The sequence below is a fragment of the Neolamprologus brichardi genome, chromosome 18 (genome assembly GCF_056152115.1).
Source record: "Neolamprologus brichardi isolate AB-2024 chromosome 18, ASM5615211v1, whole genome shotgun sequence".
NCBI lineage: Eukaryota > Metazoa > Chordata > Actinopteri > Cichliformes > Cichlidae > Neolamprologus > Neolamprologus brichardi.
Window position 1 is genome coordinate 11602318 of NC_142121.1, and position 70990 is coordinate 11673307.

A 70990-nucleotide genomic window follows, 5' to 3' on the forward strand; every position below is an offset into this window, starting at 1 on the left:
AAGGTTTGAAGTCCATCAGCTAGGGAACCTGCTTACCATGTGGAGACAGAACCCAGGTCAGGTCTTTAGATACACCGGGCCTGTATAATAAACACACTTGTCAATAGAAAATTGTACTTAGTAGTCAGTATAATCTTTTAATAATATAAGTTTGCATATGGTAGTGATAGGATGTGCGATCCTTAATAGTCTGCAAAGGCTTTGTGTGCATTCCAGAGTGCTCTGGCATTCACACCCACATCCTGGGAGCATGGGAGAGGTCTCTTGACAACACTAGTTGTATCCAGATAGTAGTTAAATACTTTCTGCAATATGATTTTTTTTTAAAGTCCTTTGCATCAAAAATGTTAAAACATTAAAATTACTTTCTTTGTATAAAAGACATCCAGTTTAAGGTCAGGTTTATATATACATATAGCAGATTTCCAACAGTCCATGCTGCACAAAGTGCTAACAATGTAAAATGCCACTAAAATGAATAAAATGCACAACAATGATGAAGGAAAATCTAAAATAGAAAAAAATACAGTGCCACTAAATATACTTTATTTAAGAAAGAAAATTCAGCAATTGTTGCAAGAAGACCTAGAATTTCGATTACCTTAAGTCTAAATCTGTCAGAGGCACATATAAGACTTCTCTAGAAACATGTTTGATTTGCAGAAACAGATAAAAGGAATCAGCTTTCCTGACCTTCTCTTCCTACAGTATAATGGTTAAAATCATGAAGGCCAAAATAAGTAAATATTCCGAATTGAAGACATTTGTCCTCATTGTTACTATCACACTTCCTTATCATTTTCTTGCTTTCCTTGTTTCCATCATCATCACATCTAACAACTTCTTACTCACTATCTGCATCACAAACAGACCATATATAAGAATGAAGAATATTGGAATATCGGAATAGCCCAAGTATGGGGGTTAACTAATCAAAATGAAAACATAACCCTCCACACAAACAAACATACAATAACATTAAAGCACATAACAAACATATACATATTTCCAACACCTTCTATAAACAAACCAATAACATAAGCTTCACCCATTACTATACAAATTAAAACCCTCTTTATCCATACTCCCTAACCTGGCACACTGGTCTGCTCCAAGAGCTCTTAAACAGGTGATTGAGCCGCTTTCACTCTTTTGCTCCACATCCTGCAAGAAGCAACCAGGACAGGTGAGTACCTTTATAAGTTCTCATTTCACATATATTTAGGTTATTGACAAATGATTAACTGCAAGCAGCTCTAACTTTGTCTCTTCTCTGACACAGGTAGGATTGCCAGTCCCCCTGTCTCTTCACCTTCACAAGCTGTAAATTTAATCGTATGTCAAATAAACCCAATAAAAGACTCCATAAGAACTAATGTGTTTTTCTTTATTACCCTATTTTAAATTCCTAATCCAACAATTAATCACTAACAATACCAGCCAGGTAATGGAACCCCTGGCTGTACTGGAGCATGAGAAATATATGCTTGTAAGTACAATTGTATTCTGTGTTCATGTTAAGCATGTGATGTAAAATGGGTTGTTGACGCTCATATTTGAAGCCGGCGGGTTAGCTGCACTGCCGATGCTAATTGTGTTAGCATGTCAATAGGATATTCCATTATGTGTTAGCATCAAGCTAGCGGGATTTGGAGTTAACATGTTTTCATTTATTTTTCTTGGTTATACCAGCTATAATTCAAGTTGTTAAGTCTTCAGTCTGTACTTTGTAATGTGAGAAATATATTATGTTCCAAATGTATGTTTTAATATGCTTTTCTTATGTTTGTAGTTTTACAGTGCCTTCATTAGGGAGACAAATAAACCCTGCAATGAGAACTGGAAGCCTTTGCTTCTCCTTTTGAAGAACTGTTTATCTATCTGCCAAACTGGGAATCAACGTACAGGGAGGGCAGAATAGTGATGACACCCAGCCCTAGTGAGCAGCCTAGGCCTGAGAGAAGTGGATGTAGCTGTGGGCAATAAGAAAAGATGAAAATAACTATTGATAACTTTTTTGTTAAGGCCTGATCTGTCTGAAATTCATAGCCAGTGCTCTGACACGGTGCCATCAATCTTTGAATGCTGAAAAAGCACAGTGTATCAGGGAAACACATTATATGCTGCAATAAATGCACTGTCCAAGTGTCCCTTCTCTCCACTGCCTTTCAGCAACAGACAGCAGCAAACAGGTCATCAGAGGAGGCCGAGATGATGACTAAGTTTAACATTTTCTACAATATTGACAAATCACTTTAAGCACTTTCCCCCCCCCCAAGAAAGTGCACATGTAAAACTGTGGTGTTAAGCGATGTGGTTTAAAAATTTGAGTGCCGGACCGGTGCGCCCATATCAAAAAGTTAGTCTAGAGCCCTGCTCTTCCACCTGCACTTTCAACTGGACCACGGCCAATCAGAGAGGTCCCGCCCCTGACTATCTCTGATTGGTTTAGTCCACGATAGGGGCATAATGTGTGTCTGTTGTTGACCACACGGAGAGTTGCAGAGATTTTTTTTTTTTTTCTACCCGAACAGTTGGTCAATATTAATTTTTAGTCGCACCACTGCAAAATTTGGTCGGGAGCCCTGTCCTATGTCATCAGAAAACAACTGTCATTAGAGCCTTATGATTGGAAGAACAAAATTGGAAGAACAAAAGAAACAATGCAATGAGGAAGACTGGCAATGTGTTGGCTTAACACATTGTGTATATGTATATATATGTGTATATGTATATATATATGTATATGTATATATGTATATGTGTATATGTATATATGTATATGTATGTATATATGTGTATATATGTATGTATATATGTGTATATATGTATATATATATGTGTATATATGTATATATATATGTGTATATATGTATATATATATGTGTATATATGTATATATATATGTGTATATATATGTATATATATATGTGTATATATGTATATATAGGTGAAACGCTGCCTGAGGGAAGCGAAGGACACCTACAGGAGGAAGGTGGAGCAGAAGTTGGAGAGGAACAATATGAGGGAGGTCTGGAATGGTGTGAAAACCATCACAGGCCACAACACCAAGAACAGCACAGTGGGGGGGACTGTGGAGAAGGCAAACGAACTCAACAATTTCTTCAACAGGTTTGACCAGCCCACAACCCCCCCACCCTCACCCTCACCTTTACTACAGAGCCCTCCCCCCACTCTCCTACCTCCCTTGCTTCCACCCCTTCCTGACACTATGATGACACCCCCCTCCTCCAATCCCTCTCTCAGCAGCAGGACATCTTCCCCCCCTCCTTCCAATCATCTCCCAGTCGCTTTTTGGAAAACAAAATTTCCCAGAGGAACCCACCCGAGGGATTAATAAAGTTTTATCTAATCTAATGTATATGTGTATATGTATATGTGTATATGTATATGTGTATATGTATATGTGTATATGTATATGTGTATATGTATATATGTGTATATATATGTATATATATATGTGTATATATACAGTGTTGGGAAGGTTACTTTTAAAATGTATTCCAATACAGAATACAGAATACATGCCCCAAAATGTATTCTGTAACGTATTCCGTTACGTTACTCGATGCGAGTAACGTATTCTGAATACTTTGGATTACTTAATATATTATCATGCTTTTTAAAACTACATGAATGTACTATTGCTGTGTGATTTATTACTGTTACTGAAGGTCCGCGGCTCCGAACCGTAGTAAAGGGACCTCTGACTAATACGGTGGGTTCGTGTCGGGCTCGTAGCCGAAAACTAGCTTTACTTTGTTGTCTGGGTCAACTTTGCTAGCGAGAGACAGAGAGAGGCGTTGAAAGGCTGCTCCAACAGAACTTGTTTCGGAGGAAAACACAAACACGGTGTACAGTCGAGTCTTAATAGCTTACTTACAACTGGGCTCGTCAGGCTCTCTTCTTGGCTGCAGTGGTTATTATTATATTTACATGCTTCCAGCTCCCGTTTTTGCTCAATGACAGCTAGTATTTTTCCTTTTTCTCCCTCCTCGCTCACAGACGTATAACGTATGACAGTCCATTCTCCCTGCAGCACGGACTACACTGCCTATGATGCTACATTCTTTAGAGCTATGTCTGTAGCATTCTGCCTATTAGCTTAGCACAACAACAACAACAACAAGGCCTCTCTCACCCAGGAAACACGCAGAGAGAGAGCGTCACCCTGTAACTATGGCAACAGTAACGCTGCCACCTGGAACAACAGAACGTAGCTGTCAAACAAAACCCAAACAGTCCTGACCCGCCACAATATGAAACAGGGAAGTACCACCGTGTAATCCATTTATTTCAACAAAGTAACTGTATTCTAAATACCACCTTTTTAAACGGTAACTGTAACGGAATACAGTTACTCATATTTTGTATTTTAAATACGTAACGGCGGTACATGTATTCCGTTACTCCCCAACACTGTATATATATGTATATATATATGTGTATATATGTGTGTATATATGTGTATATATGTGTGTATATATATGTATATATGTGTGTATATATATGTATATGTATATGTATGTATATATATGTATATATGTATATATGTTATATAATAACAACAACAGGAAGAACTTTGGCCAGATTTATTCAGCTTACATTGATCGGTCTTCCTATAAAATGTTTATTTACTGAGTTGGTTTGGAAACTAACCAATGACGGTTTCTACCAAACAGGCTAAATGGCAAAAAACACTCAGGTTTTTGTTTTTGTTTTTTCATTATTTTTGAAAAGAGCCTGCACTTGTAGGTGAAGTTGAGAGATACCAGTAAGTGATCTTCTTCACACCATTAGAAAGAGGGTGAGTGCAGCCAGGTCAACATGACAAAGGTTCCTGTGCCAGGGACATGCCAGTTGAGAGATACCAGTAAGTGATCTTCTTCAATTCATTAGAAAGAGGGTGAGTGCAGCCAGGTCAACATGACAAAGGTTGCTGTGCCAGGGACATCCTATCATTCCATGTCACACTGTCAAATTACAGTGTGACATGACTTTTGAGCCTACAAACCCCACATCCCACACCTCCCACCCTGATGTGGTTTGTGCCATTAAAGGTGGTATGAGGCTTTAAGCAGCTTAAGATCAGACCAATATTCTTCATTCTTATATATGGTATGTTTGTGATGCAGATAGTGAGCAAGAAGTTGTTAGATGTGATGATGATGGAAGCAAGGAAAGCAAGAAAATGATAAGGAAGTGTGATAGTAAGAATGAGGACAAATGTCTTCAATTCTGAATATTTACTTATTTTGGCCTTCATGATTTTAACCATTATACTGTAGGAAGAGAAGGTCAGGAAAGCTGATTCCTTTTATCTGTTTCTGCAAATCAAACATGTTTCTAGAGAAGTCTTATATGTGCCTCTGACAGATTTAGACTTAAGGTAATCGAAATTCTAGGTCTTCTTGCAACAATTGCTGAATTTTCTTTCTTAAATAAAGTATATTTAGTGGCACTGTCTTTTTTCTATTTTAGATTTTCCTTCATCATTGTTGTGCATTTTATTCATTTTAGTGGCATTTTACATTGTTAGCACTTTGTGCAGCATGGACTGTTGGAAATCTGCTATATGTATATATAAACCTGACCTTAAACTGGATGTCTTTTATACAAAGAAAGTAATTTTAATGTTTTAACATTTTTGATGCAAAGGACTTTAAAAAATCATATTGCAGAAAGTATTTAACTACTATCTGGATACAACTAGTGTTGTCAAGAGACCTCTCCCATGCTCCCAGGATGTGGGTGTGAATGCCAGAGCACTCTGGAATGCACACAAAGCCTTTGCAGACTATTAAGGATCGCACATCCTATCACTACCATATGCAAACTTATATTATTAAAAGATTATACTGACTACTAAGTACAATTTTCTATTGACAAGTGTGTTTATTATACAGGCCCGGTGTATCTAAAGACCTGACCTGGGTTCTGTCTCCACATGGTAAGCAGGTTCCCTAGCTGATGGACTTCGAACCTTCTGATGACTCGACCAAGGATACACCAATAATTTACTGATCTTTTTTTCTGTTTTCACCTCCTGGAAGTAAAAAAGTTGATCTAGATCTTACTTTTTTCAAGCCAGAGCCACTTGTAACATTAGAACAAATACAAAACCTGCAGACAGAATCACAACTAAAAATAACAGTTGTACAGGGAGGGCACCATTTTCTTTGAAATAAAATCTCACCTTATAGGAATTTTATCCCCTCCCGACCCCCTTTTTGATTCATTTAGAGCAATATTTGCATGTTTTACATCAAAGTCTACTGCTTATAGTCAGATGCAGAGTAAACAGAATTAATGCTGAGTTAAGTAACTCAGAGTTAATTGTTGGACTCGGAGCTTGTTGAACCTGCTTTCAAGAATAGTGCACAGGGAAAGCAGACGAATCTACAAATGATGCTCCAGAGAAGTCCAAACAAAAGTCTGTGAAGAATAAAACCGTTAACAACAACAACAGGAAGAGACGTGAGGATACTTAGTGAAGGAACAAACAAATTGACAGCTGAGGGAGGGACAAACTGAGGCAAACACAGAGAAACAGTGAAGCTTGAAAGATAAGTGGGAAGATACTCATACAAATCACGGCTCTTCTACGAATCACACATTTTTAACAAGTTGTCGTAAATTAATTTGATGTTATTTATTTTTCTGTTACTCAGTTTTTACAGTATTTCTTAAAACGGTTTCTGTTTTAAGAAATACATTGCTTCCTTAAAGTGGTCCAGATGAATCTTTTGCATATTTTCCAATTTGGTTTCGCCCACACATATATAGAGGACGACAAAGCCTTTGTTAGCCAGTAGACTGGCTCTTGTCTCAGATCTCAAAAAACAAGTTTTTTTCTTTTATAACTTGGTTTTAGTCTGTCCAGCATCACAACTCAGGTGAGTTCTGAAGAACTCCTGGATCTTCTTCCACAGGTGGACCTCAGCTGCTGCGTGAGCCTTGGGTTCACCTCCCCACGAGGATAAATACCTAAGAACTCCATGTGCAGAAGAAGGGCAGAAGGGTATATAAGGTGGCTCCAGCAAGTGTCCAGCTCCAGGGTAAGACACACTCTCAAAGTTCTCCTTTCCATGACGCTTCAGTCTCTCCACCATCTGGTCCATGTATGCCTTGCTGTCCCAGCAGAGGTCATCCTCTCCAGCCACAAAGAGTAAATGAGCCTTTGCTCGTTCAATGGGGATGAGGCTGCCCTTGTTCTTCTCTGCTAGCGGGTCTTCATAAATATACTTTCCAATACTGGCACCTGACTCAGTGGGAACCCACTTACTGCAGTCATACCCTAATGGTGAGAGAATCTTCTGTTTCTTGTAATAGAGAGGAAGCCCCACATTGGTACTGCAGCCATTGATGCATACTGCAGCCTCGACACCTGGCACAAAGGTAGCAAGTGAGAGTGCAAGGTCTGCTGCCTTTGATCTTGCTACTATGCCAACTCCTTTACTGCCCACCTGTGAAATAACACAAACTAAAGCTGATAAAAATTTATAGAAACACTTCAAACTAAGTACTGACTTCATTTGTTAAACCTTTTATGCACTTTGAGAGTGTGACCATTCATCATCCCTGCAAATGAAATGGATAAGGCATCATTGCTAGTGAAGACAAACCTTTGATGGCAAAATTAACCCTTTCATGCATAAATTACGACAACCTCAATCAGGATTTTTTTCTTGAGTGTTTCTATTCATCTTTAGGCATAAAAAAATGAATACAAATATTTGAGAATAAAATATCCTGATTGAGGTTGTCATAATTCATGCATGACAGGGTTAAATAACAATAATTACAATGAAACACGTCATATATCTATAGTAACATTAAACGACCAGTGGGTGGCAGGGTATGGAGTGACACATCAGTGTCCAATGTAGTGGCTTATGTGCAAGTATACCAACAACACTGACACAAATACAAGAAAACTGCCTTTGAATAGCTGTTCACTGTAGTGACCACTATGGATGAAAGGGTTCATTTAGAAATAAAAGAGTCAAACATTCACAATAATATATTTTGTATGTGATATTCTTTAAATTATCATATTTGATTAAATAAAACAATAAAGTTCATAGTTATTTTTGCTATGTACCTTGATTTTATCCTTTTAGATACCAATTAAGCTGATCTACTGTAGTAAACTTGATTTTTGTAGAAAAAAATGAAATTGTTCATATTTTAAGTTCAACTAACAAGATTTTAGAAAATAATTACTGAGATTTTGAGAAACAGGTAGGTTGATTTTATTGTTAGCTTAGCCAGACCAATTCCCCATATTTGGGTTCTGTGCTGGGCTGGCTGCAGCTTTATGTTTGGAGAAACTAATTCACTTATCCAAATCTCTAACCAAAAGAAAATAAGAAATGTTCTCAGAATGTGACCGTTTTAGTTGATTTTTTCCTTATTAAGAGCATTGGGGACCCTATTAGCTGGAGGAATCCAGCAGCTGAATTTCAGGGATCACAAAAAAGAAACAAATACATGTTTCTGGAAAAGGCAAAACTTCTTCAGTCCTTACGAGTGCTCATTAAAATAACTCACCTTAGGTTGCTGTTTTAAGAAATACATTGCTTCCTTAAAGTGGTCAAGATGAATCTTTTGCATATTTTCCAATTTGGTTTCGCCCACACATATATAGAGGACGACAAAGCCTTTGTTAGCCAGTAGACTGGCTCTTGTCTCAGATCTCAATGTAGACATATCCAAGACAGCGGGAAACAGACCTTCTCCTAGAACATAGTAGACACAAAATTTTCTTCTGTCAATGAAAAAAAAAACCTTTTTCATTTTTAATTTCTAGTTTTCCTTAAGATCTAATCTTTGTCACTTTATTGTGTGACTAAATAAAAGAAAAATAGAAAGACAGCGGTTACAGCCATAACTGAATAAAAGCTTGACACCCTTTGAACTTTAAACTAGTTGACAGATGGACTGAAATGAAAACTGATGACGTGACAACGAACAAAGGAAACTGAGGACCTAAATACACAGGATAACAAGAGGGAACACCTGGGAAACAACACTGGGCATAATCTAAATGATTAGACAGTGGAAGCAAAACTGAACACCAAGCACATGAGACAATGACTATCTAAATACAACTGAAAACACATTGAGATGCGACTACAGCTGTGTCTCAATTCAGGGGCTGCATCCTTTGGAGGACCCGGCCTTCATGGTCTACGCGGGCCGGGTCCTCTGAAGACTGAGAAGGCTGGAAGTGCGAGGCTGTGAAGTGGGATGGTCTAGCCTTCAGATTTGTGCCACTGCTGTCTCGGTGAAGCTTAATAAACTCAGCAGTCTGTTCCTTGCTATATAAAATATAACAATGATATTAGAGTAAATTCTCTACCATCTCAAACTTCTATTTAATCAGTTTTCTGTTTGTCGTTTATTCAGCTGTATGAAAACTGTAACGTTACTCTCAGCCGAACGGATTTACTTGGGAACAAATAAAATACTGAAAAAAGCCAAACAATAACATTAAGTTATCTAACTGACTTATATATCATGTTTAACCTGAGTAGCAGAAGACACAGGGTCTGAAACAATTGTGCTGGGAGTTCAGTGTTCTCGCCGGCTCTAGTGAGCCTTGACCACCTCGTCAGCTATCGAGCTGGTGGGTAACAGACGTCTCTGAAAACATTGGAGCACTTTTGCAAATATGTGATGTCTTGATAAACCGAGCAGATATTTGAAGTTCTCGCTTGAAAATATGTTAAAAGTTTATTTTGTGACCCAGAAAGAGTAATATTTCAAACTCTTTAGCCGTGCTCCTCTGCCATTGCTCCATTTGAAAATTATTTTTATATTATTATAAAAATGTTATAAATACTAATTTAATTAATACAGTATTCCAAAGAGTAATAGTAATAATATTACAGCTACACAGATGCCACCATTGTTGGAAATGGGAACTTGCTGTTATGCGCTATGAATTCTGGGATAGATTAGGCCACGAAGGATACACCCAACCCATCCTTCAAATTCGGGGAAATAAAGGATGCATTTGTCGGCCGCATTTGGAAAAAGCCTTTGAATTGGGACAGCCTTCATTGCGTCGCTGTGATGTAATCGGCTTGCAAATGCGGCCTCCAAAGGATGCATCCCCTGAACTGAGACATAGCCTAAGTCACACAACTTGATGACGGCAGACATGACAGAGCTAAAAGAGAGTGAGCTCGAGTGTTGGACAGAGGAAGATATATCACAGAGATGAGGAAACAAACATAGAGACAAAGACCAATACACATAAACTTGACAAAGACAGAAGGGATAAAGAGAGACTACTGAAACGATAGGTAAATAAGGGACAAGACAAGGAGGAAAAAGGAACCTAACAATAACAAACAAGAAATTATGAACCAGGATTAAAGATAAACTCAGGGTAAAAAGAACTAAACTCAGGACTACACTGTAAAAAGCTAAAATCATTTCTTACACCAAAGGAAACAATCATAAATCCACAAGAAACCCAAAACATTGGGTCAAAGACCCAGGACCATTACAATTGTATTTGTTCAGAAACACTCATCGGGCTGTCATTTAATTAAAATAAAGAGCGAAAGCTTGGAACAACTGCAGTACCTGGAGGAGTGAACAGGACTCCATTAATGTTCCCCTCTTTGACAGGAACCCGACTGACCCCATCTCCAATCAGAACCCTCTCATTTGTCTCTTCTGCCAGTATCCTGCCTTCCTCCTCGTGCACAGAAAAATTCACCAACTGAGGCTCCAGAGACTTTGTCTCTTGAAACCTTTTGTGCATGGTGTCTGGCCTCATGGACCACATGAGACCCATAGGTTCTACTCCAACGTAGGTCCCACCAAGTGAGGGATCTCTGTTCAGGTCGACCTCCCCACTGCCATCAGCCCTGTAGGTGGCCGAGGAGCTGAACACCACTCCCTTCTTGTCAGTTAATCTGGCTCTCATGGTGACCGGCTGTCTGGACCTCAACCCTTCCACCTTCACCTTAATGGGTTCGTCGAACAGACACCTGGCTCTTGGCAACAGCCTCAATCTTACTTGAGAGGACATCTTTTCTGAAAGAGTGAAACTGGAGCCAATAAGTATTGATAGGCAGGCAGACTAACAATCACAATGAACTGGACTACTGGGAACCGGTTTGCTACAAAAAACAGTTCTCAGTTCCCATCTCTAGTAATCAGTGTGCTGATTTTGTATGATAACCAATACAAAACTTTATCATGACGTAATGCTGAAGAACCGGCTTCATTCATGACAGAAACATTACTTTCACCACTAAATAAGCTACCTGGAGATCTTTGGCTCTCTGGAAGGACTGTGACAGTGATATCTATCTCTGTGCTGGGGGTCTGTCTGAGAGATTTCCTTCCTCCACTTCTTTCTTCTGCTGCTTGTTCCAGAAAAAGAAAAACAGCATTAGAGGAGTGGTGTTTTCACAGACTTGTCAACTTTCAGGTAAATGGGAGCAGTGGAACAAACTGAACTCAACTCTTTGGTTGACTGAAATAGAACATGAAGTGATCTTCATTCAGTATTCAGTTATAGAATTCAGTATGAAAAAATCTACAACAAAACTACAAAATCCTTGAGATAAATTCAGTGTGTATTGGGTAATCTTGCAGGATAAAGTGGTCTCACTCCACACCCATATAACATATTCATACAGTGGGACAAACTAAATAAAAAAATGCGTAAAAATACTGTCAAGACGCTGTAACTTTGCATATGTAATATATTGCATGGGGTAGTAAATGTGTTTAACAGGATTTGCTTGAATGACAGGGTAAGTCTTAATGTGCTACCTTTTGGTTAATTTTGAGCAACTGTCGATTAACCCATATCAGTATGAGAACTTTACATCAGAAACCCTCCCATGATTCTAAAACAATCTTCGTACAGTTAATAAAATAGATTTTCTATTTTAATATAATTTCAATTAATATAATTTTCTATATTCAGTACAAATATACAGTCAGCTGAGGAATTGCCTATTTTAGTCAGTTTAATTCCTCTATTCAGCTATACTAGTATCTGAACATTCATTTCAGTGTTCTCTTTCACATTTTCTGGTTCATACTTAAAACATTTTAATTATCCTCATTAAACCTAAACACATGCCAGTGGAATGGCAAAAGGAACAGCAGAGAAGAACCAATCCAAGGACATCAATTCACAGTCAAAATGATTTAAAAGTAATGTTAATAAAACTTACAAAAACAGAAGTGTTAACAGAAGCTGACTGTAAATAAGCAATAGAGGGCTGTGCAGTCCTGGAAAAGGAGACAAGTCCAGAAGATGATCCACAGAAATGCCAAAACTGAAAAAGTCAAAAATCAACAAAGGAAAGAGCTGTGTCATAAACTGGAGCTTTAAGTAAAGTGTTACCACTGTTATTCAAATAATATATAAAAAGACTACTGGAAATGCAGCTTCAAATTGCAGAAAAATTAAAAGTTAAGTTAAAGTTGTAAAAAAAAAAAAGATAGAAAAACAGCTGGAAAGCTTCCTCGGGGGTTAAGTCATGAAACAAACTTGATCACAGTTGAAGTCCAAGACACATAACTGCCCTCAGTAGTGCTCTTATTTATTGAGAGGGATTTTTAGCTTCACCGGATCACTCTTACAGTTGAAGTGCTGTTTATCAAATGGGGTTGAGAGGATAAGGGGTGGGGCGGGTTAGGTGGCAGAGGGAATAGTGTATCGATATTACTACTTGCCACGCTTTGAAATTGAATGTAATGTAAAGCATTTTGGATCATCTATTTATATTTTTCCATGTCTGTTTCCAAAATTTTGTATTTCAAGGACATAATAATAACCAAGTTAATAACAAGTTCTAACCATGGTTACAAAACAAAATCAGCATCACTCAACAACAGCACCTGTTACTGATTAACTCACTAGGTGTGATTTGTGGGCAAAGGATAGCAGAAAGAGTGAAAGGTGAAGTTTACACACAGTGAAAGTGAACTAATGAAAACTAAAATTGCACCAACTTCTACGTGCAAAGCAATGAAATAGGAATGGTCAAGAGTAAGATCAGTTAATAGATCATGGATGAAATCAAGCCAGCAATGTGACTGGAAGGACAAATAAAGAAGCTGTGACTCACGTATTTCTCATATGTCATCAGAAAACAACTGTCATTAGATCCTTATGATTGGAAGAACAAAATTGGAAGAACAAAAGGAACAATGCAATGAGGGAGACTGGCAATGTGTTGGCTTAACACATTATATATATATATTATATAATAACAACAACAGGAAGCTCTTTGGACAGATTTATTCAGCTTACATTGATCGTACAATGGTACAAAACACTCAGGTTTTTGTTTTTTTCATTATTTTTGAAAAGAGCCTGCACTTGTAGGTGAAGTTGAGAGGTACCAGTAAGTGATCTTCTTCACACCATTAGCCTCTTAAGCCCCAAGCCTACCTGATCTCCTGCTTTTTGCCCCCGTATCAGGGGGCGTTGGGGCTTAAGAGGTTAAAAAGAGGGTGAGTGCAGCCAGGTCAACATGACAAAAGTTGCTGTGCCAGCGACATCCTATCATTCCATGTCACACTGTCAAATTACAGTGTGACATGACTTTTGAGCCTACAAACCCCACATCCCACACCTCCCACCCCGATGTGGTTTGTGCCATTAAAGGTGGAAAGTGGTATGAGGCTTTAAGCAGCTTAAGATCAGACCAATATTCTTCATTCTTATCTATGGTCTGTTTGTGATGCAGATAGTGAGCAAGAAGTTGTTAGATGTGATGATGATGGAAGCAAGGAAAGCAAGAAAATGATAAGGAAGTGTGATAGTAAGAATGAGGACAAATGTCTTCAATTCTGAATATTTACTTATTTTGGCCTTCATGATTTTAACCATTATACTGTAGGAACAGAAGGTCAGGAAAGCTGATTCCCTTTATCTGTTTCTGAAAATCAAACATGTTTCTAGAGAACTCTTATATGTGCCTCTGACAGATTTAGACTTAAGGTAATTGAAATTCTAGGTCTTCTTGCAACAATTGCTGAATTTTCTTTCTTAAATAAAGTATTTTTAGTGGCACTGTATTTTTTCTATTTTAGATTTTCCTTCATCATTGTTGTGCATTTTATTCATTTTAGTGGCATTTTACATTGTTAGCACTTTGTGCAGCATGGACTGTTGGAAATCTGCTATATGTATATATAAACCTGACCTTAAACTGGATGTCTTTTAAACAAAGAAAGTAATTTTAATGTTTTAACATTTTTGATGCAAAGGACTTTAAAAAATCATATTGCAGAAAGTATTTAACTACTATCTGGATACAACTAGTGTTGTCAAGAGACCTCTCCCATGCTCCCAGGATGTGGGTGTGAATGCCAGAGCACTCTGGAATGCACACAAAGCCTTTGCAGACTATTAAGGATCGCACATCCTATCACTACCATATGCAAACTTATATTATTAAAAGATTATACTGACTACTAAGTACAATTTTCTATTGACAAGTGTGTTTATTATACAGGCCCGGTGTATCTAAAGACCTGACCTGGGTTCTGTCTGCACATGGTAAGCAGGTTCCCTAGCTGATGGACTTCAAACCTTCTGATGACTCAACCAAGGATACACCAATAATTTACTGATCTTTTTTCTGTTTCCACCTCCTGGAAGTAAAAAAGTTGATCTAGATCTTACTTTTTTCAAGCCAGAGCCACTTGTAACATTAGAACAAATACAAAACCTGCAGACAGAATCACAACTAAAAATAACAGTTGTACAGGGAGGGCACCATTTTCTTTGAAATAACATCTCACCTTATAGGAATTTTATCCCCTCCCGACCCCCTTTCTGATTCATTTAGAGCAATATTTGCATGTTTTACATCAAAGTCTACTGCTTATAGTCAGATGCAGAGTAAACAGAATTAATGCTGAGTTAAGTAACTCGGAGTTAATTGTTGGACTTGGAGCTTGTTGAACCTGCTTTCAAGAATAGTGCACAGGGAAAGCAGACGAATCTACAAATGATGCTCCAGAAAAGTCCAAACAAAAGTCTGTGAAGAATAAAACCGTTAACAACAACAACAGGAAGAGATGTGAGGATACTTAGTGAAGGAACAAACAAATTGACAGCTGAGGGAGGGACAAACTGAGGCAAACACAGAGAAACAGTGAAGCTTGAAAGATAAGTGGGAAGATACTCATACAAATCATGACTCTTCTACGAATCACACATTTTTAACAAGTTGTCGTAAATTAATTTGATGTTATTTATTTTTCTGTTACTCAGTTTTTATAATTATTTTTTTCTTTTATAACTTGTTTTTTGTCTGTCCAGCATCACAACTCAGGTGAGTTCTGAAGAACTCCTGGATCTTCTTCCACAGGTGGACCTCAGCTGCTGCGTGAGCCTTGGGTTCACCTCCCCACGACAATAAATACTTAAAATATCCATGTGCAGCAGAAGGGCAGAAGGGTTCATAAGGTGGCTCCAGCAAGTGTCCAGCTCCAGGGTAAGACACACTCTCAAAGTTCTCCTTTCCATGACGCTTCAGTCTCTCCACCATCTCCTCCATGTATGCCTTGCTGTCCCAGCAGAGGTCATCCTCTCCAGCCACAAAGAGGAAATGACACTTTGCTCATTCAATGGGGATGAGGCTGCCCTTGTTCTTCTCTGCTAGCGGGTTTTCAAAAACATACTTTCCAATACTGGCACCTGACTCAGTGGGAACCCACTTACTGCAGTCATACCCTAATGGTGAGAGAATCTTCTGTTTCTTGTAATAGAGAGGAATCCCCACATTGGCACTGCAGCCATTGATGCATACTGCAGCCTCGACACCTGGCACAAAGGTAGCAAGTGAGAGTGCAAGGTCTGCTGCCTTTGATCTTGCTACTATGCCAACTCCTTTACTGCCCACCTGTGAAATAACACAAACTAAAGCTGATAAAATTTATAGAAACACTTCAAACTAAGTACTGACTTCATTTGTTAAACCTTTTATGCACTTTGAGAGTGTGACCATTCATCATCCCTGCAAATGAAATGGATAAGGCATTATTGCTAGTGAAGACAAACCTTTGATGGCAAAATTAACCCTTTCATGCATAAATTATGACAACCTCAATCAGGATTTTTTTCTTGAGTGTTTCTATTCATCTTTAGGCATAAAAAAAATGAATACAATTATTTGAGAAAAAATCCTGATTGAGGTTGTCATAATTCATGCATGACAGGGTTAAATAACAATAATTACAATGAAACACGTCATATATCTATAGTAACATTAAAAGACCAGTGGGTGGCAGGGTATGGAGTGATACATCAGTGTCCAATGTAGTGGTTTATGTGCAAGTATACCAACAACACTGACACAAATACAAGAAAACTGCCTTTGAATAGCTGTTCACTGTAGTGACCACTATGGATGAAAGGGTTCATTTAGAAATAAAAGAGTCAAACATTCACAATAATATATTTTGTATGTGATATTCTTTAAATTATCATATTTAATTAAATAAAACAATAAAGTTCATAGTTATTTTTGCTATGTACCTTGATTTTATCCTTTTAGATACCAATTAAGCTGATTTACTGTAGTAAACTTGATTTTTGTAGAAAAAAATGAAATTGTTCATATTTTAAGTTCACCTAACAAGATTATAGTCAATAATTACTGAGATTTTGAGAAACAGGTAGGTTGATTTTATTGTTAGCTTAGCCAGACCAATTCCCCATATTTGGGTTCTGTGCTGGGCTGGCTGCAGCTTTATGTTTGGAGAAACTAATTCACTTATCCAAATCTCTAAACAAAAGAAAATAAGAAATGTTCTCAGAATGCGACCGTTTTATTTTATTTTTTCCTTATTAAGAGCATTGGGGACCCTATTAGCTGGAGGAATCCAGCAGCTGAATTTCAGGGTCCACAAAAAAGAAACAAATACATGTTTCTGGAAAAGGCAAAACTTCTTCAGTCCTTACGAGTGCTCATTAAAATAACTCACCTTACACTCTAAGAAATAAAATGTTGTATTTACTCCACCCAGTTATGTCAACCGGTTCCACACAACTGGGTTAGTGAAATATAAAATGTATGATACATTTAATTTGAACAAGAAATTTTAAGTACATCTGATAACATTTGGATAATTAAATGCAAATCAAAAGAATCATGTTGTATTAACTGAATATCATAATGTTGATCTAACTAACCTTGTTGATTTAAATTGAGAAGACTAAATAAAACCTACTCAACCAAAACAAGCTCTACTTACTTTAAGAAATAACATGTTGTATTTACTCCACCCAGTTATGTCAACCGGTTCCACACAACTGGGTTAGTGAAATATAAAATGTATGATATATTTAATTTGAACAACAAATTTTAAGTAAATCTGATAAATCTACTCACCCAAAACACGGACTACTGAAACTATAGGATTAAATCACTTTAACAGATTTGCAACTTACTCTATTTAAGTTTGTAAATTAAAAAAATCGAACACAAGTTTATTCAGTTAACCTAATTTTAATAACACTTTGTGTAAAACTTGTTGAAGCACACTTTGAGCAATTCAAATGCTTCTAGATTGTTTTTCCTAAACAATCTTTACATATATTCAAGTGCATTTTAAGTGCAGGAAGAAAAGATACAGAATGTCATGTTAAACTGAAATGATTAAAACTGGAAAGTGTTGTGATTCCAACATTTTTAACATTAACATGACTTAATGTAAACTTGACTGGGCTACAATAAAAAGCCCACAATACAGCCCTGCAAACAGCAGGTAGAAATTACTTTAGTGTCATTTTTGTCCATATTTAGAAAAATAACCTTTGCTTCAAAACTTAAACTGAAGTCCAAAGTTAGGAGCAGTCTTTTTCAGTGTAGTTGGATGTTGGTAAAGGTTCAAGAACAAAGAACGCAGAAAAGTGAAAGGCCTTGCAGAAGTTATTGTGGCAATTCAAAGTGAACAGTTTATGAAGTGCAAGGAGAAGGGTTCAAGAACCTAAAAGTTCAGTGTCCTCTATAGTTCAGTGCAGGCTGTTTCACTCAAGCAGTTTGTTTTTCAGAACCTGCACCTTCATGGAGAGGTTGTTCCCATCCAACTCCGTCAGCACCTTCTGAAGAAATTCAAATGTGTATTTCAGGTGCTTTGGGTAGCTCAGATTTAGACTGTAGATTAGTCCAAGCAGGAGGGCACAACCCTTTGCCACATCACTAAGAGCTTGCAGCATAGTGCATCCTTCTATGATGACACCAATGTCCTCAGGTGTATCTGCAGAGTTTGCTCCTTCATGTCTGACAACATAGACTCCCAAAGTCAGCTGCTCCGTTTCTCTACTTGCTCCAAGATCCACATCCTTTAAATAAAAATAAAAGAAAAAGATAAGTTAATTGCATACATATACATATGGACAAGTAAGTCCACCTTCCATTTCCAATCCCAAATTAAAAAAAGGAAAATAACTGATCGTTTTCCTTTTTTAACTTACCAAGAATTCCTTGAACAGGTCATCTGGCTTTTCATTTAAGTAGACACAGACAGCTTTCAGAATGCATTCCCGTCGAACATCAACGCTGGGAGTCTGGTGGAGATAAGAACTCAATATGAGAGAAGTTTCCTATTTTGGTTCCTTTCAACCTCTTTACAAAACAAAGTCAAAAATATTAACACATAATCCAGATAAGTGATTAGGCAATGTTTCATAACTCACATCAGTGACGTGCAGTGAGGTTCATGATTGGTAAGGCACTGACTCCTCTGAGTCAGATAAACAAATATATGAACCAAAAAATCGAAGCTTTTCAATTTTGACATTACGTGAAAGCTTTCATTTTTGCTTTAATCAATTCTAGATTGTTCAACAATATATTTAATAATTGTGCCCCTAAAAATATTAAAATTAAATAGAAGATTAGAACTGGGCAATATGGACTTAAAATCCTATCATGACATTTTGTGGTATTTTTTGCAATAACAATAAGTCTGTGAAGGTTCTCAGTCATCCAGGTCATCGTAGTCTAAGGCACTTGGAAAGAAAAGTGAAGCTTCTTCAGGGAAGAAGCTTCTCGGATGAGAGATGAAACGTCTTCAAGCAACTTAAAGAAGTCCAGATGCTTTTCTTTCCAAGCTTCTTAACAATAAGAGTTACAATAAAAGATCATAATAGTATTTTTGCCTATAAATCTATCAATGCAGCCTCACAAATACAAATACTGCAAATTAAATTTAGCAAATGTGCTATTTAGACAATCCAGCAGTTATTTATCTTGTTGAATTGATGATAAGTTTGACAGTAATGGAAGTAATAGTCTCAACTAAATTATCATATATTTTTTTTAGAGGTTTGAAAGCAGTCTATCATTTTAATCACATAGGACGTGTGTTATCACAATATTGATAAGCGATGCAATAAGTGCCCAGCCCTACAGAAGATGCATTAAAATTTATTTAGGTTTGGTGTGTCACATTTTTTGTGTGTAGTAAATAAATTGGTCAAATGACCTGGAAACAATTATAGAAAAATCATTCATTTTACATCAATTTATTAATTTATAAATAGGAGATGCATTGAAATAAAATTGGTGCATCTCATTGCTTAGGACTGATTTGGTGTCAATTTGTCCTTTGTGAAATTTACTGATGTTCCCTAAGAGCGCTGCTTTATCCACTGTGTCAATGGCGCTCTCAGTGTAATGTGATTACACTGTGAATCCATATACGTGTACCTCTTATACATGTTGCCTTTAGGGTTCAGCACTGCCCTCCATCAGCCTCACTCCATGCATTTTTGCAGCACATTTATGACCAATAACATTAAACATGTAACACACATTCGTCAAATAAATTAGGTAGTCTGCATCAAGTCATCATCTGTATTACATGTGTAATCAAACATGTACGTTGGCAATTTAGAGAAACAGCAGTGGGATTGCGCATGTGTGTGTCCGCGGTGAGACACAGCATCATCATTGCTTCCTCTCAGCGTTTTACCTTGTATTTGAACAGAAAATCTGTAATGACAGCAATTTTGACCATAAAAATATTGAAATCACACAGAAAGCAAATTTAAAATCTAGTGTACAAATTGAATTTCTCTTTTGTTAGTATTTTACTTCTCATTAAGGTGCCTCACTTGACTTCACATGTATCTACAAAATATTCAAATATACACATATTCAGTTGAAAAAAAATTCTGATTAAAGACAATTACCTCAGTCTCTGAAAACAGGGCAGGCCATCTGTTTTTGACCTCTGCAATGAATGGCATGTCTTTGATGATTTCCTGTCTTCGGTAGCGATGATAGCCAATGGAAACTGATACAAGGAGTTAAATGCATTATATATAACAGTATTACACATTATTCTGCACTTCAATGACAACAGAAGAACGCATTTCTTATACTTTACAAATCAAACTGTTAATCGCTTAAATCCCTGCGTTTGACTCTAAACCAGAAATCAACATGGAGTCGAATTCTTTCAAACAATGTAGCAACTTGATTGAGGCACATTTCAAAAATACACTATACATTCATTTCATTCTTCAAACTACAGGATCGCTGGTGCTCCCAGTGGTCATTACTGATGTCAGGGAGCAGGTGCTGTAGATGTTGGGAGTAATTTTAAAACTGTTGGTCTTAGTAGGCAAGTCTCACCCTAACAGGAATCGCAAAAGATTTTGGAAAATTACACCGAAGCAGGTTCAACAATATTTGTTAAATGTATTCATACTTCTAACACGTGAGAGGTATACAAGATAGAGTGTTAAAAAAATTTACCAGGCATCATTTGTTTAAAAAAATGCAAAAGTATTCCCGAAAGTGTCAGATGTTTATCAGTTAGTATACATTAATCAAATTTGTCATCCTTAAATTGTTGTACTTACCAAATAATCATCAGATGGCGATGGATTCTATCCAGGATACTAAGCATATGCAAGTCTCAGTTGAAAATGGCGGATGATCAAACTTCCACACTGCACATGTGCAAACTCAGAAGTATGGAGAGCCTATTAGGACAATCCTCTTTAAATTAAGGTGCTCTTCATTTTAAATGAACTTTTTACGTTGGATTTAATTTACTGCATTTTGTTGTATTGAAATCGTATGTTGTTAATTAAATTCAAAACAACATACTTGTGTTTAAAGTTAAAAATCAATTGGTGGCATTAGTTTTAACATAAAACATTTACTTAATGCTACCAACATCAGTGTGTCATTTCTTAGAGTGTAGGTTGCTGTTTTAAGAAATCCATTGCTTCCTTAAAGTGGTCCAGATGAATCTTTTGCATATTTTCCAATTTGGCTTCGACCACACATATAGAGAGGACGACAAAGCCTTTGTTAGCCAGTAGACTGGCTCTTGTCTCAGATCTCAATGTAGATATATCCAAGACAGCGGGAAACAGACCTTCTCCTGGAACATAGCAGACACAAAATTTTCTTCTGTCAATGAAAAAAAAACTTTTTCATTTTTAATTTCTAGTTTTCCTTAAGATCTAATCTCTGTCACTTTATTGTGTGACTAAATAAAAGAACAATAGAAAGACAGCAGTTACAGCCATAACTGAATAAAAGCTTGACACCCTTTGAACTTTAAACTAGTTGACAGATGGACTGAAATGAAAACTGATGACGTTACAACGAACAAAGGAAACTGAGGACCTAAATACACAGGATAACAAGCGGGAACACCTGGGAAACAACACTGGGCATAATCTAAATGATTAGACAGTGGATGCAAAACTGAACACCAAGCACATGAGACAATGACTATCTAAATACAACTGAAAACACATTGAGATGCGACTACAGCTGTGTCTCAATTCAGGGGCTGCATCCTTTGGAGGACCCGGCCTTCATGGTCTACGTGGGCCGGGTCCTCTGAAGACTGAGAAGGCCGGAAGTGCGAGGCTGTGAAGTGGGATGGTCTAGCCTTCAGATTTGTGCCACTGCTGTCTTGGTGAAGCTTAATAAACTCAGCAGTCTGCTCCTTGCTATATAAAATATAACAATGATATTAGAGTAAATTCTCTACCATCTCAAACTTCTATTTAATCAGTTTTCTGTTTGTCGTTTATTCAGCTGTATGAAAACTGTAACGTTAATCTCAGCCGAACGGATTTACTTGGGAACAAATAAAATACTGAAAAAAGCCAAACAATAACATTAAGTTATCTAACTGACTTATATATCATGTTTAACCTGAGTAGCAGAAGACACAGGGTCTGAAACGATTGTGCTGGGAGTTCAGTGTTCTCGCCGGCTCTAGTGAGCCTTGACCACCTCGTCAGCTATTGAGCTGGTGGGTAACAGACGTCTCTGAAAACATCGGAGCACTTTTGCAAATATATGATGTCTTGATAAACCGAGCAGATATTTGAAGTTCTCGCTTGAAAATATGTTAAAAGTTTATTTTGTGACCCAGAAAGAGTGATATTTCAAACTCTTTAGCCGTGCTCCTCTGCCATTGCTCCATTTGAAAATTATTTTTATATTATTATAAAAATGTTATAAATACTAATTTAATTAATACAGTATTGCAAAGAGTAATAGTAATAATATTACAGCTACACAGGTGCCACCATTGTTGGAAATGGGAACTTGCTGTTATGCGCTATGAATTCTGGGATAGGTTAGGCCACGAAGGATACACCCAACCCATCCTTCAAATTCGGGGAAATGAAGGATGCATTTGTCGGCCGCATTTGGAAAAAGCCTTTGAATTGGGACAGCCTTCATTGCGTCGCTGTGATGTAATCGGCCTGCAAATGCGGCCTCCAAAGGATGCATTCCCTGAACTGAGACATAGCCTAAGTCACACAACTTGATGACGGCAGACATGACAGAGCTAAAAGAGAGTGAGCTCGAGTGATGGACAGAGGAAGATATATCACAGAGATGAGGAAACAAACAGAGACAAAGACCAATACACATAAACTTGACAAAGACAAAGACAGAAGGGATAAAGAGAGACTACTGAAACGATAGGTAAATAAGGGACAAGACAAGGAGGAAAAAGGAACCTAACAATAACAAACAAGAAATTATGAACCAGGATTAAAGATAAACTCAGGGTAAAAAGAACTAAACTCAGGACTACACTGTAAAAAGCTGAAATCATTTCTTACAGCAAAGGAAACAATCATAAATCCACAAGAAACCCAAAACATTGGGTCAAAGACCCAGGACCATTACAATTGTATTTGTTCAGAAACACTCATCGGGCTGTCATTTAATTAAAATAAAGAGCGAAAGCTTGGAACAACTGCAGTACCTGGAGGAGTGAACAGGACTCCACTAATGTTCCCCTCTTTGACAGGAACCCGAATGACCCCATCTCCAATCAGAACCCTCTCATTTGTCTCTTCTGCCAGTATCCTGCCTTCCTCCTCGTGCACAGAAAAATTCACCAACTGAGGCTCCAGAGACTTTGTCTTTTGAAACCTTTTGTGCATGGTGTCTGGCCTCATGGACCACATGAGACCCATAGGTTCTACTCCAACGTAGGTCCCACCAAGTGAGGGATCTCTGTTCAGGTCAATCTCCCCACTGCCATCAGCCCTGTAGGTGGCCGAGGAGCTGAACACCACTCCCTTCTTGTCAGTTAATCTGGCTCTCATAGTGACCGCCTGTCTGGACCTCAACCCTTCCACCTTCACCTTAATGGGTTCGTCGAACAGACACCTGGCTCTTGGTAGCAGCCTCAATCTTACTTGAGAGGACATCTTTTCTGAAAGAGTGAAACTGGAGCCAATAAGTATTGATAGGCAAGCAGACTAACAATCACAATGAACTGGACTACTGGGAACCGGTTTGCTACAAAAAACAGTTCTCAGTTCCCATCTCTAGTAATCAGTGTGCTGATTTTGTATGATAACCAATACAAAACTTTATCATAACGTAATGCTGAAGAACCGGCTTCATTCATGACAGAAACATTACTTTCACCACTATATAAGCCACCTGGAGATCTTTGGCTCTCTGGAAGGACTGTGACAGTGATATCTATCTCTGTGCTGGGGGTCTGTCTGAGAGATTTCCTTCCTCCACTTCTTTCTTCTGCTGCTTGTTCCAGAAAAAGAAAAACAGCATTAGAGGAGTGGTGTTTTCACAGACTTGTCAACTTTCAGGTAAATGGGAGCAGTGGAACAAACTGAACTCAACTCTTTGGTTGACTGAAATAGAACATGACGTGATCTTCATTCAGTATTCAGTTATAGAATTCAGTATGAAAATATCTACAACAAAACTACAAAATCCTTGAGATAAATTCAGTGTGTATTGGGTAATCTTGCAGGATAAAGTGGTCTCACTCCACACCCATATAACATATTCATACAGTGGGACAAACTAAATAAAAAAATGCGTAAAAATACTGTCAAGACGCTGTAACTTTGCATATGTAATATATTGCATGGGGTAGTAAATGTGTTTAACAGGATTTGCTTGAATGACAGGGTAAGTCTTAATGTGCTACCTTTTGGTTAATTTTGAGCAACTGTCGATTAACCCATATCAGTATGAGAACTTTACATCAGAAACCCTCCCATGATTCTAAAACAATCTTCGTACAGTTAATAAAATAGATTTTCTATTTTAATATAATTTCAATTAATATAATTTTCTATATTCAGTACAAATATACAGTCAGCTGAGGAATTACCTATTTTAGTCAGTTTAATTCCTCTATTCAGCTATACTAGTATCTGAACATTCATTTCAGTGTTCTCTTTTACATTTTCTGGTTCACACTTAAAACATTTTAATTATCCTCATTAAACCAAAACACATGCCAGTGGAATGGCAAAAGGAACAGCAGAGAAGAACCAATCCAAGGACATCAATTCACAGTCAAAATAATTTAAAAGTAATGTTAATAAAACTTACAAAAACAGAAGTGTTAACAGAAGCTGACTGTAAATAAGCAATAGAGGGCTGTGCAGTCCTGGAAAAGGAGACAAGTCCAGAAGATGATCCACAGAAATGCCAAAACTGAAAAAGTCAAAAATCAACAAAGGAAAGAGCTGTGTCATAAACTGGAGCTTTAAGTAAAGTGTTACCACTGTTATTCAAATAATATATAAAAAGACTACTGGAAATGCAGCTTCAAATTGCAGAAAAATTAAAAGTTAAGTTAAAGTTGTAAAAAAAAAAAAGATAGAAAAACAGCCGGAAAGCTTCCTCGGGGGTTAAGTCATGAAACAAACTTGATCACAGTTGAAGTCCAAGACACATAACTGCCCTCAGTAGTGCTCTTATTTATTGAGAGGGATTTTTAGCTTCACTGGATCACTCTTACAATTGAAGTGCTGTTTATCAAATGGGGTTGAGAGGCTAAGGGGTGGGGTGGGTTTGGTGGCAGAGGGAATAGTGTATCGATATTACTACTTGCCACGCTTTGAAATTGAATGCCTCTAAGCCTGTAAAGCATTTTGGATCATCTATTTATATTTTTTCATGTCTGTTTCCAAAATTTTGTTTTTCGAGGACATAATAATAACCAAGTTAATAACAAGTTCTAACCATGGTTACAAAACAAAATCAGCATCACTCAACAACAGCACCTGTTATTGATTAACTCACTAATAGGTGTGATTTGTGGGCAAAGGATAGCAGCAAGAGTGAAAGGTGAAGTTTACACACAGTGAAAGTGAACTAATGAAAACTAAAATTGCACCAACTTCTACGTGCAAAGGAATGAAATAGGAATGGTCAAGAGTAAGATCAGTTAATAGATCATGGATGAAATCAAGCAATGTGAATGGAAGGACAAATAAAGAAGCTGTGACTCACGTATTTCTCATATGTCATCAGAAAACAACTGTCATTAGAGCCTTATGATTGGAAGAACAAAATTGGAAGAACAAAAGGAACAATGCAATGTGGAAGACTGGCAATGTGTTGGCTTAACACATTATATATATATATATATATATATATATATATATATATATATATTATATAATAACAAAAACAGGAAGATCTTTGGCCAGATTTATTCAGCTTACATTGATCGTACAATGGTACAAAACACTCAGGTTTTTGTTTTTTTCATTATTTTTCAAAAGAGCCTGCACTTGTAGGTGAAGTTGAGAGATACCAGTAAGTGATCTTCTTCACACCATTAGAAAGAGGGTGAGTGCAGCCAGGTCAACATGACAAAAGTTGCTGTGCCAGGGACATCCTATCATTCCATGTCACACTGTCAAATTACAGCTCTGTCACTGACTGAGATTGACCATCAGCTCATTTTTAGCCTACAAACCCCACATCCCACACCTCCCACCCTGATGTGGTTTGTGCCATTAAAGGTGGAAAGTGCTATGAGGCTTTAAGCAGCTTAATATCAGTCCAATATTCTTCATTCTTATATATGGTATGTTTGTGATGCAGATAGTGAGCAAGAAGTTGTTAGATGTGATGATGATGGAAGCAAGGAAAGCAAGAAAATGATGAGGAAGTGTGATAGTAAGAATGAGGACAAATGTCTTCAATTCTGAATATTTACTTATTTTGGCCTTCATGATTTTAACCATTATACTGTAGGAACAGAAGGTCAGGAAAGCTGATTCCTTTTATCTGTTTCTGCAAATCAAACATGTTTCTAGAGAAGTCTTATATGTGCCTCTGACAGATTTAGACTTAAGGTAATCGAAATTCTAGGTCTTCTTGCAACAATTGCTGAATTTTCTTTCTTAAATAAAGTATATTTAGTGGCACTGTATTTTTTCTATTTTAGATTTTCCTTCATCATTGTTGTGCATTTTATTCATTTTAGTGGCATTTTACATTGTTAGCACTTTGTGCAGCATGGACTGTTGGAAATCTGCTATATATATGTATATATAAACCTGACCTTAAACTGGATGTCTTTTATACAAAGAAAGTAATTTTAATGTTTTAACATTTTTGATGCAAAGGACTTTAAAAAAATCATATTGCAGAAAGTATTTAACTACTATCTGGATACAACTAGTGTTGTCAAGAGACCTCTCCCATGCTCCCAGGATGTGGGTGTGAATGCCAGAGCACTCTGGAATGCACACAAAGCCTTTGCAGACTATTAAGGATCGCACATCCTATCACTACCATATGCAAACTTATATTATTAAAAGATTATACTGACTACTAAGTACAATTTTCTATTGACAAGTGTGTTTATTATACAGGCCCGGCGTATCTAAAGACCTGACCTGGGTTCTGTCTGCACATGGTAAGCAGGTTCCCTAGCTGATGGACTTCGAACCTTCTGATGACTCAACCAACGATACACCAATAATTTACTGATCTTTTTTCTGTTTCCACCTCCTGGAAGTAAAAAAGTTGATCTAGATCTTACTTTTTTCAAGCCAGAGCCACTTGTAACATTAGAACAAATACAAAACCTGCAGACAGAATCACAACTAAAAATAACAGTTGTACAGGGAGGGCACCATTTTCTTTGAAATAACATCTCACCTTATAGGAATTTTATCCCCTCCCGACCCCCTTTTTGATTCATTTAGAGCAATATTTGCATGTTTTACATCAAAGTCTACTGCTTATAGTCAGATGCAGAGTAAACAGAATTAATGCTGAGTTAAGTAACTCGGAGTTAATTGTTGGACTCGGAGCTTGTTGAACCTGCTTTCAAGAATAGTGCACAGGGAAAGCAGACGAATCTACAAATGATGCTCCAGAAAAGTCCAAACAAAAGCCTGTGAAGAATAAAACCGTTAACAACAACAACAGGAAGAGACGTGAGGATACTTAATGAAGGAACAAACAAATTGACAGCTGAGGGAGGGACAAACTGAGGCAAACACAGAGAAACAGTGAGGCTTGAAAGATAAGTGGGAAGATACTCATACAAATCACGGCTCTTCTACGAATCACACATTTTTAACAAGTTGTCGTAAATTAATTTGATGTTATTTATTTTTCTGTTACTCAGTTTTTATAATTATATCTTTCTTTTATAACTTGGCTTTAGTCTGTCCAGCATCACAACTCAGGTGAGTTCTGAAGAACTCCTGGATCTTCTTCCACAGGTGGACCTCAGCTGCTGCGTGTGCCTTGGGTTCACCTCCCCACGACAATAAATACTTAAAATATCCATGTGCAGCAGAAGGGCAGAAGGGTTCATAAGGTGGCTCCAGCAAGTGTCCAGCTCCAGGGTAAGACACACTCTCAAAGTTCTCCTTTCCATGACGCTTCAGTCTCTCCACCATCTCGTCCATGTATGCCTTGCTGTCCCAGCAGAGGTCATCCTCTCCAGCCACAAAGAGGAAATGACCCTTTGCTCGTTCAATGGGGATGAGGCTGCCCTTGTTCTTCTCTGCTAGCGGGTTTTCATAAACATACTTTCCAATACTGGCACCTGACTCAGTGGGAACCAACTTACTGTAGTCATACCCTAATGGTGAGAGAATCTTCTGTTTCTTGTAATAGAGAGGAACCCCCACATTGGCACTGCAGCCATTGATGCATACTGCAGCCTCGACACCTGGCACAAAGGTAGCAAGTGAGAGTGCAAGGTCTGCTCCCATTGATCTTGCTACTATGCCAACTCCTTTACTGCCCACCTGTGAAATAACACAAACTAAAGCTGATAAAATTTATAGAAACACTTCGAGCTTAAGACTGACTTTATTTGTTAAACCTTTTATGCACTTTGAGAGTGTGACCATTCATCATCCCTGCAAATGAAATGGATAAGGCATTATTGCTAGTGAAGACAAACCTTTGATGGCAAAATTAACCCTTTCATGCATAAATTATGACAACCTCAATCAGGATTTTTTTCTTGAGTGTTTCTATTCATCTTTAGGCATAAAAAAAAGAATACAAATATTTGAGAAAAAATCCTGATTGAGGTTGTCATAATTCATGCATGACAGGGTTAAATAACAATAATTACAATGAAACACGTCATATATCTATAGTAACATTAAACGACCAGTGGGTGGCAGGGTATGGAGTGATACATCAGTGTCCAATGTAGTGGCTTATGTGCAAGTATACCAACAACACTGACACAAATGCAAGAAAACTGCCTTTGAATAACTGTTCACTGTAGTGACCACTATGGATGAAAGGGTTCATTTAGAAAAAAAAGAGTCAAACGTTCACAATAATATATTTTGTATGTGATATTCTTTAAATTATCATATTTAATTAAATAAAACAATAAAGTTCATAGTTATTTTTGCTATGTACATTGATTTTATCCTTTTAGATACCAATTAAGCTGATCTACTGTAGTAAACTTGATTTTTGTAGAAAAAAATGAAATTGTTCATATTTTAAGTTCAACTAACAATATTAGATTAGAAACAGGTAGGTTGATTTTATTGTTAGCTTCGCCAGACCAATTCCCCATATTTGGGTTCTGTGCTGGGCTGGCTGCAGCTTTATGTTTGGAGAAACTAATTCACTTATCCAAATCTCTAAACAAAAAAAAATGAGAAATGTTCTCAGAATGCGACCGTTTTATTTTATTTTTTCCTTATTAAGAGCATTGGGGACCCTATTAGCTGGAGGAATCCAGCAGCTGAATTTCAGGGTCCACAAAAAAGAAACAAATACATGTTTCTGGAAAAGGAAAAACTTCTTCAGTCCTTACGAGTGCTCATTAAAATAACTCACCTTAGGTTGCTGTTTTAAGAAATACATTGCTTCCTTAAAGTGGTCCAGATGAATCTTTTGCGTATTTTCCAATTTGGCTTCGACCACATATATAGATAGGACGACAAAGCCTTTGTTAGCCAGTAGACTGGCTCTTGTCTCAGATCTCAATGTAGATATATCCAAGACAGCGGGAAACAGACCTTCTCCTAGAACATAGTAAACACAAAATTTTCTTCTGTCAATGAAAAAAAACCTTTTTCATTTTTAATTTCTAGTTTTCCTTAACCTCTAATCTCTGTTACTTTATTGTGTGACTAAATAAAAGAACAATAGAAAGACAGCAGTTACAGCCATAACTGAATAAAAGCTTGACACCCTTTGAACTTTAAACTAGTTGACAGATGGACTGAAATGAAAACTGATGACGTGACAACGAATAAAGGAATCTGAGGACCTAAATACACAGGATAACAAGCGGGAACACCTGGGAAACAACACTGGGCATAATCTAAATGATTAGACAGTGGAAGCAAAACTGAACACCAAGCACATGAGACAATGACTATCTAAATACAACTGAAAACACATTGAGATGCGACTACAGCTGTGTCTCAATTCAGGGGCTGCATCCTTTGGAGGACCCGGCCTTCATGGTCTACGTGGGCCGGGTCCTCTGAAGACTGAGAAGGCCGGAAGTGCGAGGCTGTGAAGTGGGATGGTCTAGCCTTCAGATTTGTGCCACTGCTTTCTTGGTGAAGCTTAATAAACTCAGCAGTCTGCTCCTTGCTATATAAAATGTAACAATGATATTAGAGTAAATTCTCTACCATCTCAAACTTCTATTTAATCAGTTTTCTGTTTGACGTTTATTCAGCTATATGAAAACTGTAACGTTAATCTCAGCCGAACGGATTTACTTGGGAACAAATAAAATACTGAAAAAAGCCAAACAATAACATTAAGTTATCTAACTGACTTATATATCATGTTTAACCTGAGTAGCAGAAGACACAGGGTCTGAAACGATTGTGCTGGGAGTTCAGTGTTCTCGCCAGCTCTAGTGAGCCTTAACCACCTCGTCAGCTATCGAGCTGGTGGGTAACAGACGTCTCTGAAAACATCGGAGCACTTTTGCAAATATGTGATGTCTTGATAAACCGAGCAGATATTTGAAGTTCTCGCTTGAAAATATGTTAAAAGTTTATTTTGTGACCCAGAAAGAGTGATATTTCAAACTCTTTAGCCGTGCTCCTCTGCCATTGCCCCATTTGAAAATTACTTTTATATTATTATAAAAATGTTATAAATACTAATTTAATTAATACAGTATTGCAAAGAGTAATAGTAATAACATTACAGCTACACAGGTGCCACCATTGTTGGAAATGGGAACTTGCTGTTATGCGCTATGAATTCTGGGATAGGTTAGGCCACAGAGGATACACCCAACCCATCCTTCAAATTCGGGGAAATGAAGGATGCATTTGTCGGCCGCATTTGGAAAAAGCCTTCGAATTGGGACAGCCTTCATTGCATCGCTGTGATGTAATCGGCCTGCAAATGCGGCCTCCAAAGGATGCATCCCTGAACTGAGACATAGCCTAAGTCACACAACTTGATGACGGCAGACATGACAGAGCTAAAAGAGAGTGAGCTCGAGTGATGGACAGAGGAAGATATATCACAGAGATGAGGAAACAAACATAGAGACAAAGACCAATACACATAAACTTGATAAAGACAGAAGGGATAAAGAGAGACTACTGAAACGATAGGTAAATAAGGGACAAGACAAGGAGGAAAAAGGAACCTAACAATAACAAACAAGAAATTATGAACCAGGATTAAAGATAAACTCAGGGTAAAAAGAACTAAACTCGGGACTACACTGTAAAAAGCTAAAATCATTTCTTACAGCAAAGGAAACAATCATAAATCCACAAGAAACCCAAAACATTGGGTCAAAGACCCAGGACCATTACAATTGTATTGGTTCAGAAACACTCATCGGGCTGTCATTTAATTAAAATAAAGAGCGAAAGCTTGGAACAACTGCAGTACCTGGAGGAGTGAACAGGACTCCACTAATGTTCCCCTCTTTGACAGGAACCCGACTGACCCCATCTCCAATCAGAACCCTCTCATTTGTCTCTTCTGCCAGTATCCTGCCTTCCTCCTCGTGCACAGAAAAATTCACCAACTGAGGCTCCAGAGACTTTGTCTTTTTAAACTTTTTGTGCATGGTGTCTGGCCTCATGGACCACATGAGACCCATAGGTTCTACTCCAACGTAGGTCCCACCAAGTGAGGGATCTCTGTTCAGGTCGATCTCCCCACTGCCATCAGCCCTGTAGGTGGCCGAGGAGCTGAACACCACTCCCTTCTCGTCAGTTAATCTGGCTCTCATGGTGACCACCTGTCTGGACCTCAACCCTTCCACCTTCACCTTAATGGGTTCATCATACAGGCACCTGGCTCTTGGTTGCAGCCTCAGTCTGACTTGGGAAGACATCTTTTCTGAAAGAAAAAAATGTATATTATTGTGAAACGCCTCTCTGTCAGACTACCTGTTGTAAGGAGACAGTAGATGGAAGATCAAGTTAGAAATCTAACTTCAGTAAGTCAGTTTTGAAAGGCATAAATCCAGTGTGCATTCAAAAGTGTCATACACCTTGCCTGATGCAATGATTTAATTAAGAAAAGGATGCACTAACACATTAACCCACTTGCAAGGACTCCAGAAATAGGCAAAAGTGACCTCTAAAACAACCCATTGAAGAAGGTTGATGAGCAAGACAAAGATTAACAAAGTCAGTGAGGGGGAACACAAAACAAAAGTGTCACACAGGTTAAACCTAACACAAAAACGTGACAGCAATTGAAAGCAACAAATACATTAAATAGATCCAAGACTAAAAGAACTCCATATCCACGCTGTGGACTGCACTGCTATTTTCCTGAAATCAGCTCATTGTAGCGAATCTGGAACCAATAAGCAGGACTGATGGGCAGACAGACTAATGATCACAAGGAACTGAACTACTGGGCACCGGTTTGCTACAAGAACCGGTTCTCAGTTCCCATCTCTAGTATGGAAGATCAGTGTGCTAATTTAACAGCTATGATCACCAATACAACACTTTATCATTAACTAATGCTGAAGATCTGGATTCAGTCACGACTGAAACATTACTTCAATTGGTTTCCATTACTTCAATGAAACATTACTTCAACTTCAATGGGTTTACATTGTTGTGCTTGAGAGACACCAACGAAATTCCTAATAAATGTGATTCTGATTCCTTTCACCACTATATAGGATACCTGGAGATCTTTGGCTCACTGGAAGAACTGTGACAGTGATCTCTATCTCTGTGCTGGGGGTTTGGGTCTGTCTGAGAGATTTCCTTCTTCCTCGGTTTCTTTCTTCTGCTTCTTGTTCCAGAAAAAAATTTCCTTCCAACACACATCACTAATTTTATTCATGTAGTTTTTTCACCTCTGTTACTGTCACTAACAGCTGACAGTGCAACTTAGTCACATGACATAACAACTAAATCAGCATGAGAGGAGTGTTTTTTTCACAGTCGTCTACTTTCTGATAAATAGCAGAAGTGGACTGAACTTAGATAAACAAACTGAACTGAACTGTTTTGTTGACATGAAGTGATCTTCATTCAGTATTTAGATATAAAATTTAGTATGAAAATATCTACAAAAACCTTGAGATAAATTCAGTGTGTACTGTATTTGTCAGGGGCCTTGGTTATCCTGCTCTCTCTTCCCTCGTCTTTGTTTTAGGATGCCTTAGGACCCTTGATTGTGTGTACCTCTGAGGTTCCACCTGTTCCTGATCGCCTGGCTGACGAGGCACTTGCGCTTGTGCGACATCGTACTTAATTGTGGATTGCCTGACCTTCCTCTCTCTCTCTGTGCACAGGTTTTGGGCCCCTCTCCTTGTGTGGTGATCCTGAGTTGTTATTGAGAGCACTGTAAATATTGGACCCCTTGCAGCTCCCTTGGAGCACCAAGCCCCTTACACACTTCCATCTTGTTGTATTTTACTCATTTAATGTAAATAAACACACAGTACTGCCTTTCTGAGTGTTACTGAATTCACCTGCTCCTGTCTATGTGACAGTATTGGGTAATCTTGCAGGATAAAGTGGTCTCACTACAAATATGTATAACATATTCATTCAATGGGTTAAAATAAAAATAAAAAATGAAAATATTGTCAAGAAACTACAAAGTTACATATCTGCAGGGCTCGCAAAATTTCAAAATCCCTGGTAGCCCTTCGGGCAGGGACTCTTCAGTTTTTGGTAGCCCAAAATAAATTTAAGTAGCCCCAATAAAAAAAAGAGCATTTTTTTTGATTGATGTTTTGTTTCCGTTACAATATTATACATTAAAGTATAATATTGTAACGGAAACTAAACATTAATCAAAAAATTGTTGAAACACAAATTACAATATTGTATAAAAATTACAATCATCAACTCAAATACTTGGTTCTAATTAAACAGAAATTTCTATGAACTTGTAAGAACTGTAGAACATGAATCAGTCTGCGTCAGATCCTGAATTTGAATTTTCCACTGAAGTCACGGGTTTTTGAAGTTTGCAAAGACTGCTAAATTGTGCCTGTGGTAGTTCACTCTTTGCAACATAGTACGCTGTTCTAAACAGATCTTTCAGGTTTATTTTTAGTATGTTATTTGCAATTGGTGTTTATTCTGGGAAAGATATTGCAGACTGAGCAATAATGCATTTCTTGCATTTCTCATGGGTTCTAATGGGGGCCTTTCTTAAAATGACTGGTCCCAGTAACAAAGGCGCTTGTCGACTCAGAAATCGAGGCAAAACCAACAACACACCCGGCAGAACATTATGTTATTTACACGGGTGCACATAAGTGGTCCGCATGTGCGCATTCGCTGTCAAAATAAAAGACGCGCACCAGATAAGAAGTTGCAACGCGCATTTGCGTCCATATAAAAAGTCACTGTTTTTGTCTGCTAAAGTGGTATTTTCACGGCACATTCTGCACCACATCTCTGTGCGTTCATCATTTGTTTTAAGCTAGCTCACCTCCTGCAACCACGCACTTCTTTTGTGGTTCGGACTCCTTCTGACATTTCTTTGGAGGTGGAGGAACACCAAAGTAATTGATTAAAGGATCTTGCTTCTTCAACATCTTTAAGAGTTCTAAACAAATGTCTGTCCTCCTCCAGAAAATCTTATGTACGCAAACACGCGTTGCAACTTCTTATCTTGAGTGAATGCGCACCTGCGGACCACTTATGTGCACCCCTGGTTATTTAGCTCGTCATATTGCAGCCACAGAAATTCTTTTGTCCATGAAACCATGAAGCTGCACTTTATTTTTGCCTTATAGTCTGATTTGTCATAACTTTTCCGTTTTGTGGTAAGCTTTTCTTTGGCTGTCACTTCTTCACCCTGACCTGTCTTATTTGGCTCAGCAGAACTAAAATATATATCCTGCTGCTTTTACACACACACTCACATAACGCTCAGTGATTCTCTGTGCGATCAACCTCTCACATGTTTAAGCTTGCTGCGGGAGATTTCACTTGTCATGTTTGCATAGTAAGCTAATGATTGATAAGACGATGTCAGAGGAATTGGTGCGCAAATTATCGTCACTCACCAATCAGTACTGTCGCTCTCTACACACAGTTCGCGCGATTGCAAAGTGAAAGCAAAAAACAAGCGCAAATTCAAACGCAATTTCAATATGTCACATAGTGACAGTGGCTCACCGATGCCAATGACATAATTACCCAGCTACATTTCTGAAAGAATGCAAAAGCATTGACATACATTTTTCCTTCCTATGATAGCCCAACGGGCAGGGCTGAGATAGATTTTGGTAGCCCGATTGGAAAAATCGCTAGCCCCGGGACGTCGGGCCAGTGATTTTGCAAGCCCTGCATCTAATATATTATCTGGCTAACAAATGTGTTTAATAGGATTTGCTAGAACACCAGGGAAAGTTTCAATGTGCTAATTTTGGTTAAATTTGAGTAACTGTTGCCCAACCCATATCAGTATAACAACTTTACACTAGAAACTCTCCCATGCTTCATATCAAAATGATTTTTGTGGAGTTAATAAAATCGATTTTCTTTTTTAATATAATTTCAATTAACATAATTTCCTATATTTAGTACAAATATACAGTCAATTGAGGAATTACCTATTTTAGTCAGTTTAATTCCTCTTTTCAGCCATACTAGTATCTGAAAATTCATTTCAGTGTGCTATCTTCAGCCACTTTCTGGTTCACACTTAAACAAAATGTAATTACCCGCATTAAACCTAAACACCTGACAATAAGATTAGGAGAGAAGAGATAATCCAAGGACATCAATGCACAGTCAAAATGAAATAAAAGTAATTTTAATAAAACTTACAAGGACACAAGTGTTAACAGAAGCTGACTGCAAATAAGCAATAGAGGGTTGTTGAGTCCCTGAAAAGAAGGAAAGAGCTGTGTAAAAAACTGGAGCTCTCTAAACTGGAAATGCAACTTCAAAAATAGTAAAAAAAATAAAAATTAAAAAAAAAAAGACAAAATATTTTTGGAAAAACAGCCAGAACGCTTCCTCGGGCCTTAAGTCATGAAACAAACTTGATCACAGTAAAAGTCTGAGACACATAACTGCCCTCAGTAGCGCTCTTACACTCTAAAAAATATTCATGGTGTTTGTAGGTAGAACTTGTTGTCATCAATCAACAACAGAAAATATTAAGTTTGTGTAACATGTAAAAGTGAGTTAGAACATCCTTCATGTTTGAACTGCCCATAACTGGACCATAACGAAGAAATAATTACAACTGCCATAAAAAAAGAAGAAGCGGAAAAAAACAGAGGTTGGCACCACTACCTGGTAAGTTTCTTGTTTTATAGTCTTTTATAAATATGTACTAGTTACAGGAATTTACTGCTTAAGTTTAGTCTGACAATGGCAGCTACATGATGCGAATTGACACTCTGTGTTATGCTAGTTGTTACTCTATAAAAGTATAAAAGAGCGTTTGTATTTTTTCCTGTTGTTAATGAAATCTGTCAATTAAATCTGTCACTCTGGTGGTTACTTTGGTTAGCCATAGGTGTGTATGAGACCATGCATACAGCAGAGGGTAACCCCGTAGCATATGTTCGTATCATCACAGGCGTAGCAGTTGTCTGCATTCTTATCACTTTGTGGGAGTAGAGGTGTGTTTCCCCTAGGCTGTGTTCGGTGAGTTAACTAAGCATTGAATTTCAAAATAGATTAATTACAAGTTATATTTGTACACTTTAAATTTGATAGTTTTAATCATAGTTTAGCATAGTAAAGTTGCTAAAGTTAAAGTTGTTAGCTAGCTTTCATTAGCTAGCAAACGTTCCTCGTAAATACAGAGTACATTGTCAATTTTTCCACTTATACTTAAAATTTGTCACTTGTCAGGGTGCATTTGGTTAGCAGATAGACCTTGCAGACAGCAGAGCATGTTCAATTTGAACCTGTATATGTTCAAATTAACCAGTCAGCAGCTGCCTGCATTTTTATCATGGTGTCAGAGTAAATTTGTGTTTCGACGGTCTTGAGTGAGATAACTAATTACTGACAGAGTGAAATGTGGTGAATTTATGCCAGAGTATTTATGTGAGTAAAAGTATTTCTATCAAATGTATTGATATTTTAAGCTCAAATGTGAAATATGCCTGAGGTTAAAGTTAGTTGACCTAGGAAGAAAAAACAAAATTGTGTGTGTGCACACAAGACTTGCTTTCGTTACCTTCTGTAATTGTAAGCATAATGGGAAGTGTGGGATTGTCAACAGTGGTCTTCAAATAATTAAAAAGAAAATTCTCTCACACATTTGGATATGACACAATTTTTCCAATTTTGGACTATAGTCTGTAGATTTTTTTTTTTTTTTTGAATTTTGAATTTTGGATTCATCTTTTCAGTGTTTCATTGTAGTGTTTTAGAGAAGGTTTTATACTTAAAATAACTTGTTAACTCAAAAGCCTCGATAAGTCTTTGTAGTCTTTTATAGTCCTTAGAACTCAACAAAAACTGTTTGAAATAGTCTCCAAATCTAGGTTACATTTACTTTCACTCACCTTATCCTACTGCTAGCAAAGGGTGCATTGAAAGCAGGGCAGTATGTAACAGATTTAATGCAAGTTATAAAAATTAAACTGTTTATTTGTTAAAAACAAAAATTAAATCAATAATTAGCAAAACGCTAGTCCTATAAATGTAATATGTTTGACTTTTCGCCTAGTAAACTTTTTTTATTCTCCAGAGTTCGGTGGAAACAAGAAGAGAGGTCGCAATCTGTTGCCTGATGGTGTATTTGAAAGAGAAAGAAGAGGATCTCTTCAGAGAACAGCTGGTAGGTAAATCTCACATTGTTTTGTGTTATATTTTTAAATAGCACATAAAATACCGACATGTTTCTTTTTAACCTACTTGCCAGGATGGTGAAGAACAGTTCTCAGAAGAAGTGGTAAAGATCGTAGTCACCAGACGTGCAACAGTGTCTCTTCCAGCCGTCGCTAAAATTGTGATTGAAGGAACAGCTGTCCTGGAAGACCTTGATGTGCCCAGAGCATGTGCCTTAATGATGGGACTTATATAAGCTCTCAATCTGAGCTACCCCAAACAAGTAAAGAACATTCTGTGATTCTGTGATATTTACCAAGTTGATAGGTTAAAGTTAATGTTTAATAATAAGCAGATTTGCAAAAACAAATTGCCTTACGTTGCAATGTTAGTTTTCTGAGGTATTTTAGAAGGATGTGATTTAAAATTATTGTTATTTGGAAGACTTATATATATATATTTATATTTATATTTATTTATTTTTATATATATATATATATATATATGTATATATATACATATATATATATATATATATATATACATATATATATATATATATATACATATATATATATATATATATACATATATATATATATATATATATACATATATATATATATATATGTATATATATATATATATATATATGTATATATATATATATGTATATATATATATATATATATATATATATATATATATATATATATATATATATACACATATATATATATATATATAAAAATAAATAAATATAAATATAAATATATATATATAAGTCTTCCAAATAACAATAATTTTAAATCACATCCTTCTAAAATACCTCAGAAAACAAACATTGCAACGTAAGGCAATTTGTTTTTGCAAATCTGCTTATTATATATATGCCGCTTTATTTAATATACCTTTACAAATCTTTATAGTGGTTCTCAAAGTCGGTCATCAGGCCCCACTGCTCTGCTTGTTTCTATTAATAACTAAACACTGTTGATTGGCTGGTGTGTTCAGTTAATCAGAAGTTGTAGACACCATTGTGGAGTAAGAAAAACGAAGTGAATTGGTATGTTTTAGCTTCTGATTCAACACACCTTGTCCAGGTAATAAACATGCTACATTTTCTTTTGTTACTGAGGTTGTTTGTTGAGGAATTGTACTGAAATACATTATTGTTTTTGCCCACTCATTTATAATTAAAGGGCTGCTGTAATGTTTGATTTATGTTGTATGACACAGAAGTGTATTACTTCGAAAATGTTATGCAATAAACTGTTTCATCAGTTGGAATAATTTAAATGGCTATATTTGCATGGATAATTGTGAGTAGGATATATGTAAAAAAGTAAGTTAGATTAACTCAACTAATGTAATTTGTCAACTCAATATTACCAGAAATTCTAAATTAATATTAGGTTGCTTAAACTTAATTATGCTTTCACAGGTCAAAGTAAATCATGTTGGTTTGTTGAACCAGTTGAGTTAGCCAAACCTAAAAATTACTTGCTGGATTTACTTAATAATATGCAAAATTTGTAACTTAAAAAGCTGAGTGGAAATTGTTACCTCAATTTTTTTAAGTTGAGCCAACAAAACATTTTTTAGAGTGAGGATTTACCTTCACCAGGTCACTCTTACAGTTGAAGTGCTACTGACCCCACGCACGTAGCCCAGTTAGTTATTCATTACTGATGTGGTTAAAGATAAACTCTCTACTCGACTCGTTTTTCTTTACAGGCTCACTTACAGGCTTTCAATTGCAATACGTGGCACCACCATAAATGACATATACTGTAATAATAACCAAGTTAATAACAAGTTCAACCATGGTTACAAAACAAAAATCAGCATCACTCAGTAAAAGCACCTGTTATTGATTAACTCACTAATAGGTGTGATTTGTGGGCAAAGGACAAAAGCAAGAGTGAAAGATAAAGTTTACATGAGGACAGTGAGACTTGCTATCAGGTATGGTTCTGAGACAGTGGCACTGATAAAAAGAGGTGAGGAGTTTAACATGCTGAGATTTTCACTTGAAGTGACTAGAATGAATAAGATTAATAATGATTACATCAGAGGGACCGTGAAGGTTAAATGTTTTGGAGACAAACTTAAGGAGGCAAGGCTGCAATGCTTTGGACATGTACAATCAGAATCAGCATACTTTGTTAATCCCTAAGGAAATTATGTGGGTTATAGTTGCTCCAGTATAAATAACAGTAACAGAAACAGACTAGAACAGGGGTAGGCAACCTTTCTGTTGAAGAGTGCCATCTAAATTTCCTTAGAAGTCAACGTGCCATATGACCGCATTAGCAATAAATTTAATAACGCTCTATATTAACAGTTACACATTTTATAGAACAACTTTATAGGATTATATTTTTTCGCAGATGTTGGCAGCTATCAGCGACTAGCTATCAGCTATTTTGAAACAAAAAAATACACTTTTTATCCATAACAAGAATTCCATAACAGCAAATGAACTATACAACAGAAATGCACATGCTATTTATGGTTTCCTCACAACAATGATAAGAAAAATGAACTGGGCCAATATTGCATGTTTGTTAATACAGGGGTACACATCTTAATGTGATCTCTGGTCTCCCACTCAGAGACACAGGTCTCCGAGTGTCCAGCATTCAGACAGCTACCCGAGGACACTCTTCGTGTGAGAGAAAATCTGCTCACACAGATATGTAGAGCCAAATACTGTCAATAAGGCCTCAATAAGGTCAGGTAGTGATGTCCAGCAGGTGAAAATGCAAGCTCCATGAACACGCACAGCTGTGGATTCCAGCTGCATTCGTAGTTCTGCAAACTCTAACCCCCACAGAGTCAAGGTTTTTATTTCAAGCAGCTGCATTTCGATGTCACATTAACTGGCATTAACTCAACCAGTTAATGCGAGACAAATCCAGCTGCTCATTAAAGCTTTCTGGTTTGATCAGAAAAGAAAACATTGGTCCATACACCTGAAAGTCCCGAAAACACATTGTGAATTCTGTCTCGAGTCTGAAGATGTATCCATGTATTTCCGTGGTGCTGATGCTGTGCTGAGCAGATAGCTCCTGAAGCATTTGAAGTGTTGGGATGTGGAAATTTTAACATCGCTTGAAAAAACTACCAGCTAGCAATGTCCCTCTCACCGGTAGGCTAAGTTATTTTTAGACAATTACAAGTTGAATCTGGTAGTTGGGGTTGTTAGCTAAGATACCATCATTAAGAAGCGGCACAATTAATGTGTCTATGCGAGCTAATTTGCGATGTGCACCGCTGGCCCGGCCATTTATTTTTGAATGCACCTTCTCAGATTAACTCACTGTGTGCTGTGCCGTGTGTGCTGTGAATTTGTCACAAATTCTTGTGTAATGTCTTTTACCTTTTGAACAGAGTAAGTGGGATAAAAAAAATGTTTAAACCGTGAGTGAAAAGGGTTAATAGTTAATACACCTCAACTCTCAAATCATTTCCTCACCTGTTTGCAATATAATTCTGGTACGTGAACTATGAGTGTAGTTCTCTGCAAAGGAAGCCTTCTGATAGTTGGAACTATTATCTGACTGTCTGGGGAATGGAGTGATTTGTTACATGTGAAAAATGTGTTTCAACTGGATTTTAATTACTACGTTTTAATCAGAAGTAAGCCAAATATAAACTAAAAAGTAAATCAATAGTATACTTGTAAGTTTAGTATTGTGTTAGAGTAGAGTATATTTTAAGTATACTCTTATAGACTGGAAAGGACATTATGCTAGTACAGTTATAGTGAACAAAAAGTACATCTAAAAGTTAATTTCAAGTATACTTCTATATACTAAAACGGGGGCCAATGTAGTCCCAAGAAGCATTAGTAGTATACTTTCTAGGTAACGTATACTTAGACTGATTTCCTTTCTATATGTTACATTTAGAGTAATGTTTAAAAGTTACTGCATTTAGCAGGATGTAGCTTTTTCTCTTCTTATTCTTTTTTATACTGGAACTTCATTTTATTTTTTATAAGGTGGTACTTTTAAGACACCTCTGCCTAACTCCAGTGAACTAACCAGAAGTCCCGGAATATGCTCTGGTGGTCATTTTACACAAGTTCAGGTGTCACATCCATGAAACCTACACCACTAACCAGCATCAGTCCTACAACTTCACTCTCAAATTTAATAAATTCTGGGACAAGCAGAAACTGTATTTTTAGCGGTGCATTTTGTGGCAGGCCAGACTGCTATTAAATGCACTCTCCTATAGAAATAATTCCCTTGTAGCACCACTTCGTCTCGGTTCAGAAGAGATGTCCTGGATATACATGATAATATAACACGGGTGTTTTTGTTTGTTCACGTTTAGCGCGTTGGGTTGTGTTTTTAAAGCGAATGTTACGTTTTTAAAGCGTTTTATGCGACAGGTGTGTGTAGCACTTGTTACACATCTCAATGGGAGAGCCATAGTCGACACCGCACCTTTACCTGACGTACAACGTGACGTATGGCGCACACTTTCAAAACAACAATGGCGGATAGAAGATATTGATCGAGGCGGTTAATGCTCCTTTCGCTGGTTGCCAACCACCATTAAATAACAACAAGAAGAAAATATTGATCTGCTTTTCTTAGTTGTGCGTGTTTAAGACGCGATTCAGACTCAAACAAAGCTGCAAAGCAGGAGAACAACATGACCATCAACTATTCTGTGCCACAGTCCCAGTTTGCTGCAGCACATAGAGATGATGAGATGGTGGAAGAACAACAGAGACAATTTACGGACCGTTAAGATGTGCAACTTAGAAGCAGTCAGAGGTAACTGGATGGAGCTGGTAAATGGTCGGTGTTTTCAGGTGTGCTTGTACTACCTGTACAGTGCGGGGTGCTGACTAAGTCAGGCTAAACTCATTCAAGCGTCGAGCTCAAATATTTTTTCATTTTTGTGCACTGCTCACTTGTCTTTACTGTGCTTTTTGTTGGCACACATTTTGTGTTCATTGAAGCCTTTTGTGAATCATTTTGATCATGTCAAAACTGGGAATTGGTCCCTATTGACAATACTCTTATTTTATTTTGGGGGGTTTTTTTGCATTGCATATGTCTTTTGGAAAGGTAATTTGTCATTGAAGTTTTTGCAACTATCTTTATTTGTAAATTTTGTGGCTTCCGTGCACAGAAATTTATATTGTTCAGTTTGCATGTTAAAAGCCACAAACATGTAGCTAACTATAGGTTTTCCTGTGGAACTGAGAACTATTCCGCCACGTTCAGAACATTTTCTGCCTTTCGTTCACATATGCATAGGAATCACAGAACCAGAAGGGAGACCACTGAGGAGGAGTCCTGTAAGTTCACTGGTGACCTCAGCTGTCAAGTTTCTGGATGTGGGTATGCTGCACAAAACTTCACAACTCTTTGTGCCCATCTCAGATTTCACATCAAAGATGGGAAAAAAGTATTACGTCCATTTGAAGGTTGCTCTAAATACTTCTGTGTCTGAACATCATTTTCCAGCCATATTTCTCGAAAACATAAGCAGACAGTTCAGCAGTCAAGGCAACAAGAAACTGGTGAAATTGCCATAATACAAGGACAGGACACAGTTAATCTATTAGAAGACAGGGATTCACAACACAATACTACTGATGAAGATTTATTTCTAGATCGATTGGCTTTATTTTATTTAAAAATGCAGGCTAAAATGCTCTTGCCAACCAGCACTATACAGTGCATCATAGAGGAATTTCAGGATCTTCACAGCTGTGCAATGCACGATGTTGTGGCAAAACTGTCTGACAAACTGTCTGCATTTAATATTCCACAGGCAGAAGTGGATAACATCATTCAAGAACTTTCACAGAATGATCTCTTAACACTGTACAATAAAGGTGTGTTGAGATCTGACAAAACAAGGAAAACATTTTTCAAAGAAAATTTCAGTTATGTGGAACCCACTCAAATTTTTTTAGGATCTGACAGTACAGGCAAACAGCGTTATTTTCAGTATGTGCCAATTAAAGAAACACTGAAGTCTCTCTTGAGACAACCCACAATACGGGAACAGTACAAACAGTCAAAACTACGCCGATCACCAGACATGGTTTTAGAGGATGTCTCAGATGGTCAAAATGTCAAGGATAATGCACTTTTACAGCACTATCCATCATCTCTTTCAGTCATTCTCTACCAAGATACATTTGAAGTGGTTAATCCCTTAATTAGGGTCTGGCAAAAAGAAACATAAAATCCTGGCAGTGTACATGACTCTAGGTGAGATCTTGCCACACAACCGGTCCTCTGTTGATGCAATGCAACTTGTTCTGCTTTGCAGGAACACTGACTTCAAAACTTTTGGCCATAACAAAGTTTTTTCCAGTCTTATTGCAGACCTTAAAGATATGGAAGAGACAGGTGTTCTGGTAGAGGATGAAACCATAATGAAGGCAGCTTTGATAGCCATCTTAGGAGACAATCTGGGCTCCCACTGCATAGGTGGTTTCACTGAGAATTTCAGCTGCAGCAAACATTTTTGAAGATACTGCTTAATTGACAGGGAAAGCTTTATCAATGATCCACTATCACTTGGACAAAAAGGAACAGCTGATAACTATAAAGACAGTGTTGAGGTCCTCTCTACAAGTGACCACTCGGTTGTGAATGGCATTAAATTTGACTCTGTGTTTAATTCACTGAAGTATTTCCATGTGTGCTCTGGGTTACCTCCATGTTTGGGCCATGATTTATTTGAAGGAGTGGTTTCCAGTGACTTGTCGCTATATATTGATACCCTTGTGCAAGTGGAAGGGCATTTCACATACAACCAGTTAAACAGAGCAATTGTACAGTTCAAACACGTAGGAAGTGATGCTTTAAGTAAGCCATGTGAGGTGAAAACAGGGCAGAGGCTGGGGGGTTCAGCAGCACAGAACTGGTGTCTTCTACGACTTCTGCCTCTGTACATTGGTGAAAAGATAAAACATCCTGTGGATAGTGAGGTTTGGCAGTTATGCCTTAAACTTAGAGACATTGTTGATCTTGTATGTGCCCCCAAAATAAGTCACAATGACATTGCCTACCTAAAGATACTGATAGAGAAGTATATACATCTGAGACACTGTAGGTTTCCTGACAAAGCTTTAAAAGCTAAACATCACTATTTGTTACATTATGCAGAGCTTATCCTTCACTTTGGACCACTCATTCGTTTGTGGACCCTTAGGTTTGAGAGCAAGCACTCGTATTTCAAAGCATGTACAAGAACAGTGCACAACTTCGTCAACTTATGAAAGACTCTGACAGAACGGCATCAGTTACTGCAGTCCTACCTCTCAGTGGGCCAATTGTTTCCACCTACAGTTCAAATCATTGGAGAAGCAAGTGATTACAATCATCATCTTTACAACGCTGTCATTCAAGAAGCTGTGGCAAAAGCCGGCTGCACTAATCAGACCACTTTGGATGTGTCAGCAGTTGTCTACAAAGGTACCAAGTATGTGAAAGGCTATGTTTCCATTGTAGATGACACTGATGATGGCTTGGTTTTTGGGAAGATAGCTGTTATACTTGTTAACGATTCTGGATTGTACTTTGTGCTCGAGTTGCATCACTCAGTACTTCTCATTGACCTTGGCCTTCACTGCTGAAGTGTGTGTGTAAATGATGACAGTCTGATAGATTATTACCCACTACCACTTTATAACATGGCAGGCCTTTTTGTTGTCTCCCTACACCATTCAGTTTCCTCTTAATTCTTTTTCAGGAATGGAAATTGAAGAGGAACTCACAAGGCTCCTGCCGGCACTAGACAGAGAGAAAATAATCTGCATTGTAGAACATCTGACGGACGTTATTGGTGTACAACAAAAAAGTGATCTTTTGTTTGTGGAGGCGGAAGATCTCAAACCCTTTCTCACACCAATTCAAATACGTAAACTACTTCTTGCATTTAAAGGTTTGTGTAGGTTCTGTATAAATCATAGACTTGAGTCTATGATTTGAAGGTCACTCATAGACTCATATGTCACTGATTAGCTTGATTAGCTTTTTTTTTTCTCTTCACCATACTACACATGTACTTTGACAGTATAATATTGAAGAGCGTTTTGGGGCTCACATTGTCTGGTAGATAATTAACACGGAAAACATAAACAAAAGTAGACACTAAATCTAACACCATTAACCTTTTATTGGTAGTGGTACAACTAAGGGTTTGAAATTGTTACATAGTGTAAAATATATTGACTCAAGGTCTTTTCAATGCAAGACCTTGAGTTTGTAGTTCTTTTGCAGTCCTGGGATTGCTTCTTTTCATCTTCAGACAAGGTCTCCAAAACTGCCTTGCCGTTACTACTCAATCCTAATTGAAGGGTTTATCTTTTAGTGAGGACATATTTGTTGACATAGTAGCTTTTTAAGGTAGCTTTTCCAATGATCTTTATTTATTTTTTTAGATGGCAACAGACCAGAGAACCTGAATGACACCATTACTCTGGAGCCTTGCCCTGCTGCATCAGCTGAAACATCAAGCCATCCACCTCACTCCTCCTCCTCCACGTCCACCACTATGTACAACCATTACTCCAGCTCTTGGGTCTCGCACTTACAGATTCCTTGGGAAAGATTTCCACTCCGACTGTCGCATGCAATCACAAGAGGAGACAGAGCTCATCCAGAGGACAGGAGAAGTATGGTCAGAATTGTTGTGGAGGCCATGCAAGTTCACTGCAGAAACCCTAAACGTGCATCTTGTGAAGAAGTTGCTAAAATCATTGTAAACAGATACCCTCAAACATTTGCAGATTTTACTGACAAGGGAGAAAGACTGGGTTGTGGACATTATTCACTACTAAGAAGCATCAAATCTAGAGTTGAACATATTAATCGAGATAATACAACACATAGACTTCGTCAAACAAAGAGAACCAGGAATGAGGAAGACTGCAGTCCCAACAGTAATGCAACCTCACCTAAAAAAGTTAGATGCCTTGTTGATAGCTATGGTTGTATAAATTGGCAGTCAATTGAACTTCCTGAGGGGGAAACGCCAACTTCTTTAGAGGAAAAGAAACACATCTTGTTAACAATTTTCAATTCACAAGGACCTGGAGCTGTGGAGAGACCTGATGTGGATGACTTCATGTGCCTCACATATATTTCTCAGCAGCAGCTTATCAACAGTTGTCCCTCACCTTCAGTAGCTGAAATTCAGGAGCAGTGGCCATTCTTGTTTACTCGGAAAGGTCTTTCGAACCACATTTACAAACTCACAGGCATCGATATCAGTGGGCGCTTAGGTCAGGCCCTCATAACCAAAGGCAGAAGGATTATTAACTATTTCTCCAGCCAGAAGCTCAAATGGAACCTTGGTATAAGGACACTCATCCAGCAGATTGAAAGTGAGGGAGTTTTGACCAACAGCAAGGTTGGCACAGCAGCCATACTTCTCATGATGAAGTATTACAAGGAAGATGAAGACTCCCTCTTTGTCTTAGCAGATGTAAGCTTTTTTCACACAGCTCTATATTTGATGATGTTGCTTGCTGTCCTGTTTTTTGTTGTTGTTGTTGTTTTTTGTTACATAAAATATCTTGGTCCTTTTTCTGGCAGAAAACATCTACCAGGATGTCCCTTGAAGCAGAGAGCAACCTACCAAGCACCCCAAGGCTGATTATGCTTGGTAAGAAGTCATTTATGAAATAGAGCTGATTAGACCATATTACAATTTCTGTTTGGCACAAGAGCTTTTCGTGGACACAGGTATCCAGTCTCTGTTTTGTTAGCTCAAATTTCTGCAATTTCCTTTATAAACCAAGGTTGTTGGACATGTGTCTCAGTCTAGCTACACCAACAGCAGAAATACTGAAGTCAATACTGTAAAGTTTAACAGCAGCACAAACTATAAACTCCAAAATAACCATACAGCTGATGCAACTCCGGTAATTTAATTGGCCTGACTCTTTGTTAGGTGTGTTTAATGTGCAGAATAATTCCCAATTATGTACAATTATAATATGTTAAGACATACTTGTGTACATAAGGCCATTAATAATTAACTGTACATAGCTATTTGCTTTATGACTATCTAGACAGTGTGAAGAAGTGAAGTATTGAAATTATTTTATGTTGCATAATGACAACATGTTGCCCCTATACATTTAAGGACCAAAGTTCAATGACCACCACCTGCTGGATGGTGAATGCAGAGGGGCGTGTAATTGTCGAGCTGGACAAAGAGAACACCTTTGCTGATGCAATGTCAGTCTTCTTTGGTTCATTCTATGTATTGAACCTGGAATACCAGGAGTCAGCGTGTGCAACATTGGAACTAATTCAGAGGTATGTTTGAACAGTAAGCTAATAGTGATAGATGATGAATAAATTATCCCCAAGTAACTCATTATTTCAAATCACAACTCAATGTTACTGTATGCTACTATTTATTATGGCATGTTTTAAGGTTTTTTGTAAGGATAAAGCCTGTAGAGGGAACAAAATGTACCTCCAAGGTTGGGACAAGCAGAAAGACCACTGTGAAGCGATTAACCCTCATGTCACAACTTTCCTCCAGCGCCTTACTGAATTTGAGTGGAAAACTTCAAATTAGGTAACTGTTTTTGCCATTTTTAGTGAATTTCTTGTATAATTTAAGTGACCAATGTGTTGTTACCTGTGTCTCCACAGATAATCCATGGCCCATGCTTCTGGACATTTACACAAGACGAACAACAATGAAGACAAGCTCTCTTGCCATCTTGCAAGACGCTGTCTCTGTCCAATAGGTTTTTTTGAGTGCAACAGTTTTGATTTTTTCCCTTCTTTTACCCGTTTGTTAAAAATTATTTCAGCTACTTACACTTTAATTGTCACATGTATTGGCTCACCCTACAAATCAATAAACTCAGTCCATAAGGCAAGATTAGGGTTCAGTGCATGTCAGTCAAGTTCCTACACACCACACACGCTCATCCATGTCCTTGTGAACCCTGTTTTGTGCATTGATTTGGTGGTGTGAGCCAGTATTTTGGACAAAGTGTATATAAAGGCAGAAGTGTGGGGCTTGATATTATATTCATATTATATTTATGTTGTCTGCCATAATATGGATATGACATGATATTGTTATTGTTTGTACACCCATCTGGAAAATAATGGATTACATGGTTTAGTAAAAACAAGTGCTTCCTCAATGAAAATATGTTTTCAGTTTTTGATTTTGGAAATGTGTATTTCTGCAGAGGAAAATCAGAACAGAAATAAAAAGTGGTGTGAAGCACATGAATTATATTTTGTGTGTGTGTGTGTGTTTGTGTGTGTGCATCTATCTCAATCGATCGATAGTGGCTATATATGTTTTTATATAAAAAAAATATATAAATAAATATATGGTACTTTTTTTTTTTTAGTACAATACAATTTTTTTTTGGAACCCTCCAGTCTCTTACAGTATGTTACTGTTTCTTTAAATTACGGTAAATTATGACCTGTTAAACAGTAAATGACCGACTGTTGGGACACGGTATCCTCTAGCAGAGATGAATATTTTTGGTACTGATGATGCGTGATAACGGTAAGTTACTGGTTAATATATTGCAGTTTATTACCTTGCAGCGGGCTTACAGTGATATACCGTGAATAAACGGTAGTATACCAATTTTTTAATCACAGTATGCTGTTACTTTGTTGATGTAATTTATGACATAACGGTATCTCGCTGGCGTCACTGTCGAGAGTGAGATATCGTAAAAAAGGCTACGGTGCGTTACCATAATTTGTCCAAGAGTATTATACCACACCAGCAAAAAACGGTATCATCCTGTAGAACGGTAAGCTACCGTAACAGCGTCACGATATGACGCTGGCAACAGTGACGCCAGGATGTTACCGTAAAGTGGCGATGAAAAGTCTAACAGTGCAGGCTATGCCCTCTCTATTTTTTGTAATTCCACACCGGTGGAAACCAAACAAAACACACATTAAGAGGCTCAAATGCCCGTGTCTCAATCTCGAGTCTCATAATGACGTGAATCAATATTTTTTAAATGATTTAATATGAAGGCAATAGCAGAGTGTTACAGGCATAGCCCTAAAGAATGTAGCCTCATGGGCAGTGTAGTCCGTGCTGCAGGGAGAATGGACTGCCATACACGTTATGTATCTATGAGCGAGGGAGGGAGAAAAAGGCGAGTGGAAAAGTACGAGCTGTCATCGAGCAGAAACGGGAGCTGGAAGAATGTGAATATAATAATAACCACTGAAGCCAAAAAAGAGTGACGAGCCCAGTTGTAAGTAAGCTATTAAGACTCGAGTGCAGGGGCGATTCTAGGATCAGAGCTCTGGGGGTGCTGAGCACCCAGAGAGCTGCCCATCAAGGCAAGGTAAACTTTACTCATCACAATGAGACTTCTTCCCCGTCTCTGTCAGTCCCTGTATCCCTAAATGCCTCCAGTTGTCCCGAGTTCTCTCTGACTGCCTCCTTGGTGCATTTAAACCCCTGTTCCTCCCTGTCCTCATCGTCTGTTGTCTTCATCTCCATTATCAGTCATCATAATTTTACCCTCTCTGTGCAAGTCTGCAAATTTCTTTATTAAATCATAAGTTTCTTAAATTCATCAAGTCTCTCTGTGCCTGGGTCCTCGTCACAAAACATGACATCACTGTTTTGTACATTTTAACACAATTTAATCCCCACATTTTTGAAAGAATAGCAAAACACTTTTTTGAAAAGTCTGTAACAAAACTATAAAATCTGATCAAGGTTATTAAAATGCTGCCAAAGAAGAATGGATTGGAAATTTAAAAAAATACATATCCTAACCTTAATTACTGGGGAAAAATGATGCTCATAGTGAGTAAAAAGTAAATTGTGTGCATTTTTTGGACAGAGATTCACTTCTAATGTGTATGTATAATACAGATGCAGATACATAAAAAATACACTCCAAAAATAGAAGAGTCCTTGAAATATACAAAATATTATTAGAAAATGGAGACACTTGGCCTTTGGTACAATGTATGAAAATATCTTTACTGCAGATACTACTATGGCTCTGCAGATTTTTTTCTTTTCTTTTAACCTATGTTGCCTCACCTTGAGGTTGGTAAATCTGTCTGTCACATTTTGGTGGTCAAGTCTCTCACGCATCTCTTTCTCAACTGACATCACAGCCAGGTGCTGGAGTCTGCTTTGACCCATGGTCCTTCTCAGCCAGGATGGAGCTGACTCAAGACACTAAAAGACCTTTCACAGCTACAGCTACTAACTGGGTTTGTTTCGGCAACCTGAATAACAGTTTTCAGTTTGGGGAAGATCTGATTATCCAGAAGATTGTACAATGTTAACATATCTGGAATGGCACCAGCCTCACTCTTGAGCTTTATAAAGTCTTTGGCAACCGTGACTTCCTCTGACTGAAGCTCAATATGGTAATGGCAGTGCCAGGGCTGACAACCCAGTTTGTTTTGCAGATTCTGTATAGCAGCTTTAATATAGGGAGAACACAACTTCCAGATTGTATGAGTTGTTTGTATTAGTTGTTTGTCTTTCTTTTTCTTTGCCAGTTAAACAGTTACTGTTTTGCCTGTTAGTACTCCCTGTCTGTTTTCTTACCTGGTACTTCCTGATCTTGTACTTTGTCCTCATGTTCCCCTCTTTCCTCTCTCCCTCTTTGGACTGACAATCTGTACACACACACACACACACACACACACACACACACACACACACACACACACACATAACAGGAGTTATAAGGTTAATGGGCATCCAGTCAGTTAGCTAGTTAGTACCTTGGGTTCAATATCGGCACATGCACGTATGGCAAAATAACCAGTTTCTCTCATTACATTTCAAACAGGACAGTGGTAACAACAGCAGGCTACGGACAATGTTAAGTTTTAGATTTTAAATAGGCTGTATACATTTCAATGAGATCAACAGGGCAGTCAAATATCGCTAATTTTACTACAGAGCAAACATCGTGGGAAAACACATTTTCAACTAGGGCTGCCACAAACGATTATTTTGATAGTCGACTAGTCACCGATTATTTTTGCAATTAGTCGACTAATCAGATCATGCATCCATTGGATGTACAGCGTACAGCTTATTGCACCAGCATGCATCTGCTCTCATATAACTATCATTAGCTTACAGCTCTAAGTGTTTAAGGTATGTGCTAACTAAAAATAAAGAAAAGATGATAGTTTATTAAATTTGAATGAAATTTGCAGATTGTTTCGGTGAAGTTTAATAAACTCCTTGTTATCTAAAATATAACGGGACACCGGAGTATATTCTCGAGCATCTCACACTTCTGATAATCAGTTGTCTGCTTGACGTTTATTCAGCTGTGTAAAAACTATAACTTTAATCTCAGCCTAACCGATTTACTCAGGAACAAATAAAATACTAAAAAAAAGCCAAACAATAACATTTTTAAGTTATCTAAGTGACTTATATATGTTTAACCTGAGTAGCGAAAGACCGCAGTGGGTTTGAAAACGATTTGCCGGAGTCCGGTGTTCTCACGGGCTCTAGTGAGCCTAGCCCCCGGCTAGCTATCAAGCTAGTGGGTAACAGACGTCTCCGAAAACGTCGGAGCGCTTTTGAAAATATGTGGTGTCTTGATAAACTGAGCAGATATTTGAGGTTTACACAGCTAAATTCTTGCCTGAAAATATGCTAAACGTTTATTTTGTGACCCAGAAAGAATAATAAGAGTAATATTAAAACTAACTAGCTGCCGCCATTGTTGGAAACTGAGCTGGACTGCGCTATGAATTCTGGGACACAGCTCCTTCTTCTTCAGGGTTTAACGGCAGCTGGCATCCTTGTACATGCAGTGCTGCCATCTTCTGTTTCAGTCCGTTATTACACTCTTAAATTCTACTACTTGTTCCTGCGTCTTTTGTGATCTTACAAAGCTTCAAACGACGCGTCGACTATTAAATCAGTCGTCGATGATTTTGATAGTCGACGTAATCGTGACTAGTCGACTAATCGTGGCAGCCCTATTTTCAACACAGCAGGTTACCTGGTGTAATGTTTTTCAGTTAAAAAGAAACATGGTCTGACTCCTACCTAACTATATAAAGAGTAACTGAAAGTTAAATGCAACTAATATGTCCTGTTTTAAGCCAGGCACTTCCACCTCCGCTCCGCTGTGTCTCAGCCACCATCGCTCTGGCAGCAACGGCGCTAGAGCGAGTAGGAGAGAGCCGAGCTGGAACAAACTATTTTGGGAGGGGGGAGGGGTTATCTATACTTTTGTTGTTAAAATGTTCCATCTCAATTTAGTACTGTATGCTTTTTATACTTTTAGTAGTGTGTCCCAAAAACAGCAAATATTTTCAAAAAAAGTAAGACATCTTTGGTTCATTTTTTGCTGAAGTACCTCCAAAACTTGGCTAAAATCGCCCCTGTATCTAAACAAAAGAAAATGAGAAATGTTCTCAGAATGTGACTGTTTTATTTGATTTTATTTTTTCCTTATTAAGAGCATTGGGGACCCTATTAGCTGGAGGAATAGGGTCCAGCAGGAGGAATCCAGCAGCTGAATTTCAGGGTCCACAAAAAAGAAACAAATACATGTTTCTGGAAAAGGCAAAACCTCTTCAGACCTTACGAGTGCTCATTAAAATAACTCATCTTAGGTTGCTGTTTTAAGAAATACATTGCTTCCTTAAAGTGGTCCAGATGAATCTTTTCCATAATTTCAGATTTGGCTTCACCCACACATATATAGAGGACGACAAAGCCTTTGTTAGCCAGTAGACTGGCTCTTGTCTCAGATCTCAATGTAGATATATCCAAGACAGCGGGAAACAGACCTTCTCCTGGAACATAGTAGACACAAAATTTTCTTCTGTCAATGAAAAAAAAAAACTTTTAAAAACTAATTTCTAGTTTTGCTTAAGATCTAATCTTTGTCACTTTATTGTGTGACTAAATAAAAGAACAATAGAAAGACAGCAGTTACAGCCATAACTGAATAAAAGCTTGACACCCTTTGAACTTTAAACTAGTTGACAGATGGACTGAAATGAAAACTGATGACGTGACAACGAACAAAGGAAACTGAGGACCTAAATACACAGGATAACAAGCGGGAACACCTGGGAAACAACACTGGGCATAATCTAAATGATTAGACAGTGGAAGCAAAACTGAACACCAAGCACATGAGACAATGACTATCTAAATACAACTGAAAACACATTGAGATGCGACTACAGCTGTGTCTCAATTCAGGGGCTGCATCCTTTGGAGGACCCGGCCTTCATGGTCTACGTGGGCCGGGTCCTCTGAAGACTGAGAAGGCCGGAAGTGCGAGGCTGTGAAGTGGGATGGTCTAGCCTTCAGATTTGTGCCACTGCTGTCTCGGTGAAGCTTAATAAACTCAGCAGTCTGCTCCTTGCTATATAAAATATAACAATGATATTAGAGTAAATTCTCTACCATCTCAAACTTCTATTTAATCAGTTTTCTGTTTGTCGTTTATTCAGCTGTATGAAAACATTAATCATTTACTTGGGAACAAATAAAATACTGAAAAAAGCCAAACAATAACATTAAGTTATCTAACTGACTTATATATCATGTTTAACCTGAGTAGCAGAAGACACAGGGTCTGAAATGATTGTGCTGGGAGTTCAGTGTTCTCGCCGGCTCTAGTGAGCCTTGACCACCTCGTCAGCTATCGAGCTGGTGGGTAACAGACGTCTCTGAAAACATCGGAGCACTTTTGCAAATATGTGATGTCTTGATAAACCGAGCAGATATTTGAAGTTCTCGCTTGAAAATATGTTAAAAGTTTATTTTGTGACCCAGAAAGAGTAATATTTCAAACTCTTTAGCTGTGCTCCTCTGCCATTGCCCCATTTGAAAATTATTTTTAGATTATTATAAAAATGTTATAAATACTAATTTAATTAATACAGTATTGCAAAGAGTAATAGTAATAATATTACAGCTACACAGGTGCCACCATTGTTGGAAATGGGAACTTGCTGTTATGCGCTATGAATTCTGGGATAGATTAGGCCACGAAGGATACACCCAACCCATCCTTCAAATTCGGGGAAATGAAGGATGCATTTGTCGGCCGCATTTGGAAAAAGCCTTCAATTTGAGACAGCCTTCATTGCGTCGCTGTGATGTAATCGGCCTGCAAATGCGGCCTCCAAAGGATGCATCCCCTGAACTGAGACATAGCCTACGTCACACAACTTGATGACGGCAGACATGACAGAGCTTGTAAAGAAGTTGAGAGATACCAGTAAGTGATCTTCTTCTCACCATTAGAAAGAGGGTGAGTGCAGCCAGGTCAACATGACAAAAGTTGCTGTGCCAGGGACATGCCAGTTGAGAGATACCAGTAAGTGATCTTCTTCACTTCATTAGAAAGAAGGTGAGTGCAGCCAGGTCAACATGACAAAAGTTGCTGTGCCAGGGACTTCCTATCATTCCATGTCACACTGTCAAATTACAGCTCTGTCACTGACTGAGATTGACCATCAGCTCCTTTTTAGCCTACAAATCCCACATCCCACACCTCCCACCCTGATGTGGTTTGTGCCATTAAAGGTGGAAAGTGGTATGAGGCTTTAAGCAGCTTAAGATCAGTCCAATATTCTTCATTCTTATATATGGTATGTTTGTGATGCAGATAGTGAGCAAGAAGTTGTTAGATGTGATGATGATGGAAGCAAGGAAAGCAAGAAAATGATAAGGAAGTGTGATAGTAAGAATGAGGACAAATGTCTTCAATTCTGAATATTTGCTTATTTTGGCCTTCATGATTTTAACCATTATACTGTAGGAACAGAAGGTCAGGAAAGCTGATTCCTTTTATCTGTTTCTGCAAATCAAACATGTTTCTAGAGAAGTCTTATATGTGCCTCTGACAGATTTAGACTTAAGGTAATCGAAATTCTAGGTCTTCTTGCAACAATTGCTGAATTTTCTTTCTTAAATAAAGTATATTTAGTGGCACTGTATTTTTTCTATTTTAGATTTTCCTTCATCATTGTTGTGCATTTTATTCATTTTAGTGGCATTTTACATTGTTAGCACTTTGTGCAGCATGGACTGTTGGAAATCTGCTATATGTATATATAAACCTGACCTTAAACTGGATGTCTTTTATACAAAGAAAGTAATTTTAATGTTTTAACATTTTTGATGCAAAGGACTTTAAAAAATCATATTGCAGAAAGTATTTAACTACTATCTGGATACAACTAGTGTTGTCAAGAGACCTCTCCCATGCTCCCAGGATGTGGGTGTGAATGCCAGAGCACTCTGGAATGCACACAAAGCCTTTGCAGACTATTAAGGATCGCACATCCTATCACTACCATATGCAAACTTATATTATTAAAAGATTATACTGACTACTAAGTACAATTTTCTATTGACAAGTGTGTTTATTATACAGGCCCGGTGTATCTAAAGACCTGGCCTGGATTCTGCCTGCACATGGTAAGCAGGTTCCCTAGCTGATGGACTTCAAACCTTCTGATGACTCAACCAAGGATACACCAATAATTTACTGATCTTTTTTCTGTTTACACCTCCTGGAAGTAAAAAAGTTGATCTAGATCTTACTTTTTTCAAGCCAGAGCCACTTGTAACATTATAACAAATACAAAACCTGCAGACAGAATCACAACTAAAAATAACAGTTGTACAGGGAGGGCACAATTTTCTTTGAAATAACATCTCACCTTATAGGAATTTTATCCCCTCCCGACCCCCTTTTTGATTCATTTAGAGCAATATTTGCATGTTTTACATCAAAGTCTACTGCTTATAGTCAGATGCAGAGTAAACAGAATTAATGCCGAGTTAAGTAACTCGGAGTTAATTGTTGGACTCGGAGCTTGTTGAACCTGCTTTCAAGAATAGTGCACAGGGAAAGCAGACGAATCTACAAATGATGCTCCAGAAAAGTCCAAACAAAAGTCTGTGAAGAATAAAACCGTTAACAACAACAACAGGAAGAGACGTGAGGATACTTAGTGAAGGAACAAACAAATTGACAGCTGAGGGAGGGACAAACTGAGGCAAACACAGAGAAACAGTGAAGCTTGAAAGATAAGTGGGAAGATACTCATACAAATCATGGCTCTTCTACGAATCAAACATTTTTAACAAGTTGTCGTAAATTTAGTTTGATGTTATTTATTTTTCTTTTACTCAGTTTTTATAATTATTTTTTTCTTTTATAACTTGGTTTTAGTCTGTCCAGCATCACAACTCAGGTGAGTTCTGAAGAACTCCTGGATCTTCTTCCACAGGTGGACCTCAGCTGCTGCGTGTTCCTTGGGTTCACCTCCCCACGAGGATAAAAAGCTAAGAATTCCTTGTGCAGAAGAAGGGCAGAAGGGTTTATAAGGTGGCTCCAGCAAGTGTCCAGCTCCAGGGTAAGACACACTCTCAAAGTTCTCCTTTCCATGACGCTTCAGTCTCTCCACCATCTGGTCCATGTATGCCTTGCTGTCCCAGCAGAGGTCATCCTCTCCAGCCACAAAGAGTAAATGAGCCTTTGCTCGTTCAATGGGGATGAGGCTGCCCTTGTTCTTGTCTGCTAGCGGGTCTTCACAAACATACTTTCCAATGCTGGCACCTGACTCAGTGGGAACCAACTTACTGTAGTCATACCCTAATGGTGAGAGAATCTTCTGTTTCTTGTAATAGAGAGGAAGCCCCACATTGGCACTGAAGCCATTGATGCATACTGCAGCCTCGACACCTGGCACAAAAGTAGCAAGTGAGAGTGCAAGGTCTGCTGCCTTTGATCTTGCTACTATGCCAACTCCTTTACTGCCCACCTGTGAAATAACACAAACTAAAGCTGATAAAAATTTATAGAAACACTTCAAACTAAGTACTGACTTCATTTGTTAAACCTTTTATGCACTTTGAGAGTGTGACCATTCATCATCCCTGCAAATGAAATGGATAAGGCATTATTGCTAGAGAAGACAAACCTTTGATGGCAAAATTAACCCTTTCATGCATAAATTATGACAACCTCAATCAGGAGTTTTTTTCTTGAGTGTTTCTATTCATCTTTAGGCATAAAAAAATGAATACAAATATTTGAGAATAAAATATCCTGATTGAGGTTGTCATAATTCATGCATGACAGGGTTAAATAACAATAATTACAATGAAACACGTCATATATCTATAGTAACATTAAAAGACCAGTGGGTGGCAGGGTATGGAGTGACACATCAGTGTCCAATGTAGTGGCTTATGTGCAAGTATACCAACAACACTGACACAAATACAAGAAAACTGCCTTTGAATAGCTGTTCACTGTAGTGACCACTATGGATGAAAGGGTTCATTTAGAAATAAAAGAGTCAAACATTCATAATAATATATTTTGTATGTGATATTCTTTAAATTATCATATTTAATTAAATAAAACAATAAAGTTCATAGTTATTTTTGCTATGTACCTGGATTTTATCCTTTTAGATACCAATTAAGCTGATCTACTGTAGTAAACCGGATTTTTGTAGGAAAAAATTAATTGTTCATATTTTAAGTTCAACCAACAAGATTATAGTAAATAATTACTGAGATTTTGAGAAACAGGTAGGTTGATTTTATTGTTAGCTTAGCCAGACCAATTCCCCATATTTGGGTTCTGTGCTGGGCTGGCTGCAGCCTTATGTTTGGAGAAACTAATTCACTTATCCAAATCTCTAAACAAAAGAAAATGAGAAACGTTCTCAGAATGTGACCGTTTTATATTATTTTTTCCTTATTAAGAGCATTGGGGACCCTATTAGCTGGAGGAATCCAGCAGCTGAATTTCAGGGTCCACAAAAAAGAAACAAATACATGTTTCTGGAAAAGGCAAAACTTCTTCAGTCCTTACGAGTGCTCATTAAAATAACTCACCTTAGGTTGCTGTTTTAAGAAATCCATTGCTTCCTTAAAGTGGTCCAGATGAATCTTTTGCATATTTTCCCATTTGGTTTCGATCACACATATAGAGAAGACGACAAAGCCTTTGTTAGCCAGTAGACTGGCTCTTGTCTCAGATCTCAATGTAGACATATCCAAGACAGCGGGAAACAGACCTTCTCCTAGAACATAGTAAATACAAAATTTTCTTCTGTCAATGAAAAAAAAATAACTTTTTCATTTTTAATTTCTAGTTTTCCTTAAGCTCTAATCTCTGTCACTTTATTGTGTGACTAAATAAAAGAACAATAGAAAGACAGCGGTTACAGCCATAACTGAATAAAAGCTTGACACCCTTTGAACTTTAAACTAGTTGACAGATGGACTGAAATGAAAACTGATGACGTGACAACGAACAAAGGAAACTGAGGACCTAAATACTAGTGATGGGTCGTTCGCGAACGAAATGGCTCTTAGAGCCGGGTCTTTGAAGTGAACGACGCGAGCCGGCTCCTTATTGGGAGCCGTGAGGTTTTTTTTGTCTTTCTCTCACCCTCTCTCTCGCCCTTTTTTCCGCTAAACTCCGCATGTGCGGCCTGTACTTTGCGCTGGGCAGAGGGGGGAGGGGCGTTAGTTACACTCGCAGTAGCACAGTAACAGAGCCAGAGAGAAAGAGAGCGAGGGACAACAACATCACATTAGAAAGGTATAGTAATCATCCACTATTTTCAGTTGCAGATGATAAAGGATTCAGAAATCATGCAGGCCCATATGACAGAGAATGTGCGTCTTCTTTTTGTTTTAATATTTTAATTTATATTTAATTGTGTTGTGGTTTGCAGTGTTTTGTGTTTCACGTCAAATTTGTTTAAAAGGAAAAAGCTGAAAATTTAAATAGTTAAAAGTTTAAAATGTAAATAGTTGTTTTTTGTATTATATGATTTATTTATTACATTTTATGTGGAGTGAATAAATAAAGTATATTTATGGTGGCCCTTAGAGACAAAGCACGTACAAACTCCAAAACACGTACAAACTCCTAAGCACGTACAAACTCCAAAACACGTAAAAACTCAGAAGCACATATAAACTCCAAAACACGTAAAAACTCAGAATCACGTACAAAAGACAACAGAAGTGCTCCAGGATGCTAGGAAGTATCAACAACCGGATTTGGTGTGTGGTAGTAACAGGTAAATGAACTTTTTTTTTTTTAATTATTTGAATAAATATGAGTGCTTGTCTATAAATACACAAACAATACACACATGCTTTCAATTGTGTAATTTAAGTGATCTGGGTAGCTCTGTTTTGGAAGTTCAGTAAACGCTAGAAATGTGTTTTGGAGTTTGTACGTGCTTTTTGGAGTTTGTATATGCTTTAGAGTTTGTACGTGCTTTGTCTCTAGGGGCCATATATAAACATATATGAATAAAACCACTTTTTTACATTAGTAATTCATTTTCTGCATAATTTTATATTATTGTTAATGATTAAATAATTAAAGCAACAAAACAACCTGAAGAGCCGGTTCGGAGCCGAAAGAGCCGGCTCTTTGTAGTGAGCCGAGCCGAAAGAGCCGGTTCTCCAAAAAGAGCCGGAAATCCCATCACTACTAAATACACAGGATAACAAGCGGGAACACCTGGGAAACAACACTGGGCATAATCTAAATGATTAGACAGTGGAAGCAAAACTGAACACCAAGCACATGAGACAATGACTATCTAAATACAACTGAAAACACATTGAGATGCGACTACAGCTGTGTCTCAATTCAGGGGCTGCATCCTTTGGAGGACCCGGCCTTCATGGTCTACGTGGGCCGGGTCCTGTGAAGACTTAGAAGGCTGGAAGTGCGAGGCTGTGAAGTGGGATGGTCTAGCCTTCAGATTTGTGCCACTGCTGTCTCGGTGAAGCTTAATAAACTCAGCAGTCTGCTCCTTGCTATATAAAATATAACAATGATATTAGAATAAATTCTCTACCATCTCAAACTTCTATTTAATCAGTTTTCTGTTTGACGTTTATTCAGCTGTATGAAAACTGTAACGTTAATCTCAGCCGAACAGATTTACTTGGGAACAAATAAAATACTGAAAAAAGCCAAACAATAACATTAAGTTATCTAACTGACTTATATATCATGTTTAACCTGAGTAGCAGAAGACACAGGGTCTGAAACGATTGTGCTGGGAGTTCAGTGTTCTTGCCGGCTCTAGTGAGCCTTGACCACCTCGTCAGCTATTGAGCTGGTGGGTAACAGACGTCTCTGAAAACATCGGAGCACTTTTGCAAATATGTGATGTCTTGATAAACCGAGCAGATATTTGAAGTTCTCGCTTGAAAATATGTTAAAAGTTTATTTTGTGACCCAGAAAGAGTAATATTTCAAACTCTTTAGCCGTGCTCCTCTGCCATTGCCCCATTTGAAAATTATTTTTATATTATTATAAAATGTTATAAATACTAATTTAATTAATACAGTATTGCAAAGAGTAATAGTAATAATATTACAGCTACACAGGTGCCACCATTGTTGGAAATGGGAACTTGCTGTTATGCGCTATGAATTCTGGGATAGGTTAGGCCACGAAGGATACACCCAACCCATCCTTCAAATTCGGGGAAATGAAGGATGCATTTGTCGGCCGTATTTGGAAAAAGCCTTTGAATTGGGACAGCCTTCATTGCATCGCTGTGATGTAATCGGCCTGCAAATGTGGCCTCCAAAGGATGCATCCCCTGAACTGAGACATAGCCTACGTCACACAACTTGATGACGGCAGACATGACAGAGCTAAAAGAGAGTGAGCTCGAGTGATGGACAGAGGAAGATATATCACAGAGATGAGGAAACAAACATAGAGACAAAGACCAATACACATAAACTTGATAAAGACAGAAGGGATAAAGAGAGACTACTGAAACGATAGGTAAATAAGGGACAAGACAAGGAGGAAAAAGGAACCTAACAATAACAAACAAGAAATTATGAACCAGGATTAAAGATAAACTCAGGGTAAAAAGAACTAAACTCAGGAATACACTGTAAAAAGCTAAAATCATTTCTTACAGCAAAGGAAACAATCATAAATCCACAAGAAACCCAAAACATTGGGTCAAAGACCCAGGACCATTACAATTGTATTTGTTCAGAAACACTCATCGGGCTGTCATTTAATTAAAATAAAGAGAGAAAGCTTGGAACAACTGCAGTACCCGGAGGAGTGAACAGGACTCCATTAATGTTCCCCTCTTTGACAGGAACCCGACTGACCCCAGCTCCAATCAGAACCCTCTCATTTGTCTCTTCTGCCAGTATCCTGCCTTCCTCCTCGTGCACAGAAAAATTCACCAATTGAGGCTCCAGAGACTTTATCTTTTGAAACTTTTTGTGCATGGTGTCTGGCCTCATGGACCACATGAGACCCATAGGTTCTACTCCAACGTAGGTCCCACCAAGTGAGGGATCTCTGTTCAGGTCGATCTCCCCACTGCCATCAGCCCTGTAGGTGGCCGAGGAGCTGAACACCACTCCCTTCTCATCAGTTAATCTGGCTCTCATGGTGACCGCCTGTCTGGACCTCAACCCTTCCACCTTCACCTTAATGGGTTCGTCATACAGGCACCTGGCTCTTGGCAGCAGCCTCAGTCTGACTTGGGAAGACATTTTTTCTGAAAGACAAAAATGTGTATTATTGTGAAACGCCTCTCTGTCAGACTACCTGTTGTAAGGAGACAGTAGATGGAAGATCAAGTTTGAAATCTAACTTCAGTAAGTCAGTTTTGAGAGGCATAAATCCAGTGTGCATTCAAAAGTGTCATACACCTTGCCTGATGCAATGATTTAATTAAGAAAAGGATGCACTAACACATTAACCCACTTGCAAGGACTCCAGAAATAGGCAAAAGTGACCTCTAAAACAACCCATTGAAGAAGGTTGATGAGTAAGACAAAGATTAACAAAGTCAGTGAGGGGGAACACAAAACAAAAGTGTCACACAGGTTAAACAGTACCTAACACAAAAATGTGACAGCAATTGAAAGCAACAAATACATTAAATAGATCCAAGACTAAAAGAACTCCATATCCACGCTGTGGACTGCACTACTATTTTCCTGAAATCAGCTGATTGTAGCGAATCTGGAACCAATAAGCAGGACTGATGGGCAGACAGACTAATGATCACAAGGAACTGAACTACTGGGCACCGGTTTGCTACAAGAACCGGTTCTCAGTTCCCATCTCTAGTATGGAAGATCAGTGTGCTAATTTAACAGCTATGATCACCAATACAACACTTTATCATTAACTAATGCTGAAGATCTGGATTCAGTCACGACTGAAACATTACTTCAATTGGTCTCCATTACTTCAATGAAACATTACTTCAACTTCAATGGGTTTACATTGTTGTGCTTGAGAGACACCAACAAAATTCCTAATAAATGTGATTCTGATTCCTTTCACCACTATATAGGATACCTGGAGATCTTTGGCTCACTGGAAGAACTGTGACAGTGATCTCTATCTCTGTGCTGGGGGTTTGGGTCTGTCTGAGAGATTTCCTTCTTCCTCGGTTTCTTTCTTCTGCTTTTTGTTCCAGAAAAAAATTTCCTTCCAACACACATCACTAATTTTATTCATGTAGTTTTTTCACCTCTGTTATTGTCACTAACAGCTGACAGTGCAACTTAGTCACATGACATAACAACTAAATCAGCATGAGAGGAGTGTTTTTTTCACAGTCGTCTACTTTCTCATAAATAGCAGAAGTGGACTGAACTTAGATAAACAAACTGAACTGAACTGTTTTGTTGACATGAAGTGATCTTCATTCAGTATTTAGATATAAAATTTAGTATGAAAATATCTACAAAAACCTTGAGATAAATTTATTGTGTACTGTATTTGTCAGGGGCCTTGGTTATCCTGCTCTCTCTTCCCTCGCCTTTGTTTTAGGATGCCTTAGGACCCTTGATTGTGTGTACCTCTGAGGTTCCACCTGTTTCTGATCGCCTGGCTGACGAAACTGCTATTTAAGGCACTTGCGCTTGTGTGACATCGTACTTAATTGTGGATTGCCTGACCTCCCTCTCTCTCTCTGTGCACAGGTTTTGGGCCCCTCTCCTTGTGTGGTGATCCTGAGTTGTTATTGAGAGCACTGTAAATATTGGACCCCTTGCAGCTCCCTTGGAGCACCAAGCCCCTTACACACTTCCATCTTGTTGTATTTTACTCATTTAATGTAAATAAACACACAGTACTGCCTTTCTGAGTATTACTGAATTCACCTGCTCCTGTCTATGTGACAGTATTGGGTAATCTGGCAGGATAAAGTTGTCTCACTACAAATATGTATAACATATTCATTCAATGGGTTAAAATAAAAAAAAAAAATGAAAATATTGTCAAGAAACTACAAAGTTACATATCTGCAGGGCTCGCAAAATTTCAATTGGTGTTTGTTTTGGGAAAGATATTGCAGACTGAGCAATAATGCATTTCTTGCATTTCTCATGGGTTCTAATGGGGGCCTTTCTTAAAATGACTGGTCCCAGTAACAAAGGCGCTTGTCGACTCAAAAATCGAGGCAAAACCAACAACACACCCGGCAGAACATTATGTTATTTACACGGGTGCACATAAGTGGTCCGCATGTGCGCATTCGCTGTCAAATTAAAAGACGCGCACCAGATAAGAAGTTGCAACGCGCATTTGCGTCCATATAAAAAGTCACTGTTTTTGTCTGCTAAAGTGGTATTTTCACGGCACATTCTGCACCACATCTCTGTGCGTTCATCATTTGTTTTAAGCTAGCTCACCTCCTGCAACCACTTTTCCGAGAATACGCGCTTCTTTTGTGGTTCGGACTCCTTCTGACATTTCTTTGGAGGTGGAGGAACACCAAAGTAATTGCTTAAAGGAGCTTCTTCAACATCTTTAAGAGTTCTAAACAAATGTCTGTCCTCCTCCAGAAAATCTTATGTACGCATACACGCGTTGCAACTTCTTATCTTGAGCGAATGCGCACCTGCGGACAACTTATGTGCACCCCTGGTTATTTAGCTCGTCATATTGCAGCCACAGAAATTCTTTTGTCCATGAAACCATGAAGCTGCACTTTATTTTTGCCTTATAGTCTGATTTGTCATAACTTTTCCGTTTTGTGGTAAGCTTTTCTTTGGCTGTCACTTCTTCACCCTGACCTGTCTTATTTGGCTCAGCAGAGCTAAAATATATATCCTGCTGCTTTTACACAGGCACTCGCATGACGCTCAGTGATTCTCTGTGCGATCAATCTCTCACATGTTTAAGCTTGCTGCGGGAGATTTCACTTGTCATGTTTGCATAGTAAGCTAACGATTGATAAGACGATGTCAGAGGAATTGGTGCACAAATTATCATCACTCACCAATCAGTACTGTCGCTCTCTACACACAGTTCGCGCGATTGCAAAGTGAAAGCAAAAAACAAGCGCAAATTCAAACGCAATTTCAATATGTCACATATTGACAGTGGCTCACCGATGCCAATGACATAATTACCCAGCTACATTTCTGAAAGAATGCAAAAGCATTGACATACATTTTTCCTTCCTATGATAGCCCGACGGGCAGGGCTGAGATAGATTTTGGTAGCCCGACTGGAAAAATCGCTAGCCCCGGGACGTCGGGCTAGCGATTTTGCGAGCCCTGTATCTAATATATTATCTGGCTAACAAATGTGTTTAATAGGATTTGCTAGAACACCAGGGAAAGTTTCAATGTGCTAATTTTGGTTAAATTGGAGTAACTGTTGCCCAACCCATATCAGTATAACAACTTTACACTAGAAACTCTCCCATGCTTCATATCAAAATGATTTTTGTGGAGTTAATAAAATCGATTTTCTTTTTTAATATAATTTCAATTAACATAATTTTCTATATTTAGTACAAATATACAGTCAATTGAGGAATTACCTACTTTAGTCAGTTTAATTCCTCTTTTCAGCCATACTAGTATCTGAAAATTCATTTCAGTGTGCTATCTTCAGCCACTTTCTGGTTCACACTTAAAAAAAATGTAATTACCCTCATTAAACCTAAACACCTGACAATAAGATTAGGAGAGAAGAGATAATCCAAGGACATCAATGCACAGTCAAAATGAAATAAAAGTAATTTTAATAAAACTTACAAGGACACAAGTGTTAACAGAAGCTGACTGCAAATAAGCAATAGAGGGTTGTTGAGTCCCTGAAAAGGAGGAAAGAGCTGTGTAAAAAACTGGAGCTCTCTAAACTGGAAATGCAACTTCAAAAATAGTAAAAAAAAAAAAAAAGACAAAATATTTTTGGAAAAACAGCCAGAACGCTTCCTCGGGCCTTAAGTCATGAAACAAACTTGATCACAGTAAAAGTCTGAGACACATAACTGCCCTCAGTAGCGCTCTTACACTCTAAAAAATATTCATGGTGTTTGTAGGTAGAACTTGTTGTCATCAATCAACAACAGAAAATATTAAGTTTGTGTAACATGTAAAAGTGAGTTTGAACATCCTTCATTTTTGAACATCCCATAACTGGACCATAACGAAAAAATAATTACAACTGCCATAAAAAAAGAAGAAACGGAAAAAAACAGAGGTTGGCACCACTACCTGGTAAGTTTCTTGTTTTATAGTCTTTTATAAATATGTACTAGTTACAGGAATTTACTGCTTAAGTTTAGTCTGACAATGGCAGCTACATGATGTGAATTGACACTCTGTGTTATGCTAGTTGTTACTCTATAAAAGTATAAAAGAGCGTTTGTATTTTTTCCTGTTGCTAATGAAATCTGTCAATTAAATCTGTCACTCTGGTGGTTACTTTGGTTAGCCATAGGTGTGTATGAGACCATGCATACAGCAGAGGGTAACCCCGTAGCATATGTTCGTATCATCACAGGCGTAGCAGTTGTCTGCATTCTTATCACTTTGTGGGAGTAGAGGTGTGTTTCCCCTAGACCAAGCTTATTCAAATGGCGGCCCGCGGGCCAAATGCGGCCCAGAAGCAACCTGCGAGTGGCCCTGCCTGTGGTCCTGGCAGAAACACAGAGAAAACGCAAAAAAATAATTAATTAATTAATTTTTTTAAAAATTAAAAAATTCCTACAGCGTAGTGTAGACTGTGAATGCAACACTCCTAGTAGCCTAGCAATATTTAACCCACAATGTACTGTGATGTAAACATATTAAACAATCATTGTAATATATGATGCGACAACAGCATGTCTTTCTCACTCCAAAAGCGCAAAATTGACAATGAAAACTGTCGGTTTAACCCTGCCTGGACTGACAAATACTTATTCATTTTACCGAGTTTAATAATCTTACAACCGGAGTTGTACTACCATGGTGAGGGTCCTGTACAGCCCAAGAGACAGCTGCAGCATCTTCCCTTCATGTTTGTTTCTTGGCGAAGAAGAAAAGGCCTTTCACAAATTCTGAAACGGTGAAATACTGCATGCTGGCTGTGGTGGATGCGGTGAAAAGTGATGAAAAAATTAAAGTAAGTGTGACATCTGCTATTAAAAACGTACCCCTGTAGGACAGTTCAAATATTAGTAGAGTTGAAGTTTTGGCATCAGACGAGTTTGAAATGCTGTTAGATGACCTGAAGAAAACTGATGTAATGTCTATAGCAGGAGATCACAGCTCACGGCTTACTACCGTTAGGGGGACACACAGCTGGCGAAATAATGTTTGAGAAGATTTAAGCTCTTTTTGAGGAAAATGGTCTGGATATGTGTGTCTGTATACTTGTAACGAATGGGGCTCCATCCATGGCAGGAAAAGTGAGTGGTCAGCGAAATATTTATTTTAATTTGAAAGGGAATTATCAAAATGTTTTTAGTTATTATTATTATTATTTCAAATGTGCAAAAAATAGTTTAGTTATAGCTCCCTTTTTTTTAAATGGACCTTTTGGTGTGCATTTGTGAGAGGTCACCAGATTTACAGGGGAAAAGGAATAAAAAAATTACTTGTTTTTCAATACAGTTGTGTGGGTTTGAAATTGATCATGATCTGCTGCTTACTGGCTTAAAAAAAAAAAAAATCTGGCCCAGATAAATTCCTCGGTTTGAAAATCTGGCCCAACTAACTTCGTAGTTGAATAGCCATGCCCTAGACTGTGTTCGGTGAGTTAACTAAGCATTGAATTTCAAAATAGATTAATTACAAGTTATATTTGTACACTTTAAATTTGATGGTTTTAATCATAGTTTAGCATAGTAAAGTTGCTAAAGTTAAAGTTGTTAGCTAGCTTTCTTTTAGCTAGCAAACGTTCCTCGTAAATACAGAGTACATTGTCAATTTTTCCACTTATACTTAAAATTTGTCACTTGTCAGGGTGCATTTGGTTAGCAGATAGACCGTGCAGACAGCAGAGCATGTTCAATTTGAACCTGTATATGTTCAAATTAACCAGTCAGCAGCTGCCTGCATTTTTATCATGGTGTCAGAGTAAATTTGTGTTTCGACGGTCTTGGGTGAGATAACTAATTACTGACAGAGTGAAATGTGGTGAATTTATGCCAGAGTATTTATGTGAGTAAAAGTATTTCTATCAAATGTATTGATATTTTAAGCTCAAATGTGAAATATGCCTGAGGTTAAAGTTAGTTGACCTAGCAAGAAAAAACAAAATTGTGTGTGTGCACACAAGACTTGCTTTCGTTACCTTCTGTAATTGTAAGCATAATGTGAAGTGTGGGATTGTGGCATGTCAACAGTGGTCTTCAAATAATTAAAAAGAAAATTCTCTCACACATTTGGATATGACACAATTTTTCCAATTTTGGACTACAGTCTGTAGATTTATTTATTTTTGAATTTTTGAATTTTGGATTCATCTTTTCAGTGTTTCATTGTAGTGTTTTAGAGAAGGTTTATAGTTAAAATAACTTGTTAACTCAAAAACCTCGATAAGTCTTTGTAGTCTTTTATAGTCCTTAGAACTCAACAAAAACTGTTTGAAATAGTCTCCAAATCTAGGTTACATTTACTTTCACTCACCTTATCCTACTGCTAGCAAAGGGTGCATTGAAAGCAGGGCAGTATGTAACAGATTTAATTCAAGTTATAAAAATTAAATTGTTTATTTGTTAAAAACAAAAATTAAATCAATAATTAGCAAAACGCTAGTCCTATAAATGTAATATGTTTGACTTTTCGCCTAGTAAACTTTTTTTATTCTCCAGAGTTCGGTGGAAACAAGAAGAGAGGTCGCAATCCGTTGCCTGATGGTGTATTTGAAAGAGAAAGAAGAGGATCTCTTCAGAGAACAGCTGGTAGGTAAATCGCACATTGTTTTGTGTTATATTTTTAAATAGCACATAAAATACCGACATGTTTCTTTTTAACCTACTTGCCAGGATGGTGAAGAACAGTTCTCAGAAGAAGTGGTAAAGATCGTAGTCACCAGATGTGCAACAGTGTCTCTTCCAGCCGTCGCTAAAATTGTGATTGAAGGAACAGCTGTCCTGGAAGACCTTGATGTGCCCAGAGCATGTGCCTTAATGATGGGACTTATATACGCTCTCAATCTGAGCTACCCCAAACAAGTAAAGAACATTCTGTGATTCTGTGATATTTACCAAGTTGATAGGTTAAAGTTAATGTTTAATAATAAGCAGATTTGCAAAAACAAATTGCCTTACGTTGCAATGTTAGTTTTCTGAGGTATTTTAGAAGGATGTGATTTTTATGTATATATATATATATATATATAGATATATATATATATATATATATATATATATATATATATATATATATATATATTTGCCGCTTTATTTAATATACCTTTAGTGGTTCTCAAAGTCGGTCATCAGGCCCCACTGCTCTGCTTGTTTCTATTAATAACTAAACACTGTTGATTGGCTGGTGTGTTCAGTTAATCAGAAGTTGTAGACACCATTGTGGAGTAAGAAAAACGAAGTGAATTGGTATGTTTTAGCTTCTGATTCAACACACCTTGTCCAGGTAATAAACATGCTACATTTTCTTTTGTTACTGAGGTTTGTGGAGGAATTGTACTGAAATACATTATTGTTTTTGCCCACTCATTTATAATTAAAGGGCTGCTGTAATGTTTGATTTATGTTGTATGACACAGAAGTGTATTACTTCGAAAATGTTATGCAATAAACTGTTTCATCAGTTGGAATAATTTAAATGGCTATATTTGCATGGATAATTGTGAGTAGGATATATGTAAAAAAGTAAGTTAGATTAACTCAACTAATGTAATTTGTCAACTCAATATTACCAGAAATTCTAAATTAATATTAGGTTGCTTAAACTTAATTATGCTTTCACAGGTCAAAGTAAATCATGTTGGTTTGTTGAACCAGTTGAGTTAGCCAAACCTAAAAATTAGTTATTCATTACTGATGTGGTTAAAGATAAACTCTCTACTCGACTCGTTTTTCTTTACAGGCTCACTTACAGGCTTTCAATTGCAATACGTGGCACCACCATAAAAGACATATACTGTAATAATAACCAAGTTAATAACAAGTTCAACCATGGTTACAAAACAAAAATCAGCATCACTCAGTAAAAGCACCTGTTATTGATTAACTCACTAATAGGTGTGATTTGTGGACAAAGGACAAAAGCAAGAGTGAAAGATAAAGTTTACATGAGGACAGTGAGACTTGCTATCAGGTATGGTTCTGAGACAGTGGCACTGATAAAAAGAGGTGAGGAGTTTAACATGCTGAGATTTTCACTTGAAGTGACTAGAATGAATAAGATTAATAATGATTACATCAGAGGGACCGTGAAGGTTAAGTGTTTTGGAGACAAACTTAAGGAGGCAAGGCTGCAATGCTTTGGACATGTACAATCAGAATCAGCATACTTTGTTAATCCCTAAGGAAATTATGTGGGTTATAGTTGCTCCAGTATAAATAACAGTAACAGAAACAGACTAGAACAGGGGTAGGCAACCTTTCTGTTGAAGAGTGCCATCTAAAATTTCCTTTGAAGTCAATGTGCCATATGACCGCATTAGC

The 70990-nt window shown here is 37.7% G+C and overlaps 6 protein-coding genes and 1 pseudogene across 11 annotated transcripts; 2 read left to right on the forward strand and 5 right to left on the reverse strand.

Annotated features, from left to right (window-relative positions):
- Positions 1-6791: 6791 nt before the first annotated feature.
- On the reverse strand, positions 6792-24054 carry LOC148097683 (acyl-coenzyme A thioesterase 2, mitochondrial-like). Of its 2 annotated transcripts, none has more exons than XM_087832614.1 (6): positions 23976-24054; positions 12234-12338; positions 11310-11408; positions 10621-11076; positions 8575-8762; positions 6792-7487 (listed from the first exon to the last, which is right to left on the reverse strand). In XM_087832614.1, exons 4-6 carry the CDS (start codon positions 11069-11071, stop codon positions 6879-6881), a joined length of 1248 nt encoding a protein of 415 aa, XP_087688740.1. In that variant the 5' UTR covers positions 11072-11076; positions 11310-11408; positions 12234-12338; positions 23976-24054; the 3' UTR covers positions 6792-6878. The 2 variants fall into 2 exon arrangements, with proteins under 2 accessions (XP_087688740.1, XP_087688741.1); XM_087832615.1 differs by having other exon boundaries at positions 11310-11411.
- Positions 15315-24052, reverse strand: LOC148097684 (acyl-coenzyme A thioesterase 2, mitochondrial-like; annotated as a pseudogene). Its single transcript, XR_015716842.1, has 4 exons — positions 23976-24052; positions 23287-23742; positions 21241-21426; positions 15315-15925 (listed from the first exon to the last, which is right to left on the reverse strand). The product of XR_015716842.1 is annotated as an acyl-coenzyme A thioesterase 2, mitochondrial-like (transcript).
- Positions 17798-21206, reverse strand: LOC148097685 (uncharacterized). Its single transcript, XM_087832616.1, has 4 exons — positions 20897-21206; positions 20222-20325; positions 18500-18592; positions 17798-18367 (listed from the first exon to the last, which is right to left on the reverse strand). Exons 2-4 carry the CDS (start codon positions 20276-20278, stop codon positions 18053-18055), a joined length of 465 nt encoding a protein of 154 aa, XP_087688742.1. The 5' UTR covers positions 20279-20325; positions 20897-21206; the 3' UTR covers positions 17798-18052.
- Positions 24055-26852: 2798 nt separating the features above from the next.
- Positions 26853-38284, reverse strand: LOC148097686 (acyl-coenzyme A thioesterase 2, mitochondrial-like). 3 transcript variants are annotated; one of them, XM_087832618.1, is made up of 5 exons: positions 36784-36872; positions 36062-36120; positions 31683-32138; positions 29640-29827; positions 26853-28576 (listed from the first exon to the last, which is right to left on the reverse strand). In XM_087832618.1, exons 3-5 carry the CDS (start codon positions 32131-32133, stop codon positions 27968-27970), a joined length of 1248 nt encoding a protein of 415 aa, XP_087688744.1. In that variant the 5' UTR covers positions 32134-32138; positions 36062-36120; positions 36784-36872; the 3' UTR covers positions 26853-27967. The 3 variants fall into 3 exon arrangements, with proteins under 3 accessions (XP_087688744.1, XP_087688745.1, XP_087688743.1); XM_087832619.1 differs by lacking the exons at positions 36062-36120; positions 36784-36872 and adding an exon at positions 38121-38284; XM_087832617.1 differs by lacking the exons at positions 36062-36120; positions 36784-36872 and adding an exon at positions 38117-38283.
- Positions 38285-44567: 6283 nt separating this feature from the next.
- Positions 44568-48886, forward strand: LOC148097687 (uncharacterized). Of its 2 annotated transcripts, XM_087832331.1 has the most exons (6): positions 44568-45961; positions 46461-47506; positions 47617-47693; positions 48178-48345; positions 48467-48613; positions 48691-48886. In XM_087832331.1, exons 1-6 carry the CDS (start codon positions 45772-45774, stop codon positions 48692-48694), a joined length of 1632 nt encoding a protein of 543 aa, XP_087688457.1. In that variant the 5' UTR covers positions 44568-45771; the 3' UTR covers positions 48695-48886. The 2 variants fall into 2 exon arrangements, with proteins under 2 accessions (XP_087688457.1, XP_087688456.1); XM_087832330.1 differs by lacking the exons at positions 48467-48613; positions 48691-48886 and having other exon boundaries at positions 47617-47686; positions 48170-48338.
- An 8309-nt stretch (positions 48887-57195) lies between these two features.
- LOC148097688 (acyl-coenzyme A thioesterase 2, mitochondrial-like) lies at positions 57196-62643 on the reverse strand. The gene is made up of 3 exons (XM_087832250.1): positions 62159-62643; positions 58931-59118; positions 57196-57843 (listed from the first exon to the last, which is right to left on the reverse strand). Exons 1-3 carry the CDS (start codon positions 62607-62609, stop codon positions 57235-57237), a joined length of 1248 nt encoding a protein of 415 aa, XP_087688376.1. The 5' UTR covers positions 62610-62643; the 3' UTR covers positions 57196-57234.
- Positions 62644-69160: 6517 nt separating this feature from the next.
- On the forward strand, positions 69161-69684 carry LOC148097689 (uncharacterized; the record flags this gene model as incomplete). The annotated part of the gene is made up of 2 exons (XM_087831316.1): positions 69161-69259; positions 69344-69684. Coding segments are annotated over 2 exons (306 nt in total), but the record flags the coding sequence as incomplete, so codon positions are not given.
- Between the last annotated feature and the right edge of the window lie 1306 nt (positions 69685-70990).

Bases quoted from the DNA above. Each gene is read 5' to 3' on its own strand.
- LOC148097683 (XM_087832614.1), bottom strand. From the start codon at position 11,071: ATGTCCTCTCAAGTAAGATTGAGGCTGTTGCCAAGAGCCAGGTGTCTG. The intron at 8,763-10,620 runs GTACTGCAGTTG...ACTATGTTCTAG, and splicing joins AGTCCTGTTCACTCCTCCAG to GAGAAGGTCTGTTTCCCGCT. The intron at 7,488-8,574 runs GTGAGTTATTTT...GTTATTTCACAG, and splicing joins TCTTAAAACAGCAACCTAAG to GTGGGCAGTAAAGGAGTTGG.
- LOC148097685 (XM_087832616.1), bottom strand. From the start codon at position 20,278: ATGCCATTCATTGCAGAGGTCAAAAACAGATGGCCTGCCCTGTTTTCA. The intron at 18,593-20,221 runs GTAATTGTCTTT...TATCTCCACCAG, and splicing joins CCCTGTTTTCAGAGACTGAG to ACTCCCAGCGTTGATGTTCG. The intron at 18,368-18,499 runs GTAAGTTAAAAA...TTTTATTTAAAG, and splicing joins ACCTGTTCAAGGAATTCTTG to GATGTGGATCTTGGAGCAAG.
- LOC148097686 (XM_087832619.1), bottom strand. From the start codon at position 32,133: ATGTCTTCCCAAGTCAGACTGAGGCTGCAACCAAGAGCCAGGTGCCTG. The intron at 29,828-31,682 runs GTACTGCAGTTG...ACTATGTTCTAG, and splicing joins AGTCCTGTTCACTCCTCCAG to GAGAAGGTCTGTTTCCCGCT. The intron at 28,577-29,639 runs GTGAGTTATTTT...GTTATTTCACAG, and splicing joins TCTTAAAACAGCAACCTAAG to GTGGGCAGTAAAGGAGTTGG.
- LOC148097687 (XM_087832331.1), top strand. From the start codon at position 45,772: ATGGAAATTGAAGAGGAACTCACAAGGCTCCTGCCGGCACTAGACAGA. The intron at 45,962-46,460 runs GTTTGTGTAGGT...TTATTTTTTTAG, and splicing joins ACTACTTCTTGCATTTAAAG to ATGGCAACAGACCAGAGAAC. The intron at 47,694-48,177 runs GTCATTTATGAA...TAAGGACCAAAG, and splicing joins CTGATTATGCTTGGTAAGAA to TTCAATGACCACCACCTGCT.
- LOC148097688 (XM_087832250.1), bottom strand. From the start codon at position 62,609: ATGTCTTCCCAAGTCAGACTGAGGCTGCTGCCAAGAGCCAGGTGCCTG. The intron at 59,119-62,158 runs GTACTGCAGTTG...ACTATGTTCTAG, and splicing joins AGTCCTGTTCACTCCTCCGG to GAGAAGGTCTGTTTCCCGCT. The intron at 57,844-58,930 runs GTGAGTTATTTT...GTTATTTCACAG, and splicing joins TCTTAAAACAGCAACCTAAG to GTGGGCAGTAAAGGAGTTGG.